We start from the raw sequence: 72,089 nt of genomic DNA, 5'->3' as shown, positions 1-72,089 counted from the left end.
AGAGAGACTTGCGAGTGGATTTGGAAAACAAACAGAGACAGTTTATGGGTAAATTACTGGATCTGATATGAAATGTATTTCACCTCATGTCCCTAAAAAAACACACCCACTGACACACACATTTGAGACACAATACCGAATCATCCCTTGGTGTATAACCCTGTCTCCACGGCAACGGCTCAAGCTGACCTTGCCTAATTTGTACCACAACATCCGACGGCACCAGGTGAAATGAAAATAATTCAGCAGACTAACAGAGCTAACAGACCTGCCTCTGTGTCTCCCCGCACAGCCAGCAGGGGAGAGAAACCTGGAGGAGAGCTAGAGCAGAACAAATGACAATTACCACCAAAAGTCTGGGCTGACTAATGTAAGACAACCAGAAGAGCATCATCATTACAGAAGATTGCTGTTTTCATCCAACGTCTCTCCTGTTTTTATATGTAAAGCCGGAGACAACCAAACAAATGTCTTCTCCATTTGAGCTGCTGCATAATTAACAAGGGTGACTTTTTAGCCCCGTGAGGAGCTCCAGCGTCATTAGAAGACCCGTTAACGTCCCATATATTTAGTTATTGATCTGAGGCTTCTCATTACAAGTCCAATCCATGATGCTCTTTTTTTAATCAGTCACGAGTGATCGTTGCTCTCTAGGTTCGTTGGTATTGACCTGTCATCTTCCATCGGTATGGAAGCAACATTTCTCATATCTTGTGTGTTACAGACCTAAACATGCTCACATTATTTGTGTTTTTATTGGCAGTTATAAGAGACTTGAATTACATGTTTAATGGATTATATTTGTTCTCAAATAACAGATTTTTTTTGCTTTAGAACAATTAAAAACTTCGTTAATGGGGGGGATGTTTTAAGGTCAACCCGGTCTCACGGGAAGGTGTATAAATAGCACGACATTACAAAGATAAACTACAGTAATGTCCGTAATTAGGTTGAGGCAGCAAAACCACTTAGTTAGCTTTAGGAAAAACGTCATAGTGTACAAAATGACACGCCAAAGCAAGGAAGGCGTTCTTATTGCACGCTAAATTCCATGTGCATTATTTTGTCATTCATACGTTTTGACGTGCGAATGTAGGACGGAGTATTTGGGCTACATATGAAGGGGGGGAAAAATCTGAGATTTCGAGAATAAAGTCATAATATTACGAGAAAAAAAATAATTTCCTCCTCCTACAAAAGAGTCAGTTTCCTCCATCAGGTCCGTCTGGTTCTTTCTTTTTTCTTTCTTTGGAATAAACGCAGTTTCTTGCACAATATTTTCAAGTATTTGGTTATTTGTGAAACCTAAACTAAGCATCTTGTGAAGTATAACTTCACAAGATGCTCCACGTTCCTCATTTTCACACTGTTTCCCTTCTAAAATAACACTTCAAAATACTACTTTATAATAATATGACTTTATTCTCGTAATATTACGACTTTTTTTCTCGTAAACTTATGACGTTATTCTCGAAATCTCAGATTTATTTTTTTTCCTCAATGTGGCCCTTATGCTCCGTCGTACGAACGGGCTGTTTAACGTAAAATTGAAAAAAAATAAATAAATAAATAAAACGCAACAAAACTCCTTGGTTAGGTTAATTTAAAAAAAACATCATGATTAAAATAAGTGACCCTTGACTTTTAGTTTCACACAGGACACAAACACCGGCCTCCCAAGTGTTCATTACAAACGTATTAGTGACGTCATTTTTAGGAGGCAGGGCTGCAGTGGTGGATTTGCAGCCATCCACTACAACAATTCACTGGTTGCAATGTGACATATTGGTGTCTGACCACACAGAAACACTGCAGCCAGTTGGATTTAATGTTCTGAAACTTTTGTCATATGTAAGAAAAAATCAGCTCAGATTTGCAACTGTATAAAAACACAATGCTGCAGTTTGAGTATTTGTGCAACGCCAACAGTCTGCCTGCGATATCGTATCACTACATCACCCGTAATGATATAAAGAAAAACACTGTAGAATATTATATTAGTGCTACAGCTGTGCATGCATGGAGTAATGCAATATACTGTAGGTACTAGCTCAGCACAAACGACCACGCCTTCAGGGGAAACGCTATTCCCCCGTCAGAACATGACTGACAGCTGACATAAGCCGTGAGTGTGTGTTGGAGTTTAGATCATTAATCAGACAGCACGCCGACAGCACTGATGAATTGCCCACTCTACTGCATAATCTACATGCTGCTCTCCCTCTCGACCTTCACTTGAGATTGACTGTGTGTGTCTACGAGAAAAAAAAAGAGTAAAAGTAGAGAGAGGAGAAGACGATCTATCTCCATTATCCTTCTTTCACCCTGGTTATTTAGCATCACATCAGGCCCGCTCCCTCCGTCTCTACCCTCGTTTCCTGCTCCATCACTTGTTCATTCCCCCTGCCGTTTCAGCTTACTGTCTTCCTGTTGTTTCCTCCCTCTGTTTTTCCACTAGCTGCAACTCTCACCCTGGGGAAATGCTGCTTTCTTAATGACGTGTGTGTTGCAGAGAGAATGGGATGTTAATGTTGCCGGAGTGTGACACTGTTTAAAGTGAATAACTATTCTCGGGTTTCCTCCCTGCTCCCGTGTGTGTGGGAATGAGCGTGCAATAAGAGGCACAATATGTCTTAAGAATACTGTATCTGCACTGCTGCCTCACACACTTTGTGGTTTGGACTCTCCTTGATAAATAGATGCACACTGCCACCTGCTGCTCAGTAACGCAAAGGAAATATTCTGCAGTAAACCCGACCGACTTTACTGTCTTTCAGAGACTGTAGCAGGTTCAGTTTTAGAGCTAGAGTGAAGATATAGATATCATATGAAACTAGGAAACCTAAGAAGACTTGTCTCGTCGGCTAAAAAGTTGGGCTAAACTTTGGAAAAAACTGGCATGATCATTTTCAAAGGGGTCCCTTGACCTCTTGACCTCAAGATATGTGACTGAAAATGGTTTCTATGGGTACCCACGAGTCTCCCCTTTACAGACATGCCCACTTTATGATCATCACATGCAGTTTGGGGCAAAAAACATGCACACTTTTTTTAATGCAGTATAAATGTGTTATTTTCACCTATTCTAAAATGATGTGTTTGAATATTTCTGCATACTGGGGTCCCTAAACAGTCTTGAATTACATAAATTGGGTATCACTGTAAAGCTGAGATTATTGTGGATCCAATGAGCCCAACTGTATTCATGTGTGATGATATTAGTCCCCATAGGAGACATTTCATTGTAGTGAGACCATTTTTTTAAACTTGACCTCACTGTATAAAATGACCTGTGGTGACCTCTAAGATAATCACAGCCTCATGAAACTTTACAGCCACAAACTAGAGACCTAGAGCATTCAGAGGAAGGATGGATCAGACTAGAGACCTAGAGCATTCAGAGGATGGATGGCTTTCCTAGCTACATTGATCAATAAGGGGGTTTCTGAGCAGTTTACACAACACACATGCTCACCATCCAATCACCAATAAAATGCAATTCTTGCAGAAATCTTCCAAATGTCAAAAGTTTTTGATCCCAAATCACAGCAGGTCTTTTTCTAAGGTGTTCCTCAAGGTCTTGGTGTCTTAATGTGGCATTTTGGAGGGATTATTGATCATTTTTATCAATTCTCCAGTGGTAACAAAAAAATGGTTAAATTGAGCACCAAATCTGTGTAACAAATGGAATCAACCCAAAAATTGCTGCAACAACTTATGGGACATAATAGAGCATGGGGATGGACATCATATACTTCTATCATCATGTTCTAACACACTTTTACAATTTATTTCAAATAATTAATTCATGTTTATTTCTGATTTATGACTAGAACAACTTGACACACAGTGCTGAGCTGCATCTCAAATTAATCTCCAGGTTCACAGCTTTCAGATGATGTACTCCACTTCTGCAGAAGTCAGTTCATCAATCCAACCTGCCTCATGAATCCAGCTGCTAACTATCAGCTGCTGCCATGGTGCCAATCCATCTCCCCAAATGAGCACCGTGTCTGGCTCTCAGACCAGAACCTCCCCTCTATATGGGTCATTATTCCATATTTCAGCCTCAGTCCCAGAAGTTACCAGACCATCTGAAGCCCACCTGCTACTTTGGTGTTCTGGGACAGGAAGCAAGGAGAGGACGCCGTATTTTTTTTTTTTTTTTTTCCATGGCAAGTGAATCCCGGGCCAAAAGGCTCAGGCGACGACTCGGCACGAGACTGAGCAGTTGCAAGAGAAAGAGATAGAGAGAGAGAGAGAGAGAGAGAGAGGTCACAGCTGGGGCTGTCCACCTGCACAATCAAGCATGGTTATGTACTAATTGATGGATAATTTGCTTGTGGAGCACACAAACAACCAAAGCTACTTCTTTACACTAATTGAACTCTATTGAGACTTTGTAAAAACGGTATTTTCCCCACTGTCAGTGGGAATAATGGGGCAAAACAAAAATGTTGCCAGAGGATGAGAAAGAAGAATTTAATTTCATGCTTTTTCAGGAGAAGAAGATGCAAATGGTGCAGAGTTATAATGATAAACTCCCTAGTCACACTCTTATCCTGGCAAACAGCTTTGGACAAACAGCTGAGTCAACTGCCCCTACTGTAAACTGGTCACTTAACAATAGATACACAGTCCTACTTTCTTTTTGTTGAGTTTAGATCACCATTTAAACAACCTTGATTCCTTTATTGCTTGAGATTATTAGATATTTTGCTGAAGGTTGATTGGTTATGAATCTGTAACGCCATCTTGACCTCTTATAACACCAAGTGGGACAATAACAACAGTTTAAAAGTTTAAATATCTGCTGTGAATCTGCAGGGTTAGGGTTGTAACCTTGCTTGTGGAGTACAGTTGCTATTAATTACACTCAAATAAAGAACTCTAACAAACTCCTGCTGGTTTCTCCACAGGCGCCTGCTTTGGAAAGGTCAGTACCAAGCAAAAACATCAGGCCTGGTGTATGTGGAGATGTGAAACAACTTATATTTTTGTGAGATTAATTACTGAACGTCCAGTAGCATGAGATGATAATACTCGTATAGCTGTTTCTTTCTCCTGTGACATAAATTGTCGTGACCTTAGTATGACAAAGTTCAAAAATTGATGTTCTGAAGCTCAAGAGTTTAATTGACTTTTTTCAGCAAGACGGCACACTGGAGTCGGTGTCAAGCATTAATGAGCAAGAAGCTTTTTGCAATTGCTGATTAATGAAAATTTAATCAAGGCAGGTGGCTTTCAGCCAGGATACATTTCACCATTTGCATCCGTGTCTTGCTCGCTAGGTTGGCAGTAACAGGATACTTCTGCAGTGTTCTCACTCTATTACAAGAGGAGAGGAATAAGAGGCTATACTAGCTGGAGGGGCACGTTTTGATTATAATGTCTGTATGGATATCCACAGACTTACCAGTTCAGCAACATAAAGATAATGTGCTTTTAAAAGTTCATAAACTCCCAATTAAATTGAAGCTTTTAGAAAGGATGCAACCAAATTTTGGCATGAAATATGAATGTTTCTGCTATTAAGAAATACATTTGTGTGTGTGTGTGTGTGCCCTTACCAAAAAGAAGTATTATTCAAGTGTGCTATTAGTACACTTCTTTTAAATATAAAATAAGAGAGTATACTTTCAGTTTACTTTTTAAGTACTTGTCAGAGATATATTAAACAAAATTATACTTAAGTATTTGTGGCTTATACTGACAAGTACAGAGAAAAGTCTAAGTATATTTGGCTTATGCTTTTGATAAAGTATCCTATTAGAGTGTGTGACAGTTTGTAAATGTGTGCTTTGATGTGAATTTACTTCAATTCATCAAGAACGTTTTTGCATTCTCCGTTCACCATGGAGGCATGCAAGATAAAAACAATATATATATATATTAATCTCATCACAAAACATCACGCCAAATAGCAAAAGGAGCAAGTCTCTTTATTTAATGCATGAATCATTGGCTAAGTACTATAAGTTAAAGAAAACTTACAAGTATACTTGCAGTAAAAACTATTAAACTAGTAGTTTACTGAGAGTATACTTTAAAGTCTACTTTCATGGAATAAAAAGTGGCCTAGTAAATAATAAATTAAAAAAGTAATATAAAGAGATATTTGGCGTATTTGGGTTTCATTAATTTCAGGGACTTAATATAGAGTTGAGTTTCATTATAATAGCACATGAAGATGAGAGGGGTCTTTAAAAGGACTGTTTGTAACTTTCAGAAATGTCTTGCTAACAGCGACACCTGTGGCCGTTAAGTCAACGAAAGTCAGCGTGCTGTTGCTCGCGCTTGTGCTCGCTCTACATAGACATGAACGAGCATCGCTAAAAACAGTGAGGCGACACACGTCAGCTAAAACCACAATATCACTCTATATTTCAGCTGCTTGGCAGTAATGTTAGCTGACCAGACCAAGGTCTCTCCATGAATCAATGCTGATCCTAGTGTTGGCTTTTCCTGCTTCAGCTGGAAGAGAAACATTATCGTCTCTGACCGGGTGCCGGTTGGAGATGATAATGTTTCTCTCTGCGGAGCCCCGTCACTTCACAAGACACGGGAAACCTCTGTTGGTCTGGAGGAGCTGCAGCAGTTATTTCTGCACAAACGTCCACTGTACATTCACTAGATATTCTCAGAGCTACTAACTCTTCTGCAGTGAGGAGTGAGCAGCATGCACGTGAGAGCAAGCGAAAAAGAGCGCAGTGTGTGAGTGAAGGCAGGCAGAGGAGCAGAGTACAGCAGAGACTCCGGTCCTGGAGACCAAAGCTACGGTCTCCCCCGCGTCCTCCGACCGCGGCCAACATTGTTTAACAGACGAGCTTCACTAGATACAACCAAGAGGTTTTGGTGCTTCTGTGTAGTTTGTGTTGGAGTCTGAGTCTGAACAGCGTAGCCACACGTGAGCGCACATGGGACACCGACCCGCAATGATTTATACGTGTAAGAAGTTACAAACAGTCCCTTTAAGGATTTTTGCCTTATGAATAAAGAATTTGGCTAAAACTAGTCAAACATTAGGTCCAATTGTTTGTCTTCAAATAAAACACTATAATAATACTAGTATGATGTGTAGTGTGATGTGTAGTATGATGTGTAGTATGATGTGTAGTGTGATGTGTAGTATGATGTGTAGTATGATCTGTAGTATGATGTGTAGTATGATGTGTAGTATGATGTGTAGTATGATGTGTAGTATGATGTGTAGTATGATGTGTAGTATGATCTGTAGTATGATGTGTAGTATGATCTGTAGTATGATCTGTAGTATGATGTGTAGTATGATGTGTAGTATGATGTGTAGTATGATCTGTAGTATGATCTGTAGTGTGATGTGTAGTATGATCTGTAGTATGATCTGTAGTATGATGTGTAGTATGATCTGTAGTATGATCTGTAGTATGATGTGTAGTATGATCTGTAGTATGATGTGTAGTATGATGTGTAGTATGATGTGTAGTATGATGTGTAGTATGATGTGTAGTATGATGTGTAGTATGATCTGTAGTATGATGTGTAGTATGATGTGTAGTATGATGTGTAGTATGATGTGTAGTATGATGTGTAGTATGATCTGTAGTATGATGTGTAGTATGATGTGTAGTATGATGTGTAGTATGATCTGTAGTATGATCTGTAGTGTGATGTGTAGTATGATCTGTAGTATGATCTGTAGTATGATGTGTAGTATGATCTGTAGTATGATGTGTAGTATGATGTGTAGTATGATGTGTAGTATGATGTGTAGTATGATGTGTAGTATGATCTGTAGTATGATGTGTAGTATGATCTGTAGTATGATCTGTAGTATGATCTGTAGTATGATGTGTAGTATGATGTGTAGTATGATGTGTAGTATGATCTGTAGTATGATCTGTAGTATGATGTGTAGTATGATGTGTAGTATGATGTGTAGTATGATCTGTAGTGTGATGTGTAGTGTGATGTGTAGTATGATGTGTAGTATGATGTGTAGTATGATCTGTAGTATGATGTGTAGTATGATGTGTAGTATGATGTGTAGTATGATGTGTAGTATGATGTGTAGTATGATGTGTAGTATGATCTGTAGTATGATGTGTAGTATGATCTGTAGTATGATGTGTAGTGTGATGTGTAGTATGATGTGTAGTGTGATGTGTAGTATGATCTGTAGTATGATGTGTAGTATGATGTGTAGTATGATGTGTAGTATGATGTGTAGTATGATGTGTAGTATGATCTGTAGTATTATCTGTAGTATGATGTGTAGTATGATGTGTAGTATGATGTGTAGTATGATGTGTAGTATGATGTGTAGTATGATCTGTAGTATGATGTGTAGTATGATGTGTAGTATGATGTGTAGTATGATGTGTAGTATGATGTGTAGTATGATGTGTAGTATGATGTGTAGTATGATGTGTAGTATGATGTGTAGTGTGATGTGTAGTGTGATGTGTAGTGTGATGTGTAGTATGATGTGTAGTATGATGTGTAGTATGATGTGTAGTATGATCTGTAGTATGATCTGTAGTATGATGTGTAGTATGATGTGTAGTATGATGTGTAGTATGATATGTAGTATGATGTGTAGTATGATGTGTAGTATGATGTGTAGTATGATCTGTAGTATGATGTGTAGTATGATGTGTAGTATGATGTGTAGTATGATCTGTAGTATGATCTGTAGTATGATGTGTAGAATGATGTGTAGTATGATGTGTAGTATGATGTGTAGTATGATGTGTAGTATGATCTGTAGTATGATGTGTAGTATGATCTGTAGTATGATCTGTAGTATGATGTGTAGTATGATGTGTAGTGTGATGTGTAGTGTGATATGTAGTGTGATGTGTAGTATGATGTGTAGTATGATGTGTAGTATGATCTGTAGTATGATCTGTAGTATGATGTGTAGTATGATGTGTAGTATGATATGTAGTGTGATGTGTAGTATGATGTGTAGTATGATGTGTAGTATGATATGTAGTGTGATGTGTAGTATGATGTGTAGTATGATGTGTAGTATGATCTGTAGTATGATCTGTAGTATGATGTGTAGTATGATATGTAGTGTGATGTGTAGTATGATGTGTAGTATGATGTGTAGTATGATGTGTAGTTTGATGTGTAGTATGATGTGTAGTGTGATCTGTAGTATGATGTGTAGTATGATGTGTAGTATGATCTGTAGTATGATGTGTAGTATGATCTGTAGTATGATCTGTAGTATGATGTGTAGTATGATGTGTAGTGTGATGTGTAGTATGATGTGTAGTATGATGTGTAGTATGATGTGTAGTATGATGTGTAGTGTGATGTGTAGTGTGATCTGTAGTATGATGTGTAGTATGATGTGTAGTATGATCTGTAGTATGATGTGTAGTATGATGTGTAGTATGATGTGTAGTGTGATCTGTAGTATGATGTGTAGTATGATGTGTAGTATGATCTGTAGTATGATGTGTAGTATGATCTGTAGTATGATCTGTAGTATGATGTGTAGTATGATGTGTAGTATGATCTGTAGTATGATGTGTAGTATGATCTGTAGTATGATCTGTAGTATGATGTGTAGTATGATGTGTAGTATGATCTGTAGTATGATGTGTAGTATGATCTGTAGTATGATCTGTAGTATGATCTGTAGTATGATCTGTAGTATGATGTGTAGTATGATGTGTAGTATGATGTGTAGTATGATCTGTAGTATGATGTGTAGTATGATCTGTAGTATGATCTGTAGTATGATGTGTAGTATGATGTGTAGTATGATCTGTAGTATGATCTGTAGTATGATCTGTAGTATGATCTGTAGTATGATGTGTAGTATGATGTGTAGTATGATCTGTAGTATGATCTGTAGTATGATGTGTAGTATGATCTGTAGTATGATCTGTAGTATGATGTGTAGTATGATGTGTAGTATGATGTGTAGTATGATCTGTAGTGTGATCTGTAGTGTGATGTGTAGTATGATCTGTAGTATGATCTGTAGTATGATGTGTAGTATGATCTGTAGTATGATGTGTAGTATGATGTGTAGTATGATGTGTAGTATGATGTGTAGTATGATGTGTAGTATGATCTGTAGTATGATGTGTAGTATGATGTGTAGTATGATGTGTAGTATGATGTGTAGTATGATGTGTAGTATGATGTGTAGTATGATCTGTAGTATGATGTGTAGTATGATCTGTAGTATGATGTGTAGTATGATGTGTAGTATGATGTGTAGTATGATGTGTAGTATGATGTGTAGTATGATGTGTAGTATGATCTGTAGTATGATGTGTAGTATGATCTGTAGTATGATCTGTAGTATGATGTGTAGTATGATGTGTAGTATGATGTGTAGTATGATGTGTAGTATGATGTGTAGTATGATCTGTAGTATGATGTGTAGTATGATCTGTAGTATGATGTGTAGTATGATGTGTAGTATGATGTGTAGTATGATGTGTAGTATGATCTGTAGTATGATCTGTAGTATGATGTGTAGTATGATGTGTAGTATGATGTGTAGTATGATCTGTAGTGTGATCTGTAGTGTGATGTGTAGTATGATCTGTAGTATGATCTGTAGTATGATGTGTAGTATGATCTGTAGTATGATGTGTAGTATGATGTGTAGTATGATGTGTAGTATGATGTGTAGTATGATGTGTAGTATGATGTGTAGTATGATCTGTAGTATGATGTGTAGTATGATCTGTAGTATGATCTGTAGTATGATGTGTAGTATGATGTGTAGTGTGATGTGTAGTATGATCTGTAGTATGATGTGTAGTATGATGTGTAGTATGATGTGTAGTATGATCTGTAGTATGATCTGTAGTATGATGTGTAGTATGATGTGTAGTATGATGTGTAGTATGATCTGTAGTATGATGTGTAGTGTGATGTGTAGTATGATGTGTAGTATGATGTGTAGTATGATGTGTAGTATGATGTGTAGTATGATGTGTAGTATGATGTGTAGTATGATCTGTAGTATGATGTGTAGTATGATCTGTAGTATGATCTGTAGTATGATGTGTAGTATGATGTGTAGTATGATGTGTAGTATGATCTGTAGTATGATGTGTAGTATGATCTGTAGTATGATCTGTAGTATGATGTGTAGTATGATGTGTAGTATGATGTGTAGTATGATCTGTAGTATGATGTGTAGTATGATCTGTAGTATGATCTGTAGTATGATCTGTAGTATGATCTGTAGTATGATGTGTAGTGTGATGTGTAGTGTGATGTGTAGTGTGATATGTAGTGTGATGTGTAGTATGATGTGTAGTATGATGTGTAGTATGATGTGTAGTATGATGTGTAGTGTGATGTGTAGTGTGATCTGTAGTATGATGTGTAGTATGATGTGTAGTATGATCTGTAGTATGATGTGTAGTATGATCTGTAGTATGATCTGTAGTATGATGTGTAGTATGATGTGTAGTATGATCTGTAGTATGATGTGTAGTGTGATGTGTAGTATGATGTGTAGTATGATGTGTAGTATGATCTGTAGTATGATGTGTAGTATGATCTGTAGTATGATCTGTAGTATGATGTGTAGTATGATGTGTAGTATGATGTGTAGTGTGATGTGTAGTATGATGTGTAGTATGATGTGTAGTATGATGTGTAGTGTGATGTGTAGTATGATGTGTAGTATGATCTGTAGTATGATCTGTAGTATGATGTGTAGTATGATGTGTAGTATGATGTGTAGTGTGATCTGTAGTATGATGTGTAGTATGATCTGTAGTATGATCTGTAGTATGATGTGTAGTATGATGTGTAGTATGATGTGTAGTATGATCTGTAGTATGATGTGTAGTATGATCTGTAGTATGATCTGTAGTATGATGTGTAGTATGATGTGTAGTATGATGTGTAGTATGATCTGTAGTATGATGTGTAGTATGATCTGTAGTATGATCTGTAGTATGATCTGTAGTATGATCTGTAGTATGATGTGTAGTATGATGTGTAGTATGATGTGTAGTGTGATATGTAGTGTGATGTGTAGTATGATGTGTAGTATGATGTGTAGTATGATGTGTAGTATGATGTGTAGTGTGATGTGTAGTGTGATCTGTAGTATGATGTGTAGTATGATGTGTAGTATGATCTGTAGTATGATGTGTAGTATGATCTGTAGTATGATCTGTAGTATGATGTGTAGTATGATGTGTAGTATGATGTGTAGTGTGATCTGTAGTATGATGTGTAGTATGATGTGTAGTATGATCTGTAGTATGATGTGTAGTATGATCTGTAGTATGATCTGTAGTATGATGTGTAGTATGATGTGTAGTATGATGTGTAGTATGATCTGTAGTATGATGTGTAGTATGATCTGTAGTATGATCTGTAGTATGATCTGTAGTATGATCTGTAGTATGATGTGTAGTATGATGTGTAGTATGATGTGTAGTATGATCTGTAGTATGATGTGTAGTATGATGTGTAGTATGATCTGTAGTATGATGTGTAGTATGATCTGTAGTATGATCTGTAGTATGATCTGTAGTATGATCTGTAGTATGATGTGTAGTATGATGTGTAGTATGATGTGTAGTATGATCTGTAGTATGATGTGTAGTATGATGTGTAGTATGATCTGTAGTATGATGTGTAGTATGATCTGTAGTATGATCTGTAGTATGATCTGTAGTATGATGTGTAGTATGATGTGTAGTATGATATGTAGTATGATCTGTAGTATGATGTGTAGTATGATGTGTAGTATGATGTGTAGTATGATGTGTAGTATGATGTGTAGTGTGATGTGTAGTATGATGTGTAGTATGATCTGTAGTATGATCTGTAGTATGATCTGTAGTATGATCTGTAGTATGATCTGTAGTATGATGTGTAGTATGATGTGTAGTATGATATGTAGTATGATCTGTAGTATGATCTGTAGTATGATGTGTAGTATGATGTGTAGTATGATCTGCAGTGGGCTTTGCTGGGGATTTACTTCTATTGTCAGACATGTACTTCCGGGTCAGAGGCTGAGGCCACCGGATGTAGTTGCACCATAAACGGGCGGCGTTGTGTCGTCTCCATTTTGATCAGAAGCTGCTTCAGAGGATCTCAGAGCTTCAGATTAGCGAGGCTTCAGTCAGCAGAGCACCATGCTGTCAGCCGCCCAGCTGCTCGATGAGCTAATGGGCCGAGACAGAAACCTGGCTCCGGACGAGAAGCGATCCAACGTGAGATGGGACGACGAGACGGTGAGTTAGCATCCGAGCTAACAGTTAGCCTAGCACCCGAGCTAACGTTAGCCTAGCATCAGAGCTAACGGTTAGCCTAGCACCCGAGCTAACGGTAGCCTAGCATCAGAGCTAACGGTTAGCCTAGCATCAGAGCTAACGTTAGCTTAGCATCAGAGCTAACGGTTAGCCTAGCATCAGAGCTAACGGTTAGCCTAGCATCAGAGCTAACGGTTAGCCTAGCATCAGAGCTAACGGTTAGCCTAGCATCCGAGCTAACAGTAGCCTAGCATTAGAGCTAACGTTAGCCTAGCATCAGAGCTAATGTTAGCCTAGCCTAGTTAGCCTGAGAAGAACAAATGCTCTTAACCCCCAAATTTGACCGTTTTCAAACTTCATTATATCATAAATATGGATGTCTTTCCCCTAATTGCCCCAAAATTACATGAATGGTTCACTTATATGGTTTATTCAAAAAACAATAACGACCACTACTTTCGTTGCATCATGGGTATTTTATTCAAAATTATAGCGCATGTGGTGCAATGTGTCATTTAACATTTATTTTATATAATAATATTTATAATATTCTGACTAAACTCTGACATATACCATTCTGTGATAATCCATCAACATATGTTCCTCCAATTTTGAGTATAGTCCAAATAATTCATAATTTCTGCATTCTTTTCCTAAAAAAAATAGGTTTAATTTCATATAAATTAGGTTTATTTACCATGAATTCCCCCCAAAAAGTGTAAAACTTGTGGTAATGAGTTGGAATGAAGTTGGCCAAAAACGTGCAATACAGAATTGGGAGATAATTTATAATGTATGCTTTAAAAACAGTCAAACCAGACCGGGTCAAAAGAAAACAAAAGTTGCATGGTCAACGGGAAGACAACAGGAGGGTTAAAATGCATAAATGTCTCTCTTGGTTTGCAGTGAGAAATAGTTTGCTGTATTCATTGATGGTTTTCATTAAGATTGTTATAACAACAAAGACTCCATCTATTTTTTTATTAAAAAAAAACTCCTATAGTACAAATACAATTATTCCACCAGGCATCCTGCTGCTGCTGCTGCAGGATGTTTCACTTTACCAAGATCCAAAACCACATCAGGTCAAAGTACAGCAACATACAGAGCAACATACAGAGCAATATACAGAGCAACATACAGCAACATACAGAGCAACATACAGAGCAACATACAGCAATGTACAGAGCAACATACAGAGTAATAAACAGCAACATACAGAGCAATATACAGAGCAACATACAGCAATGTACAGAGCAACATACAGAGCAATATACAGAGCAACATACAGCAATGTACAGAGCAACATACAGAGTAATAAACAGAGCAACATACAGAGCAATATACAGAGCAACATACAGCAATGTACAGAGCAACATACAGAGCAATATACAGAGCAACATACAGCAATGTACAGAGCAACATACAGCAACGTACAGAGTAATAAACAGAGCAACATACAGAGCAACGTACAGAGCAATGCAAGAATGGAAACCCAGAATGCTTTTGTAGATAAACACATAACTGAGTGTATCTAACTGGTAATCTGAGACATATATAAGAACATGTCAGAGTTAAATCCATTTATGGACTGACTTGCGAGGCTAATTTCCAGTTAGCATAATCAGATATTAGAAAAATACTATATTGATCCCCGGAGGTAACTGTCAAATTGGGTATTGTTTAAGTTTAATGCTGTGGTCAGATCTGGTGTAACTCTTAACGTTAGGTGATGAGAGTTCAACAAGACTTCTGTCTGTAATAGTAATAGTCTGTCTCTGTTTTCCAGAAGGTCTGCCGGTACTATCTGTGTGGCTTCTGCCCAGCTGAGCTCTTCACCAACACCCGCTCAGACCTGGGTATGTCAAGGATTTGTTGACGTATTATAAATATGTTTTAGTACAGCAGTACCTAACGGGTGCATCTGTCATATTAGAAGATTAAAACCAGCTTTGTGATTCTTTTCCAGGCCCTTGTGAGAAAATCCATGATGAAAACCTTAGAATAACGTAAGTTCTGATTTTAGTTTCTAACATCATTTGTGTGTGTCTTTGATATTTCCACCTAATAAAGTGCTTCCGTCCCCCTGTGTCCAGGTATGAGAAGAGCTCTCGCTTCATGAAGGAGGGCTATGAGCGGGACTTCCTGCGCTATTTGCAGTCGCTCCTGGCAGAGGTGGAACGGCGGATCCGTAGAGGGCATGCCCGGCTTGCACTTTCTCAGGCTCAGCAGAATGCAGGGGTTAGTGCTTTTGGGTTTTGGCACATTGTTCTGTAACCCATGCGTATTGCTTTATGGCGTTTATGTTTAAACTTGGGTGCTGTTTACGCTGTGTGTTTCTACCTGAGATGCTAATGGATTTATCTCTTCAGGGTCCTGGTCCATCAGGAAAGAATGAGGAGAAGGCCACAGTTCTAACAGAGAAGATCGAAGACCTAGTGATGCAGGTTTGTAACAAATATGTTGAATAAGTTGGATAGATATTTTTGTAATTGATTGGTACTAGCCACAGTAATCTGGAAGGAACTAAGATGTAATGTCATTTAAATATCTGTCACATATAACCATGTCAAACTGTGTTCTCATTGACACCTCCAGAAACCTAGTTGTCATTGTTGTGACACTACAATGTGATAAAACCACTGATGATGATCTGACTTGTCTGTGTTTTGATTTTTGCTCAGATTGAGGAGCTGGGGTCGGAGGGCAGAGTGGAGGAGGCCCAGGGAATGATGAAGCTGGTGGAGCAGCTGAAGGAGGAGAGGGAGCTGCTCAGCTCCACCCCCTCGGTGAGTCAGCTAACTGCAGGCAATCGGCCCACAGACGGCGCTCTGGATCGTGGGCGCTGCTCATGTAACGCTATCTGTTGGCAAACGTTGTTTTGTTCTTATACAAATAATCAAAGTCAAACTAAGCTCTGACTCAAAATGATTCCACCAGTCCCACTGACGTTCATCACGGCGAGCTAAAAGTTATTCAACAATAAGCATCCTGATTAACATTAATCGTCCTCAATGCCAAATCTGTGCAAATTAGACGAGCTGTTGTGCTCCGAGTCAGTCAGAGTTATATCGCTTTATTACATTGTTTTATGATGTAATGTACTTTTTATCCAGACCATCGAGAGCTTTGCAGCCCAAGAGAAACAGATGGAGGTGTGTGAGGTGTGCGGGGCTTTCCTCATCGTGGGCGACGCTCAGTCCCGAGTGGACGACCACTTGATGGGCAAGCAGCACATGGGCTACGCCAAGATCAAATCCACTGTGGAGGAGCTCAAGGTAACAGGATTACATGTCACCACAAATATATACTTTTATATATATATATATATATATATATATTTTTTAGAGCCGTTATTGTAGCAAAACTATTTGCAAATGTGTGTGGAGAGTTGTACAACTGTAACTCATTCCGTGTTGGCGCAATCAGATTTGTAAATATGTAAAAGAATCTCTAAATGTGCACATTTGTCTACACATTCACAAATATCAGTACGCGTTTAGAGATTCGTTTATACATTTACAATTCTGATTACGTACACACAGATTGAGATACAGGTACACAACTCTCTCCACACACATTTGCAAATAGTTTTGCTACAATAATTGTCTCATAATTTTGCCCCCTACTTTTTCACAAAGTGAATGATCTCCAGTCTAAACTATTTTATATTTTGTCTCTGGTTTTAAATGTACTGAACAACTCGTCCTAACTAATACGACGCCTCGTGCTTATTTCCTCTCAGGAGAAACTACGTCGTCGCTCTGAGGACCCTCAGGGTGAAAGCCCGGCGCTCAAGAAAGACAGAGAAGACCGCGAGCGCGAGAGGGAGGAACGGGAGAAAAAGCGCAAAGAGGAGGAAGAGAAGGAGAAGGAGAAAGAGAAGGAGCGTGAAAAGGAGAAGGAACGAGAGAGGGAGCGCGAGAAGGAGAGAGACAGAGAGCGGGACAGAGACAGAGATAGAGACAGGGAGAGGGACCGCAGGGCGCGCCGGAGCAACTCCAACAGCCGCCACTCCAGTCGAGCGTCGGACAGGAAGCGGAGCAGATCCCGAGATCGCCGGCGGTCCAGGAGCAGAGACAAGGACAGGGAGAGGGAACGCAAACGCAGCAGGTACGGCTGACTCTCGTACCACATTGACCACCATGTTGTTGGTGGTCTAATAACGGCGTTGTGTGATCATTAAAGGACGGAGCACGGTTGCATTACTTCTGTAGTAGATAGAGGCACCAGTCCAGATTCAGGGGAGCCAGTTAAATCCACATTCACAACAACACATGAGTAGACTTTACAGTTTGACCTGTATGGTGTTTATTTCAGTTTGTTTACTGTCTGCTACGGCTGCAACTAACGGCTGTTTATACTGTCGATTAATATGAGGATTCATTTCTCCATTAATCGATTAGTTGATTGGTCTATGAAATGTCAGAAAATAGTGAAACATGTCGATCAGTGTTTGCTGAAGCCCAAGATGACGTCCTCAAATATCTTGTTTTGTCCTCAGTTCAAAGATATTCAGTTACCTGTCATAGAGGAGGAAAGACACCAGAAAATATTCACATTTAAGAAGCTGGAATCAGAATTGAAAACTGATTAATCAATTATCAAAATCTATATCTTTCACTTGTTGCCTTAATAACTTATTCTTCTCGCTCTTTTTTTTTATTTTTACAGGAGCCGGGATAGGGACAGGGAGAGGAGGCGCAGCAGCCGTGAGCGCTCCGACAGAAAGCGTCGCTCCCGCAGTCGTGACAGGAGGAGGTCACGCAGCTCGGAGCGCAAATCTCACCGCCATCGCAGCCGCAGCAAGGACAGGGACAGAGAGGAGAAGAGGGACAAGGACAGAGAGCGGTCATCGAAAGACAAAGGTGAGGACGTAGAGATGTAAAGTTTCTCTCTTGGCCGCCTGACCATCAGGTGTTTTTTGTCTAACGAGTGTGTGCAGATTTCTAATAGACAGCACATGTTATTAAACCAAAAACATGACTTAGTTGTCCACCAAATCTTCCTTTAAGGTACATTTTGAACCAATAGAAAGTGTGTAATTAATCACAATTAGCTATGGACAATCGTGCGATTGAATATTTGAATGGATCGACAGCCCTAATGTGTCTATAAATATACAATGTTCTCCCAGACCGTAAGGCGACGGAGGAGAGGAGCAGCTCTAAGAAAGACAAGCACTCTGACGGCGACGCAGCTGCCACCAAGGCTTCGTCAGAAGCGGAACCGATGGAGACGGAGGCGGCCGCCCCTGCCTCCGCCTCCGCCTCCCCCCTGCTTAACGGCCAGCAAGAGCTCCTCCAATCTGAAGGTGACACTCAGTCCAATTAAAACTGATCTGATAGGACCTCAGATCAGGCTCAGGTAAGTGCGTCCTCCTCCGCGCTCCCCCCTGGCTCTCAACCCAACCCCCTCCACCCTTCCACGCCCCCCCCCCAACCTCTCCCATCTCCCCTCCCCACCCTCTCACCCTACCTCTCCCACCCTGTTTACGTTCAGTTCAATGCCTATGATTTTTGTCTTATGTGCTATGTGCATATATCTTTATCCTGTTTTGGAATAGTGCATCATAAGTATGCACTGAAGATGAAGGACTAGGCCCGATGAATGAGAAGAAGGTAGAAAACATTCACACAAAGCCAAGAGGGAAAGGCCAGTGTAGCCCTGAGCAAACATGCCCGGAGGTATCCCTCGTTTTGTATCACTTTTTGATACGTATAGATGTTTATTTGTCTTTGTGGACAAAATGGCAGAAAAACTATGAACCAGTCCAATCAGATTTTCCTGCCTGTATTTACCTGTTTTTGTTTATTTTTGTATTATTTTTACATTTAGGTAGAAAAATGTAGTAATTTTGATTTGCTGAGATGTTGCTCTCCATATAGGAAGCCACTGTGTGTCTACATCTGTGTATATATATACATATATTATATCAAGGAGATATCTCTCCTGCTCACATGTAAACACACAGAACTACTTTCAGCTATCGTCAAATGTGGACAAACAAGCCATTTTGCCGTAATCATCCTAACTCTCATGCCATGGATTTGTTGTCCAGCTTACTGTGCCTGATGATGCCATGCAGTGTGTGTTTGGGGGGGTGTTATAGCACCGGGGGGCCTTAACGTAACTAACTAACTGGAGGGTAGGGTTTATCGAATGAATTGCAGCTGACTTCCATACCTCACACAGCGTTGGTGTTGTGAGCGAGACCACATGAGAAAAAGGGCAAATTAAAAATCATGGAAACTCTCTGACTGTCAAACTGTGCAGGTACTCACCCCAGGTACTCCTTTCTCTACCCACATCCATTTCTGAATGCTGTTGCCTGTCAGAAAAAAAACAATTCTGTACTTCTCCAGAAAACTTGAAAGCTTGAATGTGCATATTTTTTGACATGCGTTTCTTTGTTTTTCTCTTTGCTAACTTTCAAATATGTTTGGGGGAAAAGGTTATTTCATAGAAATGTCAGAGAGACACATTACTTAATGCTGAGATGCACAGACAGCCTGCTTGATATACCTATGCCAACTGCTAGGATTTCAACTGATGTGTAGATTTTCCCATAGTTTTGTTAGGAGAGTTTTAATAGAGATGTTCCGATACAATATTTTCCTTCCCGATTCCGATGCCTGAACTTGCGGTAACGCCCGATACCGAGTACCGATCCGATACCAGCGTGATAAATATAATATATTTGTCGCTTTTGGGCTATATCTGTGGAATTTATCTCGTCGTTGGAATGCGGTTTCCAACGTTTACTGCTGCGGTTCGTCCTTTTTTATATCACATGCACTTTTGCATCGGTGTAAGGAATATCAAACAGGTGTGTCACTGTATTTAAAGCATTAGGGTCTAAGGTGGTGATCAAGCCTTTATATAGATTTTAAGAGCAAAATAATAGCTAAAGAAACTGATCAATATTTACAAAATCTCATAATATTCTGGCCAAAGTATTGATAGTGTTTGTGCATTATTAGCAGTGTCTCTTGTTTATGATCTCCACTTTCCTCTGTGGCTAAATTGAGGGATTTATTTGAGCAGTAGTGTTTCTTTATGTAGATCTTATTGTTGCTCCAGTAGCAGCAGCAGTTGTTGCTAGAAGCCTTTGTTGTGGGATCTTTACTGAAATTGCATTTTGTGCACATTTTTTGCTCGACAGGGGAAGCCGGGATATCTGGTGGAGGAAGAAGTGGAAGAGCGCACCCATCCTTTCCCTGAACCTGACACTTCGCTGCTTAAAAACAAGGTGAACCACAAATGTGTAGTGGCTTATTTAAAAAACAAACAAAAAAAAACATGAACATACAAAGTAATGTAAACGAGGAGAGAGAGGGGAAGTAATCCATTGATTTTCATGTTCCATCACCTGTCTATCTTTTGGCTGGATGAGGGTAGTTGTGGTTCATCTGATGTATTTCTTGGTCTAGATGTCAGGCAGGCATCACTTTGAAAACCAAACTTAGAGAAGTTCATTATGGGTTTTTGTGTTCTTATTTTGAAAACTCTTTACACATCCTCCTTGTTTCTTGACATTTAGTGAAAATAAAATAAAAAAAACAGTGCTTGTGGTTTGTTTTGGTTTGTCAGGTTCCACTTCACTCCTTGACCTTTTTTTAAAACCGTCGGTTGAAAGCGTCTGTACAATGTTAGTCCCGTGATAGGGCGTGTCTCTTATCTCCTCCACTTAGAGCTCACATTGATTGCTCGTGTCCCCTTACTGTAAAATATACTGATTTCATTTTGATCAAAAAACATTTCAAAGACTGAAGATTTGTTTAATTTTGCTCTGCTTTTAATGTCCATGTTGTCTCGATGAATAAAAAGTCAAAATTTGTCAATGTTGTGTTGTTTTATTTCCCACTATTGGGACGGTCTACCAGAACAAGAATGGGCATTGTATGTTTTATCTATAAGCAAAAGCAGCTTCGTGCAGTGAATGAGAGACTGGGAATCACTAAGAAGGCAGTGAAGTGTCCTTTAACAAGTTGTACAACAGACTGTTGTATTCTATTTCAATGGTTTATTCACATAACATTGTAGAATGATAGTAGTGCATAGTATATGATGTTGGATGCAGCGTTGTTATTCCATCACTCATTGGGCATGTTAGTCGGAATATGAAATGCACCTGCAGGTATCCTGATTATTACTTTTCATGTAAACAAACTACACATTGCATTTCCTTTAGATTTTTTTTTGTGAACCTCTAACCTTAAAGTTCAAACTGTGCCTTTGCCCTCACCTGGCACACCTGAGTGCATTTTGCAATTACTGTAATAATGTCATCACATTTTCTTTCAACTCCTTTCTTGCCTCAGTTTGGACACTACTTTAAAAGTATTCACAGTAAATGGTAGTATGCCATCATGTCTGCAGAGAAGCTTATTTTACAAATTGCAGTTCTTCACTGTGACCACTGGATGGCACCAAAACCTCAAATACATTGAAGGCTTTTTTTTAATGCATTACATCAGTAATTTTCAATTTCTTTTAGTGTCAAGGACCCCTAAATTGATGCACATTAGGTTATGATTTTTGCTTCAAGGACTTCCATCTGAAAAGATTCTGGTAGTTAGATTTGATTAAGACAAGAATTCTATAGTTGTCAACTACAGAAGAGGAGATAAACGTGGATTAAAGTGAAACCTGTGATTGGAAAAGTCACTCATGCGACTCTTATTCACACTGGGCTTACTTCTATAGTGAAAATAAACTATTCCTTATTTTTCTGGGGACTCCCTCGAGGCCCCCTGTGGGTCCACGGTCCCCTGGTTGAGAACCACTGCATTACATGATGCTCATTGATGGCAAAATGTACAAACAGTCAGAATATCTATTATTTTCTACTGAGGATTATGGAGTTTGTGTTTCTAACTGTGACCACTAGAAGACAATTCATTCATTTCAGATTGTGTCAGTTTGGTGCCTGTATTTTGAAAGTATTTACCGGAAGTGCTGCAGTTCCTCACTGTGACCACAACATAGTGGTAAACACTCCACTCCACTTCTTACATTATTACCAATTAATACTAGTTGTTTTGGTGTTAATGATTGATAGTGTTCGTTTTTGTTTTCTTTCAAGCGGTTTATTAATTAGAGATAACACAACTCCTCATTCTTCCATGGAAATAATACAGATATTTATCATTTCCGGTGTCCTTAAAGTTAATGGCCCTTATGCAGGCTGCATACATAATTCAGCAAAACATATTTATTTAATATGGTCTGGAGGGATCTAACCCATATATATAAAACAGTTTTTATATATTTTATATTTGTTTTAAATCTACGATCTAATTAACCATAATTTTTGTGACTCAATATACAAAATGTGGAAGTGACCCACTGGTTGCATAGCTACCGATGCAACCAGCAACACGTGTGTGTGTGAGTGTGTGCGTGTGCGTGTGCGTATGTGTGTGTTTGTTATTAAAAGTAATTTCAACTCAGAAAAATTTACTAAAAAACGAGAACTGTTGTCACATAATTTTACATAACGTTAAAGTGGCAACTTAATAATTATTTTATATATATTTTTAATCTATAATCTAACCATATTTTTTGTGACTCAATAAACAAAATGTGGATGTTGCCCACTGGTTGCATAGCTACCGATGCAACCAGCATCATGTGTGTGTGTGTGTGTGTGTGTTATTAAAAGCAATTTCAACTCAGAAAAATTACTAAATTACTATTTACTAAAAACAAGAACTAGGGTCAGGATAAAGTCACATAATTTTACATAAAGTTAAAGTGGCAACAAAATGCGTAAAAATAGTAATAATTGAGAGTATTCAGAGGGGAACTAATGTTTGATATAAAATATGTATATTTTTTAATCTATGATCTAACTAACCATATTTTTTGTGACTAAAAGGAAGTTGCCCACTGGTTGCATAGCTACCAATGCAACCAGCAACACCTGTGTGTGTGTGTTAATAACAGTGATATAAACGCAGAGTAATTTACTAAAAGCAAGAACTGGGGTCAGGATAAAGTCACATAATTCTGGGGGATCTAACTCATAGATGTAATTTTTTTTTTTTAATCTATGATGTAACCATATTGTTTGTGACTCAATGTCCAAAATGTGGAAGTGACTTACTGGTTGCATAGCTACTGATGCAACCAGCAACACACGTGTGTGTGTTATTAAAAGTAATTTCAACTCAGAAAAATGTTGTCTGGAGGGATCTATCCCATAGATATAAAACAGTTTTTAGATATTTTACATTTGTTTTAAATATATGATCTAACTATATTTTTTGTGACTCAATATACAAAAGGTGGAAGTTGCACACTAGTTGCAGCTACTGATGCAACCAGCAACACGTGTGTGTGTGTGTGTGTGTGTGTGTGTTATTAAAAGCAATTTCAACTCAGAAAAATGTACTAAAAACAAGAACTGTGGTCTGGATAATGTTCTATAATTTGACATAAAGTTAAAGTGGTTAAAAACAGTACTAATGTAGAGTCTTCAGAGTGGAACTAAGGTTCCAGCTCACAGTTGTTACATCCTAAGATGCCCCCCGATGAGGCGGTGGATGTTGTTGGTAGCACACTGACGGAGCTCTGACACCTCCAGGTCTCCAGCTCTCACACACTGGATGAGTCGAGCTGACAGCGGCTCTGTAAGCTGAACCAACAGCAGAGATAGAGGAGGATGGAGAGGGAGAGGACCGGAGCTGTGGAGGAGTAAACACCGACACACAGTTACCTTCAGCTGGAGCCTTCAGCTAGCAGCTAGCCCCTCTCTACGCTAGTCCAGTAGCAGCTAATGCTAACTGCTCCTCAGAGGAGCTGAGAGCTGATCAGCTCTGACAGGTTCATCCCAGAGTCTCTTCATCCTATGAGCTGTGAGAGCTAGTCGTCCTCTGCGCCAACATGTCCACCACCTCGCTGGATAAGGAGCTGGAGGAGCGGCTGAGAGAGGCGGCTGCCATCGGGGACATCGATGAAGTGAGGACATTAGTGGAGACAGGAGTCAACGTGAACTCTCAGAACGAGATCAACGGCTGGTGAGAGATCAGGATGAGTTAATGTATTAAAGGTCCCACATCGGGCTCATTCTCAGGTTCATATTTGTAATCTGTGTTTCTACTAGAACATGTTTACATTCTGTAATGTTCAAAAAAACACTTTATTTACCTCATAGTGTCAGTCTGACTATACCTGTATTCACCCTCTGTCTGAAACGCTCCGTTTTAGCGCATTTCGACGGAATTGCAACAGAATTGCGTTGCTAGGCAACAGCTTGGGTCCATGTGTGCTTCCTGTCAGCGGATGACATTCACATACAGTGTGTTCCAATCCACGTACACTTCAATGTAGTGCACTCTGTACTTACTTGACTAGTGCGTAAATTTCAACGGGGTAGGGTCGTCTGAAATCGAATACTCTGCGGCGCGCTTACCGGAAATGACGATCGCAACATTTGGCCGCGGCTCGCTACCCGCCAAAATATCTGCCTGCTTTGTTGAAGAAAAAAATGAAAGCAGAGTGGAAATTACGTTTCCAACGTCGTCGCCTACGATGTGTCCTCCAGTTGACTGAAAATGCACCGGTATATTTACGTATTGTATTGTTTTATTCTGTTAGCTACGTATGTTTGAATAGTGGTCGTGGTCCCGCCCGTTCCGCTACGTAGACAAGATGGCGACCGTTGAGTGTGGAAAGAGTCCAGCGTTCCACACTCAACGATCTGACCGTTTTGAGTACAACATCCGGGTACTTTGAGTGCACTGCATTTTGCCGTACTTCCCAGTGTGAACTCACTTGTGCACTCAAAATAGTAAGTGTAAGTACGGAAGTATGCGGATTGGAACACACGGTTGCACTGCAACAGGAAATAAACTGGGACACATTTAGAATTTTACATTTAAAATTGTGTCAAGGGTCTAAATATTGTATATTCGTGACAATGGGCAGAAATCCTGACAGCTTGTTTCAAATGCAGAGTTTCTGAATACGGGCTGTGTGTATTTCCCTGTGGATTGAGTGTTTCAATACTTTCACAGTATTTATAAAGGACTTAAGCCGGCTTTATAATAAAAAAACATGAAAATCTCCCTTTCTTATAATATGGGACCTTTAAAGTGTTTTATTTACTCTGTTAGTAATCACAGATTGTGTTGTTTTTATGATAAAGTTCAGTGTTGTTGTTGCAGGATTAAAGCTAATCCCTGTTATCTTCTTAGGCAGCTTGTTAATCAGCCAGGCATGCCACCTTTTATTATCTTGCTCATTCAAACAGGAAACCAATGCCCTGTTAGCTCGTATTATGGGATGGGTAGAAGTTTAAAGTGACATTATTCTAGTCACCCCCCAAAAAAATAATCTTAATAAGCTGTATACTTCACTGTGTAGAAGAGACAGGGATCATATTATGTGTAAAGCAACATCAGGCTTGACTCAAACATTGCTTACAATTCATCAAATAGAAACCTTTTTAATGCAGCAACTCGTTGGTCAACATTTAAACAGGAAATAGAATTTCCAGTATATTCGATCCAGCTATTTGAGTCGGTATCAGCCTGATATCCGATCCGGTATCAGTGCATCCCTATATTTATAAAATGGTCATTATATCCTGACTGCGCATGTGTTATACCTCCATACCCCAAGACCCGTGTCCGCCCGTGACCCAGCCTCCTTTCAACAGGCCTTGGTTCAGTTCGCCAGCATCTTGTGTTGTTTTGGTTCACTAAACTTTGTTCTCTCCTCTATAATGCTACCAGGACATGCCTGCACTGGGCATGCAAGAGGAACCATAAGCACATAGTATCCTACTTGCTCAGTTATGGAGCAGACAAAGAAATCCTCACGGCGAAGGATGAGTTGGCCTCGCAGCTCACATCCAAACCAGAGATCAAACGACTTTTAGGAGGTGAACTACACATTCCTTTCCCTCTTGTTCCCTGTTCCTTTCACATCATTATACAAGTCTGTTGTTGTTACTGGCATGTGATTTTTCAGTTGCATACACATGGCATGCAGTGACATGTAATGTACAGGTTATAACCTCGGGTGTTGATGGTATACGTGCACAGCTGTTCCTGGTTTTGATAGAAACTGAAGCTGTCTGGGTTTTTATTTTTGAGCTGCTAATCGTCTGTTTTTATGCACATTATTCCTGCAGTTGAAGTGGAGGACGTGCCTGAATTGAAGGAGCCTGAGTTGCCAATCATCCCCAACTACCTGTCCAACCCGGCCTTCACGTATTCCAAGATGGATAAGTCCGAGATCATCCTGGCCCAGCACCTTGCACAGAATGGTTCTGGAGAACACGGCGAGGACACGCAGAGCGACTCGCCGTCCCTCTCCCCGACTCACGAGCCTCAGAAATCACTGAGCCTGCTCTCTGACGGCGGTGCCACTCCCCCCCCAAACCCCGCCGCCCACAGCCTAGCCCAGGCTGGCGACTTCATTCCCGTGACTGAACAAAACGGCGTGTCGTCCGGCCCGGCTTCGTCCCACAACCACGCCGTCGTCAACTGCACGGTGCCCATGGACCTGTCGGTGGAGCCGCACCTCGTCAACCACGCCGACTACCCGCACACGATGGCGCACAACGGCACCATGTGCTCGCCTCCGTTGGCCTCGCCCAGCCCCAGCTTGGCTAGCAGCAGCGGGAGCCAGGTCCAGGCCCCGGTGGCCGGCAACAACCCGACTATGAGCAGGCAGCAGTCTATCCCGCAGCAGCTGAGCTACGGCCAGGCCGGTGGACCCATGGCCGCCTTCCAGCCTTTCTTCTTCACCAGCACCTTCCCCGTCAACGTGCAAGGTGAGAGACTGACCATGTCGAACCTCTCCGTCCACACAAACACGACATGACCTGATGACAAGCTTAGCTTAGCATAAAGACTTGAAGCATGGGGTAAACAGCTATTAGCCTGGTTCTATCCAAACATAAAACCTCTAAATGATATTCATTAAATGTTCACAAACACAAAAGTAAAAATATCAAGTTGTGGTTTAACAGGGCGTTCATTTCTTGGCTGGGAGCTGTGATTTCCTGGAGTTTGTTTTGTCACCATGAGGTTGCCAGGCGTCCAGCAGAGACTCCTCTAACTCACTGTGGCTAAACACAGCTTTGTGCTCATTAGAGGCAACAAAGCCTTCCACTTTGATTCAGTTCTGTGTGTGTGAATAGCGGGGAACGGTTACGTGTCCACAGGTAAGTGAGTGATAAGTGCACAGACGTGACGACATTCTCGTGTCGGCAGCCAACTTGTCAAACCAGAAAGGCTTGTTAGTGGAAGTTCCCTTTCCTCTCGGTATGATGACTGAAGTGTCACAAGTTCACCAGCAAAAACATGATCATCTTCTACAGTGACTCTCACCTGGGGCTGTACGTCAGACCGGCAATACGTCAACCAGAGGACACTCTCATCACCATTTCTTCTTTCTTCTTTCTTATGGGGGAAAACAATCCCTCGTAGACGACGACAGCGAGAACGGAGAAAGTTGAAACATGTCTCCAGGAAGCGTTGCTGTGTAGTTGGTTGCACCAACAAAAAATCCCCAAACCTGCCATGTCCTAAAAAAGATAGAATTGCCCCTCTACTTATGGCTCCAAGCTATAGACCAGACCAGCATGGCTTTATGGCTCCAGGCTATAGACCAGACCAGCATGGCTTTATGGCTCCAAGCTATAGACCAGACCAGCATGGCTTTATGGCTCCAAGCTATAGACCAGACCAGCATGGCTTTATGGCTCCAAGCTATAGACCAGACCAGACCAGCATGGCTTTATGGCTCCAGGCTATAGACCAGACCAGCATGGCTTTATGGCTCCAGGCTATAGACCAGACCAGCATGGCGTCCTCTCCGAGGCTGCGCTCCCTTTCAGGGGAAAGAAACTCGTCGTCACAGGAGAGAAAATGATGAAAAGCTGTCGTGTAGCGGGTTAACCGAGGCTTTCACACTGAGATCTGAGGCTCATATGATACGTGAATATTCACCGTCAGTGTGCTAAACGGCTAAATGATGCTGGTGACGGTGACTAGCATGACTAGCTAACGTTAGCTGGAGTGGGAGGCAGCATCAGACTGTCGTTTCCAACTGAATCTCAGCCTCTAGAATCAAACAGTTGTCTATTAACACGCTGGTTATTTACGGACAACACTTAGCCTAACGGGATTCAATCAGATATGTAGAGATGTCTGGATCAGCAGTATCTGTCTGTCGTGTTGGACGGGGAAAGACTGAAGGCACATGGTGCCGATCAACCTTCATTTATTAAGATATCGCCAACGCTCAGGTTCAGGCAAGGTCGCAAAATAATTATTAGACATGTGTATAAAACAAACGTTTGTATAAGAAGAGATGAATGCATGGGAACTTACAAAACTACAATCCAAACATCCGTCAGATTGCATTGAAGTCTACGAGATCTTCTCTATCTTTATTAATAGAGAGGTATCACTCTGGTCCTTTTCTGTAGAGTTGGTGCTGAAGGTGCGTATCCAGAACCCTAACGCCCGGGAGAACGACTTCATCGAAGTGGAGCTGGACCGCCAGGAGCTCACCTACCGGTCCCTCCTGAGGGTCTGCTGCCGTGAGTTGGACATCGGCGTGGAGCACGTGGAGAAGATCCGCAAGCTGCCGAACACCATGTTGAGAAAGGTATGTCGGAAGAAGAGTAGAGTATGGTTGGTCCGTAGAGCTGAAACCACGTGTACTGTTATTAATAATCTCTATTCTGTTTAAACTCTGATGAAACTGTGTTCTCCTGACCAGGACAAGGACGTAGCTCGGCTGCAGGACTTTCAGGAGCTGGAGGTTGTGTTGGAGAAAGCAGAGGGCTTGTCCCTTTTCTCCGGGACTGGCCTAACAGACAGACCCTGCTACAACATGAAGGCCTCCCGCCTCACCTACTAGAGCCTCCACAGAGCCCCCGAGGTCTCCCCCGCTTTACGACTGGGCTTCTGTAGCTTGCCCTCAAGCAACCATAACTAGTTGCCCGCCCAGGTCCCTTGTTACAGCTTCGTCCGGCTTTGGTGTTTTCGCCAATTTCCTAACTGGGGATTTGTTTTTTCAAAGTTCTGTAGCTATTGTCCTCCTCTGGCCCTCCTGCCGCTTTAGTGTACCCAACCAGTTGTAAGCGATTACTGATGCATGGTGTCCTCGATTATGTGCAAAAGTATTTGGGCCCCTCTCTCCTCTCTTTATCTCGACTCTTTCTCTCCTCCCCGCTGCACTTTGTGCCAAGGCTGTAGTGGGACAACAGAGGGAGGCATTGGCTTGTCTTCCTTACGGACTGGACTTGAATAGGATTCTGTAACAGCCTTATTTGGACACACATCCCTCTATACTGGCTGTGGACTCCGGTCTGATAAGACCAGAGAGCAGAGGACGACAGGAAGGATTTACATAACTGTTAACCGATAAGTTCATCATCAGTCCACAGGATAGGACAGGTTGGACTTGCACACAGCAACTTGAATTTCTAGCGTTCTATGAGATGCTCCAGCTGGCGTACACACTTTCATACATGCTGTAGGCATTAACCTTAGTGTCTTTCCTGCAGAGGGCATCCATTACTGGCCTGGTGACGAAGGGATCTCTGGACTAGTAGTACTTCTATTTGCATACAGTAATGCTTTAATCTATAATATCCACACAAGGATGGACACATGTTGAGTACTGGTTTCCCTCCGTGTTTGAATCATCCAGTCACACACTGTGGAAAAGAACGTTTGGTTTGAATTTGTGTCTTTTCATGTCGGATGAAAAAAGTTTCTATCTTAGAGATAAATGTGCAGCAACTAATTTTTATTTTCTACAATAAATGATCACTTGTGCTTTGCAGGGTGCCGTGCTACTATAGGTTCAGTCAGCATAACACTAACTACTGTCAACTGTGAAGTATTTATTTTAAATTGTACTAATGAAGCGAGACCTTTGTTTTAGAGTAGCGAGGCTTTAGAGGTTGTGAAGATACGAGGCTCTCTGCTTGGTTTATCCTTATGAGTTGAGTTCAGTTGCTGTCCTTCTGTTTAACTGTGATTAGAATCAAAAACCAAAAAGTAATCTAGCCAGCAAAGATAAGAATAACTGCAGACTAAACTATCACTGCTTCAGAAGAGAACGCAGCCTTGTTAGACTTTTTGTTCCCCCCCGAAGCAAAGAGGAAAGAAATCAGATGGTTTTATGATTGAGTGCTTCCTCCTTCCTCCAGCTCTTCTTATTTCTCACACCGTCGCCGTCAGTTTAAACTTAGGCGACTAGATTTCTTTAAAATATTGATATATATATATATATATGGCTTCAGTTTGGTTGTCAAGGTCTTCTGCTAATATTAAATTTTTTTATTAACGGAAATGTTGATGTTTTTTATTCGGTAGCTTAATCAGAAGAAGTGCTGCTGTCTGACTTTAAATGGAGACGACGAAACTAAAAAGCGTTCTTGTACTGTACATTAAGAGTTTAACAGGTGAAGAGGTCGGAGGGTTTATGCTGCTTTCATCAACACTTTATATTCCTTTTTAATTCTGGATGCTGGGGCTCGTTGGTTTGAAGCAGCGCAGTAGGCGGCCACTACACACGTCCTACAATCAGCCCAGTGGTTAACTGTTTACTGTTGAACATGTATACCTTGAAGCTCTTACTGTATTTCTATGTTTTCATGATCTATTTTTTATTAATTTGTATAATTATTTTTTGTTTTTAACCAGTTAGGCCTGTTGTGTTTGTGTCAAAAAGTCTGCAAGAAAGTGCAATGTGGGGGGGAGAAGGATGTGTTTGCAGTGAGAAGGAAGGACTACAGAGAGTGCTCATCTTCTGTTCCCGACTACGTTACAATGCTTTATTATTACGTCAAGTTGTGCCACATGTTTTCAAGGCACGATTCAAGGCTCGGTTGAGAAAGTGGGACAGTGTACGGAGGACGTTTGGTGCCCCGGGTGAGTGGAAGCAGCATGTTTTGAAATGGGCTTCTTTGATTCTGTGGAAAGGAGATAAGGAACGTTGTGTTGCTCATTGTTCTAGAAAAAGCAGAATACAGTTTGACCTAACCTATGCATTCAGAGTCTGATATTTTTATATACAGTACGTCCTGTGCACTGTTAAAGTTGTGTTCTTTTCGTTCTGGAGACCTGTTATATCTGTTCTTTGATAAAGCATGGAGAATTACTTCCCTCGTTTTCTCTCAAACTCAAAAAGCATATTCTGTCCATCTGACTAACTGAAGTTAATAAGTTTGAGTATCTATCTTAAAGAATGAAGGGACCGGTTACGTGTTCTGTTCGGCTTTTTGTTGCAGGTTATCCTTTTTGTTTGTACCTGCATGCGTGTGCTGGATGTTTGAGGTAAACTCATTGAAATGTGTGTTTCAACCGAGAGCCAGTAGAGGGAGCAGGAGAGCAAGTATTGGCATTAGATGAGCTCATAAGGTTATTGCCACTTGAAGTCATAATAATAAGAGAATAGCCTTTTTGTTTTGTTGCTTGGATTTAATTGAATTCATAAAAAGTATTTTAAAACCCGCTGTTTGAATACTGGTCCATTTGATCTTTATACTGAAATGCACCACGTTCAGGATTCCTGTGTGGAAGCCAGTAGAAGATGCATCTTCAGTGCTCATCTTTGGCTTCTGCATTCCGATGCTAATTAATGATGCTTAATAAAACTTAATAAAAGTGAAATAACAATAATTCTCATGCAGATCTAGAAGTAGCAAATGAAAACTGTTCTTCAGCGCTGGCACTGATGTCACAAATGAGATTCATTTGCATGATATGGTCCGCTTGAAAGCAAATTTTCCCAACTATTGTTGCATTAATAATGATGTCATTATTGAACACAGGGATAAAAATGATTAACAAAATGTAAAAGCATAGCAGCATTCAAAGGCACATTAAATAAACCTCTAATAACCCTGAATAATAGCTGTAGTTTAAAACAGCCTGTGTACTTAAAGGAACAGTGGGTAACATTTTGGGCTACTATTACCAGAAATCTAATCTAATATTTATAAGTATGTTTTCTTACAATGGTTGTGTTTTCATTAGCTTAGAATGAACCCTTCATATCTACATAGGGAGCAGGTCCTCTTCACCACCATGTTGCTCCTCCATGTTTCTACAGTAGCCCAGAACGGACAAACCAAACGCTGGCTCTAGAGACGTTTTTTACGTCACCTGAAGGCCGCCGTAGTTCTCCGACACGCTGGTGAAACTGCGGTAACGTGAGCCGCTGAGTGTCAAACCGTTGAACTGCCGGCCAACGTCTGATCCAAGCCCCCAGGAAGAGCGCCAGTCATAAAACGCACTAATAGCCGAATCTAGAGTTATTTCCTTTCCTTCGTTCATGTGAGTGAGACCCAGACCGAGGCTGGAGCGCAAGCCGTGAAGATGGCGTGACGTTGGGACCCCGTGACCGAGTCATGTGACCGAGCGGACGCTACTACGCATGTTCCATGTGCCCCAAGATCCGGGTACTTTTCCAGACGGAAGTCGAGCCATTTAGTCTTTGTGCGCCACTCAGCAACTTTCATAGGAATGAACGGAGCCCCGCCTCCAACGCTGGATCCAGTTCTCTTCATACGTCCATGTTCTGACCTCCGCTGCTCCTAAAGTAGTGTTATTATGTTAAGGATGCTCTCTGAGCGAGGTGAACAGCGTTACCACAGGTTTGCAATCGGCAGCTCACGTTACCGTGGTCTTGGAGACGGAGGAGTGAATAGAGGGGTGCTCAGTTGGTTGCAATCTGCAACCACACCACTAGATGCCGCCAAAACCTACACACTGCACCTTTAAATATAACTGATGAAAAAGCTGATATCAAGCGACACCATTTGCTGCACACATACACATTTTCACTGATTGGTTTAGACTTTCCTTTAATTGAACATGTCAGTTTATTACCCCTTATTAGGTCCATTATTAACACTAATGAAAAGCATTTATGGAAACGTTCCATACTTCAGTATTGTACCATCCAGCTGTGGTTTTTCACTTTTGACCTGCATTTGCACCGCGAGCCGATGTTGTACGTTCTGTTGTGAACTTAACTAGCGAGGCAGTTTGTTATGTTCCCTTTCTGATTTAAAGAACATAAACAACACCTAAGTTATGGTCGTACTAACACACTCTTCAATGAAATGAATACAGTGGTGTTCATGTGGTGAGCAGATGTTCAGACACTGCAGTCTGGAGAGCTCAAACGTTGCATCATCTGAGCAGAGTTGTGTTGAGAAAGTTTTAAATGTGTGTTTGCAATCTAAATATAGGGACAAAAGGAATGCATGGCAATATCTATATAATATATAATATATATAGGTTTCAGTGGACGCCCGTGGATCTGCGCATGTATTCCAGCATGTCTGTGCATCGGCATGTTGTGCTGTGTGTCTAGACTGAGGCTGAGGAATCAGCTTAGGGCCCTGCTGTGGCTGGACGTGTCTCTCTCCTTTGTTCTGGAGTGAGACTCTCATAATAAGCTTAGTATGAACAGTCATAACACCTTCATTGTTTTTGAACCCGCTCCACCAGCTTCCCAGGCCTCGGTCGCGGGCCGGAGACGCCGTGTGGACCTGCGTGGTCGAGAACCCCCTAAGAGCATTTTAGAAATGGAGGGACAAGGCGACGTTACCCACAGGTACGTGCCTCGGTCGATGTGTTGGATTACGGCCCTTCTGTGCAATATGTGCCCTTCTCTGACAGGCATAATGCACAAAGCCAAGATACAGAGCTGCTTATTCACGACATGCATGACACCGTAAAGCCACTGAGAGATTAATGGTGAGGTAAAACGTACAGTAGCTTAAACAGTATATGCACAGTGAGTGATTTAGGCCTCTCTGAGCAGTGGTGAACTCAGGCGCTCTGAGGGGCAGGGGGGAGAAAAATAAAAATGGAACCAACGCACTAAACATTTTCTAGCGTGTAGGGCAGCCTATATGGCACTGCGTCATGATTTCTCCACTGGAAGAACACCCTAGAGGGTACTTTATCATGTTTTATCTACCATAGGGGCATCTAAGAGGGCACTTTATTTCATTTTCTCTACTGGAAGGACACCTAGAGGGTACCATATCATGTTTTCTGCACTGGAAGCGCACCCAGAGGGCACTTTATCATGTTTTATCTACCATAGGGCATTCAAGAGGGCACTTCGTCAAGTTTTCTCCACTGGAAGTACACCCTAGCGAATACTTTATCTTGTTTTCTTCACTGCAAGGGCACCCTAGAGGGCACTTTATCACGTTTTCTCCATGGGAGGGCACCCGAGAGGCTACATTATCTTGTTTTCTCCACTGGAAGGACACCCTAGTGGGCACTTTATCATATTTTATCTACCATAGGGCATCCAAGAGGGCAAGATAGGATTGATACAACTCTAATATCTGTCCGTTCAATACAAGGCTCCGGTCAGCAGCCTGTTAGCTTAGCTTAGCATAAAGTTTAAGGATACTTTATTATAGAAAGTAAATTGCTGCATCAATACCAGACATCACAATTAAACACATTAAAGCTGCCCTAGGTCTGTCTGTGGATCAAATCTGAAAGAAAGATCATTAAGGCGAGTCCATGAGGACCGTTCTCGTGATATCTCAGGAATGTCTGGAGGGAATTTTTTCAAATTGGCACAAACGTCCACTTGGACTCAAGGAGGAGGTCAAAGGTCAAGGTCACTATGACCTCACGTCCATCTCATTCTTGTGAAACATCCACTGGGACTCAAGGATGAACTGATTCGAAAGGTCAAGGTCACTGTGACCTCACAGAACACGTTTTGGGCCATAACTCAAGAATGAATGTGCTAACTATGATGAGTTCTCATAAATGTATAACAGGATAAAATGATGAAGTGATGACATTTTGGACCGACATGGATTTTAAACTGTAACTTGACTGGTTGGCGGTAGTTGTAGTTGATTTCTGCCTTTGTCAGTGGATGCTTTCAGTCACTGAGGAGAACATGATTGTGATAAAGGATCTAAAAGCTTCACATTGCCGTTAAACACAAATCTTAATATCGCAAGAACATAAACATGAATGGAGACGTCTCTTGAGTTACAGAGCTGTTTTGAACCGGGCTCAGAAAGATGGCGAGTGCGCACAGAGAAGGTCAAAGTCAAGGTCTGTTTGCAGACAATGCTTTTGCTGAAGGCGGATAGAGTGTCGGAGCGCCCTGCGTGGGGTCCACCGGGAGGCTCTATTCAATACGTGACATGCCCTCTGCAGACCCAGTGTCGGCTATGCTGGGAATGCAGGGTGTGGAGGGGTGAAGGTTAGGGGTGACTGGGTGGGCAGACACTGAAAACACAGCTTGACTGTGTTTGTGCATTTGCATGAAAGTGAGAGCATGCACATATATATATATATATGTGTGTGTATGTGTATGTGTATGTGTATGTGTATGTGTGTGTATGTGTGTGTGTGTGTGTTTGTGTGTGTGTGTGTGTGTGTGTTTGTGTGTGTGTGTGTATTGGGTAGAATATAATCTGTACGTCCAGTTTCACAGACACAGACCAGACTAAGACGGCAGGGTTCGGCCTGGAGAGCACTGGGCCTCTTTGGGCTCAGCAGGGACTCCGCTTGGGAAGCACAGACACACACACACACACACACACACACACACACACACACACACACACACACACACACACCGAGGCGACTAAAATGTTGAGTTTTCTGTTCTTTTTAGTAAAAGTAGACCAGTTTTTTTTAAACGTCAACGCAAAACCTGTTTTATTTGAGTTTAGCGGTGCTCCTAATCAGACTGTGCTGGTGGGAACGTATCCTTTTGTCTGTTCGTGTCCTCGACCAAACGGACCACCAGCCTATTTGTTTTGCTTTGAAGCCCCCGTTTCTGCAACACTTCCTGGAAAGCTTTTGGCTTTTCGTGGAACAAACCGAGTTTTCACAACATTTATGGTGTTGTGAAACCAAGCTGTCTGTACTACTTGTGACTTCTTACATGTCAGTATTGTGATAGCATGAGCCTGATGAGCCTAATCGCATTCCCATTGTCTATTACAATATGCTCTTCTTAAAGTGTTTCCTATCTGTCTCATCACTGATGACGCTACACAATATTCCAACACTGAGAGTGTTTTAGATATTGACAGGATTCTCTGTTTAACTCTACCAACATGTGGTTATAGTTTGAAAAAGCATTAATCTGTAATGTTTTTAATTCATACAACATAATATTCTGTGTGATAGACTATTGGCAAACACACAAACTGGCCGTTATGTCAGGTTGCACCAAGAAAATTTGCATTTCACATCATGTTTGTATTTTTATTTGCACCATCAAGCAATTGCTCGCGACTAGTACACTTCACTTGTTGGGGCATTTCCAAAGTCTTGCAGTGGTTGATTCATAAAAACAAGAATTCTGAGTCCTGGCTGGAGTTTTCAGGACATTTTATAACACACGCTGTAACACATACAACAAACTAAACTGTTTAAGGATGCATGTTTTTATCAGTTGAATCAGTTTAACCTGAATAGTACATTATGTCAGAATCAGAATCAGAAATCCTTTATTGGGATGTTACAGTTGCTCTTATATAAACATATATAATAGAAATATAGGGGTATTTAACATGTAAATGGTATAAATAAATATAAATAAATAATAAAATGTGCATCAAACACATGCAATATACAACAACAGTATAAATAAGTAAATAAAAAAATGCTGAGAAGTGAGATCTGTTACGTGTGTTGAATATAAATGCAATAAAAGTATAAATAAGAATTAAAATATATTCTTGAAATGTTCAGTATAAATGCAGCGTTGCACAGTTGAATTATTATGCAAGTTATTGTATAGTTTAATCAGTGTTGCACATAAGAATAATAAGAAATGATGGGGTGTGACATCAGATATGGACAATATAGAATCAACCACAGTTCAGTGAATATGACAGTCTGACACAATGATGTAGAGAAGATAGTGAACTCATTATATCTAAAACATTAGGTTTTTGAAAGGTTGGATTCTGCACCATCATCTGGTGCACCGCTATAATTATTATCATCACATATCTGGAAAGTTTGGCTGCTGTTGGTCTTGGAGTTTTTGAGGTACAGAAAGAAAAAGAAGAAGAGGAGGAGGGAGAAGATGATGAAGTAGAAGTAGGAGGATAGACTCCCACAATGTACAGCCATGGTAAAAACAAATAAACATTTTAATTATCCATTAATAATAGACCTTACACAATGAAACCACCTACTCAAATTGAACTCATTTAAACTCAAGCAGTTTAAATGAACCTTTTTGGTTCACTTTGAGTACAGAGGAGAAACCAGAAGGAGAGGAAGACACTGAGTTTGGTGCCATCTTCTGGACACATTTTTCAGCAAACAGTGTTAAATCATCATGCAGTATTATAGTGACATGACAAAAAACATATCCAAAAGCACCTTATAATTTGAATCTATTTGTTGAAATGCAAGATAAAGTGTATTGGCACTAATAAATAGAGTTGTGTGACTACACTGTAAACAAGTGCTGTTAATTTACAGCAGGATTTCAACAGTATGAACCTGTTATTGCTAAACACAGTGCTTTACTGTTAATGCAAAAAAAAAACTGTCAAATTACGCTCATAGGCCGTTTTTAATGCATAATGCATTCTTAAAAAAACAGCCCTTTACTGCTGATCAACTGTCTAAAGGATCATCAGTAACAGTTTCATGCAGTATTTGTTGAATTCTGGGACCTGATCTGCACATGTGAGGCTTGTACATTGTACATGATTGTAAAATCAGTGAATTAGCTTTATTGTTCTTCACTCACATGTTGTTCTGGTTTCATTCTGTGCTTGTAGCCAGCTAGAGACACACATTTTGGGAAAAGTGTCAACAAGTCTATTATAGCATTTTCCCTAACAAGTGCCTTTAATTGTATTTAATGTGACTATTCCTATGTCTGTAACCTGCTAAGTCTATTCATCTAGGCAAAAAATAATGTTTATTAAAATGTATGTAAAAAATAAATAGTGCATTAAAACAAATCAGTAAGATAATGTAAAAGAAAGGTGAAAAACAAGCTATATAATGTATCTTTAAACAGTAAATTAACTGTGTAATTAATACAAAAACAACAACTGTATTTGTCATTAACAGTACAAAGCTGTAAATGTCAGCGACAGTATAATAATGTTAATTTTACAGTAACATAAAGGCAACCCTGCTGACAGTTCTTTACTGTTATTCTTAACAGTGCAATCATTTTCTATGGATTTTATTGTATCTTTACACCTGTTTTTTAAAATGTGCTAAGATGCAAAATGTTTAGTTGGTGCATATTTTGCATAATAAATGTTATCTGCTATAGTTAGTAGTATAGTATTGCTAAATGTGTCCTGCACCATTGCCAGCTAAGGGTTAAGGCAGCAGCTCCTTTACGCACAGGTGTCTCTCCAGTCCTTTGGGAGACAGCGGCTGCAAACTGGAGGAGAACTTTTTTTTTTTTTTTCTTTAATTAAGTTGATCATAACTGTAACTCAGCTGGGATTTGCTGTCGGACCAGACAGGAGACTGTAATTCATGTAGTTCGATGTTAAAGTGGGTTTGCTCACCGCTGCTCTCTAATCTCTCGCTGCTATTAAACCGACCTGGAGAGCTCCGTTAGTCTCCACATCCACATCCACACCGGATCCACAACGCTGCTGCTGCTGCTCTGATTCTCTGCTGCATCTCACATCTCAGTGGTTAGAAACAACTTTTGAAGATACTTTAAAGAGTTTTTCTTTTTCTTTTTAAACTTTTGCAGAGTTTTTTCTTTAGCCTCCGTTCTGTTACGCGTCGGAGATGTGGTGGATGCTGTTTCCCAGATGGATTTGGTTTCTTCTGGGACATTCTTCCACTATCCTCCTCTATATGGACAACTGCTGCCTCGTGAGAGCGATGCCCATGTCCATGTCTGTGTCTGTGGCCAAAGTGGTGGTGTACTCTCACGCGGGTCTGTGCCCGAACGACCTGAACCCCAACCTGTGGGTGGATGCCATGAGCACCTGCATGCGCGAGTGTGAATCTGACCAGGTGAGTTGTTGAGTTATAGCCTGCTGCAGGTGACATGTGTAGAGACAATAATCATCTGGAATCAGGGTCTCCTTTAGGAGACCAGGATCTCATGTTGGACAACTCCTGTTTTCCTTTTCACTGAGCATGAGTTGCTGCATGAAGGATTGATAGAAATATCAAAATACAAATAACAAACAAAGGCACTGAGCAGGTTAGTCAGATGGATCATGTGAAGGCAAGGCAAGGCAGCTTTATCTGTAGAGCACATTTCAGCAACATGCAATTCAAAGTGCTTTACATAAACATTCAAGAACATTGTGACAAAGTGCAAAAGAACATTAAGACATAATTAAAACAGTTATAAAAACATTAAAGATTAGAAAATAATTTTAGATGTGCAAAATTCAACATATGCAACATTAACTCAGAGTTGGAGTTGGTCCTGCAGGTTTCTGGGAGCTTGTTCCAAATATATGGTGCATAAAAAGTGAACGCTGCTTCTTCTGCATGTTTAGTTGTGACTCTGGGGACACTAAGCAGACCTGATCCAGATGACCTGAGAGGTCTGGATGAACACAATAGACAATCATCTGGAATCAGGGTCTCCTTTAGTGGACCAGGATCTCATGTTGGACAACTCCTGTTGTCCTTTTTCACTGTGCATGAATTGCTGCATGAAGGATTGATAGAAAAGCAGAAATTCAACAAAAGTAATCTTAGTGGTTTTGTAATGTTACACGTGTTACACACTAAATTTACCTCCTTCAAGTTTTGATTCATGCTGTGTCATGTTGACCTATGGCATGCCAATGTTTTTAGCTTCCCTTGTTGTACAGCTGACTCCCAGAAAAGTTCCTTTTTGTCCCCCCGTTTGTCTTTAGATGGTTCTCCTTTTAAAGCAGATTTGAGTGCTTTTAGTGTTTGTGAGCTGTATTTTTTGTCTCTGTTTGTGACTGCAACTTTGTGTTCTTGCTGCTGACTGTCTTGGCCAGGTCTCCCTTGGAAAAAAGAGGTTCTTAATCTCAATGGGACTAAATAAAAGTTAAATAAAAATGATCTAACTTCGTCAAAATGAAATCTGCAGGTTTTGTTAAGAAGGATTTCATCACTGGGTTTCATGCTGTATTTTAACTGCATCTCAACTGTACAAAACAGAGGTCACTTTTTTTTATTTCTTTTCCCAACTTTAGGACTGTGAGACGTTTGAGAAGTGCTGCCCTAACGTGTGTGGAAACAAGAGCTGCGTGGCATCACGCTACATAGACGTCAAGGGCAACAAGGGCCCCATAGGAATGCCAGAGGGCGCCACCTGCGACGAGTTCATGTGCTCCCAGCAAGGCTCCGAGTGTGACATCTGGGACGGCCAGCCTGTTTGTAAGTGCCGGGACCGCTGTGAGAGAGAGCCCCACTTCACGTGCGCGTCCGACGGCATGACTTACTATAACAAGTGCTACATGGATGCGGAGGCCTGTTCCAAGGGTGTCTCTATCTCTGAGGTCACCTGCAGGTAACATGTTAAGTATTTCAGATCTCTACTATTTGTTTTTGCTGTGATGAGGTAAAGTTGGCTTGTTTTTGTTTTCGTCCTCATAATTACGACATTTTGAAAAACACAACTTATTTTTTATGGCTGTAGTTTAGAAACATAATTTCTGGGTGTAATATGTCAATGTCAGTGGTGGACTCTGGCGGTCTGAGGGGCAGGGGCAAGGAAAGAAATAAAAAGGGCACCAGCACACAGAAAGTTTACTAGCATATTAGGGCAGCCTATCTGCACTGCATCATGATTTCTCCATTTTAAGGCCACCCATGAGGGCACTTCCCGTTTTCTCCACTGGAAGGACACCCTAGAGAGCACTTTATCATGTTTTCTCCACTGGAGGGCACTCTATCATGTTTTCTCCACTGGAAAGACACTCTAGAGAGCACTTTATCATGTTTTCTCCACTGGAAGGACACCCTAGAGGGCACTTTATCATGTTTTCTCCACTGGAAGGACACTCTAGAGGGCACTTTATCATGTTTTCTCCACTGGAAGGACACTCTAGAGGGCACTTTATCATGTTTTCTCCACTGGAAGGACACCCTAGAGGGTACTTTATCATGTTTTCTCCACTGGTAGGACACCCTAGAGTGCACATTATCATGTTTTCTCCACTGGAAGGACACCCTAGAGGGCACTTTCTATAGTAAAAGCACAAATGTCATATTAAATCACTCTATTTCCTCATCCACAACATCTCTTACTAAAAGGCAGGAAAAGGGTATCCAATATAGGCTCTATATACCTACACACATAGACTATGAACTGTGCTTATCTTTGACCTGAGTCCGCCAGTGTTCAATATAGTAATTATAGAAAAACCTTGGACATATCCTGGCTCTGATTGATTCCTGTCTTATTCAACCTACCTACAGGTACCACTTGACCTGGCCAAACACCAGTCCAATCCCAGCAGAGACCACCCTGTATCCCACCACTGCCCTCCAGACCACCCTCCCAGCTGACATCCAGCTCCCCACCATACACAGTGGCCCCACCCAACAGGCTGTGTTTGTGGACGAGACAGCCAGCTTCCTGTGCGAGGTGTCTGGGAAGCCACATCCGGAAATCACCTGGGAGAAACAACTGAAGGGCAAAGAGAACACCATAATGAGAGTTAATCACGTCCGAGGGAACGTCGTGGTCACCAACATCGGCCAGCTGGTCATATACAATGCGCAACTTCAGGACGCCGGCATCTATACGTGTACAGCCAAAAACGTCGGAGGGAGTGTATCGTCACACTTTCCTTTGGTAGTGATCAGGAAGGAGGCGAAAGGAAAGAATGCGGAAGGGAATAGTACCAACCTGCCATTTCCAGCTGAAGAGTGCCTCAAGAGTCCAGACACAGATGACTGCGGAGAAGAGAGCATCAGCTGGTACTATGAACCAAAGAGGAACAATTGCTTCACCTTTACTTACAGTCAGTGCAATAAGAACCGTAACCATTTCAACACCTACGAAGCCTGCATGCTGTCGTGCGGAGGAGAGCTGGCGGCTCCCTGCAGCCTCCCGAGCCTCCAGGGGCCTTGCAAGGCCTACGAGCCCCGCTGGGCTTACAGCAGCATCCTCAAGAAGTGCCAGTCCTTCGTGTACGGAGGCTGCGGCGGCAACGAGAACAGCTTCGAGTCGAAGGAGGCCTGCGAGGAGATGTGTCCCTTTCCGAAGAACCACAACTGCAAGGTGTGCAAACCCCGAGCCAAGATGGTCACCAGCTTCTGCAAGAGCGACTTCGTGATCCTCGGGCGTGTGACCGAGCTGACGGAGGAGCAAGAGTCGGGCCACGCTCTGGTGACGGTGGAGGAGATCTTGAAGGATGAGAAGATGGGTCTGAGGTTCTTTGGCAAAGAGCCCTTGGAGGTGACTCTCCTGAACATGGACTGGAACTGTCCCTGCCCCAATATCACCACGGCCGACGGGCAGCTCATCATCATGGGGGATGTTCAAAACGGGATGGCCGTCCTGCAGCCCGACAGCTTCGTGGGCTCCTCCAGCCCTCGCAGGATCAGGAAGCTTCGTGAGGTCATCCACAAGAAGACCTGCGATTTCCTTAAAGATTTCTCTGCCGTCCAGTAAAGTCTTTTAAAGTTCTGTTTTCTGTTTATACCCAGCTCCAGTGACCTCACCAGTCTGTCTGACTGCCAGTTAACATAGTTCCTGTTTCAGATGTTTTTCTTTCCTCACTTTCTTCCTTATCGCTCAAAATAATCACTTTTTACTGTTGTCACTGATCATTTATGTCAGTTTCCATTCATGATTACTTCACAGACGCTGTGTCAAAACTGTCCAAATAGCTCATTTTTAAAATATTAGAATGAATGAACTGTCTGGAAAAGGCAGCTAGAATAGTATTAGTCATGAGCATTTACCCTGTACAAAGTATTTAATCTTTGAAACTGTTTACTAAAACGGCATTTTATATTCCCTCTCTTCTTGAATTCACTAATATCATTCATTTAGCGGTATGTTTTAATATGATTGGTACGTTTGCTTTATGTTTGTGTGGGTTACCCCACATTGCGTAACATCTGTCAGGAGCACTTGAGCTCACAATAATGCAAGTCAAAGCCTCAGTTTTATTTACCAGAATCAGATAAGCTCTTTGGTTCCACATTTTGTGGAATCTATTTTATTTTGAAAAGTTTTAATTTACAGAATATGTATGTGGACTTCTGTACTTGGTATTTATTTTCATCTTATATATATATATATATAGGCAGAAAGTCTCTCTGTGAATCTAATTGCATTGAGAGCAGACATATTTTGATGTTATCTGTGATATATTAGTGTCCATTCAAACTTTTATTGATGGCAAAAATGAATAAAGATGATTTAGAAAATACTACAGATGTCCTTTCTTTGTTATGTTGTGCTGTTCCCTTTGCTGAAGACAAAATACCCAACATGCTCACAGCTTATCAAAAGGCTCATGCCGGCAGTGCGTCCCTCCATCCATGTCCTCCTCCTCCTCCTCCTCCTCCTCCTCCTCCTTCCTCCATCCATCCACACTCACGCACACAGTGCCGAGTCTGAAGCAGGTCACATTCCAGCCCAGCTGTGGTGGCCCGCAGAGCTGTGTGTTGTGTTGTGTCTGGGTCTGGGGCCCTCGCATAGCACACACCCCACCGGCCCTCTATTGGCCTTGTGCGGCCCCTTTCATGTGCGAGAGGCCGGGGTGAAGGGAAGAGGAGGAGGAGGAGGAGGAGGAGGAGGAGGAGGAGAGGGATGTCGGCTCACTCAGTTGGCCACATCTGTGTTAAAGGGGCAAAACAGAGAACAGTGAGAGTCAAGTAGAAAGTGGGGAATGTAACCCCTGAAGTGACGATAGAGCTCCATGTTTTTGCTTGAGCATGAGTATAAAGGTCACAACGTCAGAATCCACTCAGAGTTGACAAACGCTAGAGCTGTGGGGGTACCTTAAGAGTTTTTTAAGAATTAATCCCCAGGACACAGCAGGGCGTACAGGAAACCGAACACAAGGCAGCCAACTAGCCGCTGCATGTTCTCCCCCCCCGGTTCCCCCCCTCTGCCCTTATATCCCCTTCTCTAACCCCCCGTCCTGGGCCCACTTCCTCAACTGTCTGCCCTCTCAAACCCAGCCTCGAGAGTGGCGACCTCTGACCCCGCTAATGAAAAAGAGGCCACCGAGGAAAAGGCCACTTTCATTAGAACTGTTGACGAAGTGTTAAGAAGCGACTGGCTGAGCTCCAGACGAGAGCTCGGCACGGCCCCGTGATGCTCCACACATCACAGCCGGCTGCTGATTTCAGTATCAAGTTCACTTAGAGACCACCAGCCAGGCAGCCTGCCAGACAGACCATAATAATAAGCCAGACAGCCGCAGGCGCAAAGGTTGGGGGGTGGGGGGCACAATGCCCTCAGTGACACAGAACTTGAGGAGGAACTTGTTGGGTTTTCAGAGGGATGGTCCACTTTCTTTCCCGTTAACCAGCGTCGGCGTTAGGGGCGGGCCTTGGTGGTCCAGAAGGGTCACTGTGCCCTCTCAGCTGAATCCTCTGCTGACAAAACAACTAAACTGAAATACTTTTACAGCTATAAGTCAAATGAAGTGGCACAGTTTGGTAATAGAAGTCATTTCTTATTGTACTAGCCTATAAAACAAACTAAAAACAAATGGAAAGAAGTTGTGTTGAGGAGATTCTGCAGCTGTTCTAGTGGTGACTTCATAAATCCACTCATGCATCTTGATAAAATGTCTCTCCTGCTCTGTGAGAGGTATTCATTTGCACGTTTGTAATCGTGGCTACGTTTCTGGATGAGCGCGCATATATGGTTGTAATTGCGTACTGGTTCTTGATGTGGCTTAAAGATGTTGTTTATCCTTTAATTAGTTGTGTAACCGCGGTGAAAGTGATCTAATGTTATAGGTTTATTAGTGCAACATATTGAACAGATTTCCCGCTGTGCATCTCAGTTTATAACCTCTGGTTTCGTGGACGTAGTAGCATGTCGATTGCCCGTCTGTTCCTAATGCTCTGGCGCTGACCGTGCCGATAACTAATACACAAAAATTGGCACTGATTGTACATCGATTGTCTTGCTCAGGAAATTGACATAGTTTTCACATAATGTACTCGTCATAACCAACAACTGTCCATTATTTGTACTTGTAACAAACTTGGGTGGACAAGCCTATTTATTTAAAACACTACTCTGATCATTGCACTCCTGAAATATTGTCAGACTCATGATGGACAGTTTAAAAAAAAATTAAAAAATAAAATCGCTGCAGCAGAAGCAGAAATATGATGTTTTTTATTCCATGCATTGTTCTTTCTTGTCAAAACATGCCGCTTATAGGCTATTACCCACAAGGTAACTCACCCACCGACAGTTTGGTGGAGATTCGGATGTGTTAAACTTGGTGTGATATGACACACCAAGATCAAATTATAATTTTTTGTATCGCTCCACATGCAATCTACTGTGTGCACTAAGAGACATTTGCATTGCATGAGACACAAGTCCACCGTTTTTATGAATACTCTGGGTCTAAAGTCATTGGTTGGCATGCATTTATAGAAAGAAAGAGAAATAGCCTATTTTAAGATAGAAAAAAGCCCTAAAGATGTGGATAAAGAGAAAAAGTGGGAGTGAGGATGGAGCAGATTTCACCCTCTTTCCATGCAGGTGGTTCCTCTTGGTGTGGGCGGGGCTAGCAGGTAGAGAACTGTACAGACAAAGCACAACAATGCAATCAAATGAAGTCATCATGGGTTAAAGTTAGCATTATTGTACTAAGTTGAAAAAACAACTTCAGTCGGCAACAATTTGTTTTATCATCATTGGGCAAAAACTCCATAATAACCTTTCAGAATATTATAACTCAAGTGTCCTGAGAGATAATAGACTTCTGCTGGCTCTGTTTACAGGCTTTAAAACATCTAGCTTTGACCAATCACAGGTCACTTCAGAGAGAGAGCGAGCGTTCCTATTGGCTGTTCTCCAGTCATGTGAGTGGTGCTTGGTTTATTTCCTCAAGAGATCTCAACATGGCTGCCGGGTCACAAACCTTCTCATCTTACAGCTAAACAGGACACAGAGGAACAGGTGTGTTTTTAATCTTATTTGCTCCATTTCTATCTACATCCAGAGGAACGTTTACCATCAGTGAGGTAGTCAGGCCTTTCTGCTGTTTGTGAACACTTTGAGGAGCGCAGAGAGACCAGAGAGATCCAGTGGGACCGGTTCTACTGGGTCTGGTTCTACTGGGACCAGAGAGACTCAGTGGGTCTGATTCTATTGGGACCAGAGAGACCCAGTGGGACTGGTTCTATTGGGACCAGAGAGACCCAGTAGACTGGTTCTACTGGGACCAGAGAGACCGGGTAGACAGGTTCTATTGGGACCAGAGAGACCGAGTAGACTGGTTCTACTGGGACCAGAGAGACTCAGTGGGTCTGGTTCTATTGGGACCAGAGAGACCCAGTGGGACTGGTTCTATTGGGACCAGAGAGACCCAGTAGACTGGTTCTACTGGGACCAGAGAGACCGGGTAGACAGGTTCTATTGGGACCAGAGAGACCGAGTAGACTGGTTCTACTGGGACCAGAGAGACGCTGAGTAGACTGGTTATACTGGGACCAGAGGACTGTTTCGGTGCCGCAGACAGACTCACAGAGTGACAGTCAGACAGGTGAGTAACTTTTACTGTGATGGATGTGAGTCTCTCCAGAGGAGGAGAAAGTAGTCAGTGTTGCTAGGCAACGCAGCATCATGTGCATGTGTGTGCTTGAGCTCTGTGTTTTGCTGTAATATGTGTGTCGTGGCTGCAGCTACTGGAGTTTATATTGTTTGTCTTCTGCTATAAGAACGTGTCAGGCTATCTAATTGATGTAGTCTAGTTGTGTCCTCTCTTCTGCCTGATTCTAAAGCTGTACTGATGATTATAATTGATGATCAGTTGTATGAACAGGCTGCTATCTATACAAATGGAACTGTTTGGACAGATGGGCTCCTCAACTGATGGCTGCCGGGTCACAAACTTTCTCATTTTACAACTAAACAGTACACTACAAGATGTTTCTGAGAACATTTGAGGAGAGAAATAGGCATTACAGTAACAGAATATTGATTCATATTTGATCAGCGCTGCCTACTTTGACCGTTTGATCGGAGTTCGCGAGTGATTGACAGCTGCTCAGAGACTCCAGATCAGCTCCGATTGGTTGTTTTCCTCCGGTCTGTGACATCACAGATGCCATTAGGAGCACTTGAGGACACGGAGGAACATGATTTGACTTTGACCTTTTTATAAAAATAACTTTTTTAATGATATTTTCTCCATTTCTACCCACTGCAGCTTTAAAAGTGCTATTAATAACATTCAGCATTTAGATGTAGCATTCTCCCTCCCCCCGTTCCATTGCATTTACTTCACAAGAAGTTGTTGCCAGGCACTCACCGTCAATCTCAGACATTTATCCGACCCAGAGATACCATGTGATACCAACGTAGTTGACTCAAAAGCCTTGCTAGAAGTGGGAGATTAACAAAACATTAATTTTGGACCTGCCAAAATTTTTATTTCATTTTTTATATATATTTTTATAACATAATTATTTTTAAGAAAAGCCATACTTTTATTTGGCACCTTTCTAAAGGCTCTGTGGATGTATTATTTAAAAAATATATATACTTGTCGACCTAAAAATGTTATCAATATGACCTTAAAGTAAAACTTCAATATTCCACTACTCTTTCAATCCCTGACTATAACTATAATCACATCTTGTCTTCAACCTTGCTTTCAATTTACAGTATGGACTAGATGACTAGATACCATAATAAATAGACTAAAGTGCTGACTAAGAAGTTGTGCTGCAGTTGATTTGACGTTAAGGAGTTGTGTCATCGTGTCATGTATGGAGGAGGCTTCAATAAATAGATATATACAAGGAAAACTACATTACTGATTTTTTTTCTGTGCAATCACTGAAGTTGTCCACTGGGTGGCAGCACAACACACAACAAAGCTGGTGACTAGTGAGAGGACTGTAAACTGGCCCGAGCATAACTGTTGCTTATCTCTTTGATATGTGTCATATACTAGAGTTCACAGGTCTCATTCAAGAGCAGAAATACACTGTATACAATATTCATCTTAACATGTCAGTTTAACTCATATTTTAGCAATCAAATAATTTATTATAAAACACCAAAATGCTGCATATGAAATGAGAAACGTATAAAATTGAATAAATTTGATGAAAAAGTATGATTTTTAAGACCTAAAAATACACAAAGTAAGTTATGGTGAATATTGTTTTCGGCTTTTACAGTGTACATCTCAGTTTAAAAGCAGATTCTATTATAATGTTCTGTCTATGACACACACAGCGTCACTTGCCCGATGAATGGCCCCACAAGCAGTCAGTCAGATGGGCCGGTACATCGTGCCTAATGCACTGGATGTGTGCAGCCACACACAAACACACACACACATACACACACATACACACACATGTACGCACACGCTCAGTGTCAATAGCAGCTCTCAGGGTTAGACTAGAAATTCGCCAGATGGGAAGGGATAGAGCGAGGGGGACAGGAAGACAGAACATCATAAATTACCAAGATAAAACGTGGACTACCAGCACAGTACGTCCACTACTCTATAAATCCATGCATGCGTGTGCACACACAGAGACACGGTGAGCGCACGAGTGCAGTGGATTAATGTTGCTGCCACTATTAGGTGAGGAGTAGGAGAAGGAATTTTTATAGTCACAGAGAGAATGTTTGATGTTGGAGCACAAAAAATGACACATTTTTGCGTTACATGGTTAACCCTCTGAGAGCCACAAGAGACCTGCTTTAGTCTTTTTTAGGGGGGTCCAGGGAGTCTTTAGGGGGAGATAGCAGGTCAACAGTAGATGTCACATAGAAGTGGTGAACATCATCTGAAAGCTGGAACCTGAAGATTAATTTGAGACACCAAGACCTTGAGGAACACCATAGAAAAAGCCATGCTGTGATTTGGTATCAAAAACTTTTGACATTTGGAGATTTCTGCAAGAATTGCCTAAGGAGTGGCAGACCGGGGTGGTGGTTCCCCTTTTCAAAAAGGGGGACCAGAGAGTGTGTGCCAATTACAGGGGTATCACACTGCTCAGCCTCCCTGGTAAAGTCTACTCCAAGGTGCTGGAAAGGAGGGTTCGGCCGATAGTCGAACCTCAGATCGAAGAGGAACAATGCGGATTCCGTCCTGGCCGTGGAACAACGGACCAGCTTTTCACTCTCGCAAGGATCCTGGAGGGGGCCTGGGAGTATGCCCATCCAGTCTACATGTGTTTTGTGGACTTGGAGAAGGCATATGACCGGGTCCCCCGGGAGATACTGTGGGGGGTGCTGCGGGAGTATGGGGTGAGGGGGGCACTTCTCAGGGCCATCCAATCCCTGTACGCCCAAAGCGAGAGCTGTGTTCGGATCCTCGGCAATAAGTCGGACTCGTTTCCGGTGGGGGTTGGCCTCCGCCAGGGCTGCGCTTTGTCACCAATCCTGTTCGTGATATTCATGGACAGGATATCGAGGCGTAGTCGGGTGGAGGAGGGTTTGCAGATCGGTGTGCTGAGGATCTCATCGCTGCTTTTTGCAGATGATGTGGTCCTGTTGGCATCATCGGTCTGCGACCTCCAGCACTCACTGGATCGGTTCGCAGCCGAGTGTGACGCAGTCGGGATGAGAATCAGCACCTCTAAATCTGAGGCCATGGTTCTCAGCAGGAAACCGGTGGTTTGCCTACTCCGGGTAGGGAATGAGTCCTTACCCCAAGTGAAGGAGTTTAAGTATCTCGGGGTCTTGTTCGCGAGTGAGGGGACGATGGAACGTGAGATTGGTCGGAGAATCGGAGCAGCAGGGGCGGTATTGCATTCGCTTTACCGCACCGTTGTGACGAAAAGAGAGCTGAGCCGGAAGGCAAAGCTCTCGATCTACCGTTCAATCTTCGTTCCTACTCTCACCTATGGTCATGAGGGCTGGGTCATGACCGAAAGAACGAGGTCGCGGGTGCAAGCGGCCGAAATGGGTTTCCTCAGGAGGGTGGCTGGCGTCTCCCTTAGAGATAGGGTAAGAAGCTCAGTCATCCGTGAGGGACTCGGAGTAGAGTCCTTGCTCCTTTGCGTCGAAAGGAGCCAGTTGAGGTGGTTCGGGCATCTAGCACGGATGCCTCCTGGGCGCCTCCCTTGGGAGGTGTTCCAGGCACGACCAGCTGGGAGGAGACCACGGGGAAGACCCAGGACTAGATGGAGAGATTATATCTCTACTCTGGCCTGGGAACGCCTCGGGATCCCCCAGTCAGAGCTGGTTAATGTGGCCCGGGAAAGGGAAGTTTGGGGTCCCCTGCTGGAGCTGTTGCCCCCGCGACCCGATCCCGGATAAGCGGTTGAAGATGGATGGATGGATGGATGGCGAGCACTTCTGATGTGTAAAACTGCTCAGAAACCCCCTTATTGTCAATCTAGCTTGGAAAGCCATCCATCCTCTGAATGCTCTAGGTCTCTAGTCTGATCCATCCATCCTCTGAATGCTCTAGGTCTCTAGTCTGATCCATCCATCCTCTGAATGCTCTAGGTCTCTTGTTTGATCCATCCATCCTCTGAATGCTCTAGGTCTCTAGTCTGATCCATCCATCCTCTGAATGCTCTAGGTCTCTAGTCTGATCCATCCATCCTCTGAATGCTCTAGGTCTCTAGTCTGATCCATCCATCCTCTGAATGCTCTAGGTCTCTTGTTTGATCCATCCATCCTCTGAATGCTCTAGGTCTCTAGTCTGATCCATCCATCCTCTGAATGCTCTAGGTCTCTAGTTTGATCCATCCATCCTCTGAATGCTCTAGGTCTCTAGTTTGATCCATCCATCCTCTGAATGCTCTAGGTCTCTAGTCTGATCCATCCATCCTCTGAATGCTCTAGGTCTCTTGTTTGATCCATCCATCCTCTGAATGCTCTAGGTCTCTAGTCTGATCCATCCATCCTCTGAATGCTCTAGGTCTCTAGTTTGATCCATCCATCCTCTGAATGCTCTAGGTCTCTAGTTTGATCCATCCATCCTCTGAATGCTCTAGGTCTCTTGTTTGATCCATCCATCCTCTGAATGCTCTAGGTCTCTAGTCTGATCCATCCATCCTCTGAATGCTCTAGGTCTCTAGTTTGTGGCTGTAAAGTTTCATGAGGCTGTGATTATCCTAGAGGTCACCACAGGTCATTTTATACTGTGAGGTCAATGAAATGTCTCCTATGGGGACTAACATCATCACACATGAATACAGTTGGGCTCATTGGTTCCACAAGAGTCTCAGCTTTACAGTGATACCCAATTTATGTAATTCAAGACTGTTTAGGGACTCCAGTATGCAGAAATATTCAAACACACCATTTTAAAATAGGACACAATAACACATTTATACTGCATGCAAAAAGAACTGCATGTGATTATCATAAAGTGGGCATGTCTGTAAAGGGGAGACTCGTGGGTACCCATAGAACCCATCTTCATTCACATATCTGGAGGTCAGAGGTCAAGGGACCCCTTTGAAAATGGACATGCCATTTTGTCCCAATTTAGGAGCTTTATTTAGCCTCCTTCCCGACAAGCTACACAGACATACCAATCCATTCATTAGGTTTTCTAGCTTCATATGATGTCTGTAGCTTCATTCTTGCCCTAGAACTGAACCTACTAGAGCCTCTGAAAGACAGTAAAGAAAAGTACACGCTCATATAAATCTTATACACGTGTAGACAACTGCAGTCATGCAGCTCTTGGTTGCTTATTATTTAAGACAGTGAAAGAAGGTGTAAAAGGTAAACACAAGGTCTGCATGTTTGCAAATGACCGGTTAACAATGTGGCAGACAGAGGAGACATGTTGGAGGATGGAAGATGAAACATGAAACTGAATATAGGAAAGAGGAGAACAGATAAAAGTGCAGGAGGGGGAGGGAAGGGAAGAGAGGGGAATCAAGAAAGGTGAGGAGAAAGGAGAAGAGGACATAGAGGAGTATGAGGGGATGAGGAGGGGGGGCTGGGATGAGGAGTGAACGATGAAGGCAGAAAGGTCATCGTACCATAAGGAGGGTGTAAATTGTCCAGAACATAAAACTGCTGCCGTCGACTCTAGGGGATTCTTTTTCCCCCCTTATCCTTCTGCTTTCTAAAAATAGTACCTTCTCAATGTAGGGGGAAACTAGGACATGGTTACCTCTCACATCTCTCTGTTCTAGCCATACCTACTTCATTACATCTAGATAGATAGATAGATAGATAGATGGATAGCAGTTAAGTCACTTGGATTGTGGGACTTTTAGGGAGTGCAAAACCTACAATCTACTTGTGACCTGTCATTTTAGGTTGATTTAGTCAGAATTATATAAATAATATTATATAATTCTACTATAACATTGCAGAATCTGGCTCTTAGTGGATATAGAGACTCTGTTGGTTGCATTAAAGGAACCGTGTGCAACATTTTGGGGGATGTATTAGCAGAAATAGAATATAATATTCATAACTACAACTTGTCATTAGTGTATAATCACCTGAAAATAAGAATCGTTGTGTTTCCGTTACAATTTGACATTTTGGGAAACCGGCTTCTTGGCTTTCTTGCCGGGAGTTGATGAATAATATGCTAAATATAAAGCTAGTTAGCTTAGCTTAGCACAAAGATTGGAAACAGGGGGGAAACAGCTAGCCTGGCTCAGTCCAAAGAAAAAAGCTCACTATTTAAAGGAACAGTTTGTAACATTTCGGGGGATCTATTTGTAGAAATGGAATATAATATTAAAAACTACGTTTCAGGTGATTCAACACTAATGGAAACAAAGAATTGTTGTGTTTTCATTAGCTTAGAATGAGTCCCTTCTTATCTACATAGAGAGCGGGTCCTCTTCACGGAGTCCGCCATGTTTCTACAGTACACACCGAAAATACTCGGCTGACAGACGCTCACCAACGGACCCAAAACTGTCCGGTGGCCGACCGTCGGCTTGGTGTGTCGGGGCCTTTAGATTCCAGCCCTGCATGATGCACTGAACAAACCTGTGCCCTCTAATGATCTAATATAGAGGGGCTAGTTGAAGTTTAATGTTAATTGTACATGCAACTCAACACAAATACAGTGATGGTGACATGTAGAAATGATTGGATCCAAACCGCTGCCGACCGGTACCGAATAAAAGCAGAAGGATCCTGAGATTTGAGTTCATGGTGACAGAAACTCGTGGCCTGCTTCATTACCATTTATGTGCCACGTACATCGTAAAAATATGGTTAAAAAACTAGCCACAGGGCTGCTAGCCATCATCCACTGTGACACACATGCATAAACATATACACATATCCTAGCTCATAAACACACAGCGACCTGTATGCATGGAATAAAACAATGCATTTAAAGTACTTCTTCCCCCTCAAACTGCGCCCGAGGCTTTCAGTCTGTGAAATGTAGATGTGCTGCCAATGTATACAGGCAGACTGTCTCTTTAATGAGATGTCACACCACCAGCCCGGTGTTGATTCATGTCATGCACACACACTTGCTGATACATGCAACGTATTATGCACACACACACACAAACGTTTCCTCTGTGTATGGACCAGTCAGTTTGAATTTGGGCAGAAATTCAGAGACGATGTAGATGCAGAATTGTGGAGTTTTAGCCTGCATGAGACGCTCTGTGAGACCAGCTTCAGTTCCACGTCAAGGCTTCTTAATAAATGAGAATGATAGAGAGACACAGAAGATAGAAAATCCAAGCAGAAGTGACACAGCATGAGAGAGAGAGAGAGGGAGGGAGGGCGGGGAGCGGCCAAAAAAAGAGACAGAGAGAGAGGGAGGGAGGGAGAGAGGGCGGGAGGGGGTGGGGATAAAGGGATGCTTGGGACAAAATGTTCTAATCCCAAACCAACATCACAGAGAGTCACTCAGGGATTTCACATTGTTTTCTGTTTCGGGACGAGGACAGTTGCCCCAGTGTGACCCGGCAGAGATCAGCTGCTACAGTATCACGACTGGAACAAGACATATCAGTGTTGGTGTGACGGATCGGATCTGATCTGAATAACCTGTAGATGTTTAAAAAGAAAAAGAGAGAATCCTCTGGGACATGAAGGGGAGGACATGGGAGCTATTAGAGACTGTTTTAAAATGAAAGGGATGCTATTATCACAGAAAGGACAGTAAGAGAGAGAGAGAGAAAGAGAGAGAGAAAGAGAAAGAGAGAGAGAAAGAGAAAGAGAGATGACCTTCTCACATCAAAAGTTTGTTAAAGTCGCTTGCAAATGAGCTCATTATGATCATCTCATTAGTTAACAAGCTTTTGAAGTATGCTAGTGCACACAACACACACACTGCTTTACTTTGTGATACGTTACAGTAACGGGACATTTTGTACTGTAAGGGATCATATTTTTAAATTGACATTACAGTTACTAATCCCACCAAAAGAGGAGGAATGTGACTTCAAAGTAGTCTAATTTACAAGTTGTGTGTTCTTAGCTGGCTTCCTAACTAGGGATGCTAATTTTTAATTACTTTTTCTAACCGATAACTGACCCCCGTTAACCGATTATCAACCATTAACCATCAAGATTAATGCGTTGCATGCAGCGGGGCTTTTTTTAATGCCTAACAAGCCGCCCAACTGCGACAAAAAGCCGATGCACGATGCTATGTGTATTGTCCCAGTAAGTCTTCACCTCATTATTTAATTTAACTACGAGGTTATCAGTTGTATGTCTTCCCGGCGTAACGTTAGCGAGTGTCCAACAGGCCGTGTGTGTGTTTGTGCTACGTCCACAGCTGTAGTGTGGCTGATGGCTTTGTGCTCGCCGTTGTCACACACATACGGTCTGTCAGCGCGGTGTAACGTTAGCGAGTGTCCGACAGACCGCGTGTGTGTGTGGCGGCGTTGAGTGTGGGGTTGCTGTAGCAGTGTGTGTACAGTTTATTTGTTGGTGAATAAACGCTACAGCTCCTCCTCCGTCATGTGACCTGCAGTTCCGACTGTGGCCACTGTGAGGGAATGGCAGCACAGCCCAGTACCGAGCCTCGCAAGCCTCCTGGTAGAGCGCCGGTTGTCAATCCAAACTTTCGTAGTGGCCAAACGGCGGTACTGCAACTTCCGTGCCCGTCACGTGATGCCAGTTTTTAAAGTTGTAAAACGCACTAACAGCTTAATCCAGAGTTATTTCCCTTCCTCCGTTCATGTGAGTGAGACCCAGACCGAGGCTGGAGCGCCAAGCCGTGACGACGGCATGACGTTGGGACCCCGTTACCGAGTCCTGTGATCGAGCGGACGTAACTGCGCATGTTCCATGTGCCCAAGTTCCGGGTACTTCTCCAGACTGAAGTCGAGCCATTTAGGCTTCATGCTCCACTGAGACACTTTCATACGAATGAACGGGGCCCCGCCTCCAACGCTGGATCTGGTTCTCTTAATACATCCATCGTTTCTCGGTACTTGGGACACACACATGTGAATACGTACAGCACAGTCTTGTTTTCGTTGATAGCATAATTAAAAGACCCACTACACACACACACACACACACACATGCCTACAGACAACACAGTATTCACACACAGCGGGGGAGTCGGAACCTCTCGATGTAATGAGGCCCAGTGGGGCTGTTCTCCAGTGACCCAGTAGTAGTAAATGCTCTTACAACTGAGCTGTGTTATCAATACTGCTCTCAGAGTTGGGCAGAATGCTTCAGTCAGTTTACTGACATCTACTGAAACGTGCTCGCTCGCTGTAAACGCGTCCAAGAATTTATGTCAAAAATATGTCATACTTCCTCAGCCTTCATCTTCATCACTGGGATGAATGAGCTTCTTGTCAATACGTATTTGGATGCTTTTCCAACGTTCCCAGTGGGCTTCCCACATCCATTTGTTTATTGTTTCAGCTCCCCATGTTAGTACATGATTATTGATCTTTTATTTTAAAAGTATTTTGATAACAGTGGTTGTGTGCATGTTCTGGTAATATCTCATCACAAAACTACAAATCGTAAACTACGTATGGATAAAGATGAACTAGAAATCATTATATTAATTTATTCTACTCATTGAAAACAGCTCACCTACATTATCCTTATATAATATGTATTCATGCAATATAATCATTCCATTCCCTGGGAATCTGTTTCTTCTTTTTGTTCGTATGTGTACGTAGTTTACATAGTTTGTGACTGATTTCAGCCAAGACTAAAAAACAAACAAGAATAGTATGGATCCAGATGTGTTTACTGAATTGTTGGTTACAAAATTTAAGTTGAATATATATATATATATATATATATATATATATATATATATATATATATAATTAAATCACTGTCAAAACTCTCCAATTAGCAATTAAACAATACAAAAGTCCCTCTTGTGTTCCAGTCCAACCACTAGATGGCGTATGATTTATATAGTTACAGTATGAAAGCATCAGGTTTGTTATTGGTTAAGACTTTATATATTTACCTTTATATATTGACATAGCATTATTGTGTGTATTATATAGTTAAATTGTACATCCCACATACTGTATGACCTTATAGCTCAATATTATCACTTTACAAACAAATACACAGCACATGGAAATAAAAAACTATAATCAATTTAATTTCCCGAGCTCATGCGCACTAGAGAAATTCAAGCCAGACGCCAGCCTGTTTTTGTCCATGTAGAAAATATACCAGGCCTTTCCTCATTGACACAGACCACATGGCTATAGAGTCGCTGTAAATAGCTCTCTTTCTGCTTACGGCCACAATGACTTCACAGCCCCTGTTGCTGTGGCGCCGGAGGGGCCAACGGATGCACGTCTCTGCTGAAATGCTGTAGAGCTCTGCAGACACTGGAGGGAGTGCTAGACTACTGTCTGTCACACAGGAATGAGCTGAAGGCAGAGAACGTTAGTCTGATCTCTGAGTTGTTGCTCTATAAGATCAGCTGTTCTTCATAGAGAGATAAGCACAGATAGAACTATTTAGACTCAGAAGCAAATGAATGTGCCAAACTTAAAGGGGCCTCTTTTAATTTGGTGCTGAGCAGGTGGTGTACGGTGCTTTATGGGGCTTTATCACAGACTAAAAGCTGCCTGCTGTGGCCAAAACATGACAAGCAAATGTCAAATCTTTCTCTTTTTTTGTATTTCTGTATTTGGTGCTTTCAAAATAAACTTAAATTTCAACTCAAAACTGTGTGGAGTGGGAGGGAGGAGGGTAGTTATCCAGCATCTATCCCATGTTTGTTACCATCTTAGCATTTGTAGGTTCTGAGTAATGTTGGCCCCATAGTAGAAAGGACATTTTCATGTGTACCGTTGCCATTGCGACCGCTGTAGCGAGCTAACTTTCGTATAAACTAAACCGACTTCCTGCAAGTTGCAGACTCACTGCAAGCCCCCAGGAAGAACGCCGGTCCTTGATGCCGATTTTCGTAGTGGCCAAACGGCGGTACTACAACATCTGAAGCCGTGACGGCTGTTACCCTGTGACCATGTGACCGAGCAGACGCTACTGCACCTGCTCCATGGGCCAAATGGATGCAGAAGATCGCCGGAAGATCCGGGTACTTTTCCACTCGGAAGTCGAGCCATTTTGGCTTCATGCGCCACTGAGCAACTTTCATAGGAATGAACGGGGCCCCGCCTCCAACGCTGTATCCACTTCTCTTAATACATCCATGGTGTAGCATGGCGGAATTAGCAAGCTAGCTGACTAGCCAGCTGTCTACTAGCTAATACCTCCAATTTAATGCTACACTGGTTATGGAAAATGAGCCGAACAGCGGGCTGGTGGCCAGCGCCGCTGGGTCCAACGTCCCTCTGGCTCACTCCCCGCCACTCCGAAGAAGGACAAGCTAGCCAGCCATCCATCTCCGGAGCAAGCTACCGGTGCCTTCAAATGGGGTCATGTTTACCGTGTTCACCAGAAGAGTCCCCCCCTCCAAGTTGTGACGTGTTTGTTGACGTTGTGAGAAATGGCGGAGGCCATGGAAGTTAATTTTTCGGTGCATAATAAGTGAATATATCGTAATTTTATAATATTGATATTCCCAACAGCCTCATCTTTTCCTCTGTCATTATGTCTTTGCGTTTCCTGCATTTATGTTACCCGCTTGCTAACGTACTAAATGGTTAGCCTCTGTGGCTTCTAGACGCCGACAGTAACGTTAATATCGGCGTTGCTTAGCAGCGGAGTTCTCACGACTCGCGAGCAAACTTGAACGCCAAGCATATCGTGTACACGACTTCCCGTGTTGTAAACACGAGCTCCCGAGTTTCATGTGAAGGCACCATTCAACCACACTTTACGGCCCCACTGACGTGTGTTCTGTTGTCACCATAACAACAGTTCAGTGTCCATTCTACTCCTATTCTATTTCTATGGTAGGCCCTTACGTAATAAGTCAGTCACTGAGACCCTAGTTTAGCACACAGGGGCACGGGGGGGGGTAGTAGAAATAGGCACGTCAGATAGTTTCTTTGGTTAGTCATCGTCTCCTAAAGACTACTCCATGAATAGACACAATCTATGGACTCGTTCAGTTATTTATAACCAGTCACTGCTTTCCAACTAACACATCTTCAAATGATGACTGAAGCATTGTTGATCACGGTGTGACCTCCAGGCTTTTCATGCTACGTTAAGCTACAGTTTACAGAGAATACTGAGGTACATGGAAAACACACCTTGATGCATATCACAAGGGTTGGGTGTCTGACCTTATTTCAAGAGAAACATTACATAAGTGTTCACTACTTTGAAAAGGAAGGAAATGCCTGGGCCTGTCACAGACAGAGAACCAGATAGAAAAGTCGCAGTCGAACTATTTTTGGATTGCAGTCAGGTCCCTTTCTCCAGTTTGTGCTTCTCCGCCACGAGAGAGTATGAATATTAATAGATGCTTTTATCGTTTGTTATGGAAAGGATCCCTCTCCGTTTGAATGGCAGGGAAGCCATAAACCTGTTTTTCCCTTTTTGCGGCATTACCATACGAGTCGAAAACATTTCTCACGGAAAGAGAGCAGAGAGGACTCGTTTGAACATAAAAGCGTCTGTGTGGAAAGAGGGGGAGCTGGGCTGCACGGGCGAATAATTTGTCCTTTCAGATTTGTTTAGAGAGGCTGATGATTAGTAATCAACAGGTAAAGAAAGGACGATAAGTGACGCTCTCCACAGATGGGCCTTTGTGAGGCATACGTGTGTGTTTACTTCACATATATGTGCGTTGGCTGTGAGGCAAATGCCTCTCTAAGCTGGCTACAGCTGAAATCCTCACGTGCAGCTCACGTCTAATCAAGGCTTGTGTCTTTGTGTGTGTGTGTGTGTGTTTATGTGTGGCAGATCCCATGACGTCATGCTTTCGTCCTGAGCAGCTTAGGCAGCATGTCAGTGTGTATTAAACATCCAAATCACATGACACCTGACCTCTGACCTCGGCGCGTCCTGCACCGAGGCACAAGCTCAGAGGGAGCTTGTTGGGTGAGAGAAACTTGGACACAGAGGGAAAGAGAGAAGAGACAGATTGGAATAAAATAACGAGGTAAAGACCAATAGAAAGAGTAGTTCGGTACCTCTGAGGGGCTGGAGTGAAGGTTGACGGCTCTTAATGACGTCCCAATGTGGACGGCACCTGCCAAGTGACCGTTAATGGGCTTGCTTGAATAGGCCGGAAAGGGGGGGATCACATCGAAAGTTTGCCTCGAGGATGTCGCTTATGCCTGATCCGTTGCCATGACAACTGGAGCTCCGGTTTTGAAGAGGGGTGAATAAGTTTGTGGAATTAATTCATAAAGAGACGAGAAAATCTCGCAGCAATTCAGATGACGGATGACAAAAATCAGACGTCGCCTTTCATTTATTCTCTTGTAACCTGTCGAGCCGTCGAGCTGCATGCAGTGAATGAACACCGTGTCTCTGCAGTGATGATGTCATGGCCTTTCAGTCAGTATTTACATGTTACTCTCGTTTTCTGCTCACATTTATATTGCAATATTCCAAAGCAGCAACCTCCAGTGCTCGAGCGCCAAAAACTGCAGTTCCTCAAATGACCACATGAGGCTAGCTCCATTAACGAGTTAATCCCCATTGACCTCCATGTTAAAATACCCGACTTTACAGCAGAAATAAACATGTCTACAGCCTGCTACAAAAAAGGATTTTGGCCTCTATAGCTAATTTGCTCGTTAATGATGACTATACTGGGGGTGAATTTTGATATAACTCACCCGTTTGAATTATATTAAGGCTTAAAGTTTGGCATAATTGAGGGCGTAGCCGCTTTGAGTGACAGGTGGTTGCCATACCAGGTAAGGGATGAGTCATGATTTTTTGTATTCAATTATATAAAAAAATCAACTAGCTTATGCCACTATCGTCCTGTCTTAAAAAATATATATTTTCCCTAGTTTTAACCATCGCAGGTGCTGCCCGGTAGCAACGTTACTTCCGGTAGAATGTCGTGTTTTCAGCGGGTAGGACAGCTGTTCGAGCAGCGGAGCATATCGTTGATCAAACCCGACAGAAACAAAGTAAAACTCACCAAAACCGTCTCTGTTTGTCTTTCCACCGACCTCTTCCACTGTTCCAACTATATGGTTGAAATAAACTCTTAATTCATGGCGTTAGACGGGAAAATGTGCCGACGCTAATGTCGTTTTCCCCCCCATTGTGTCTCTCGAACCCACAAGGCGAGTGGTTGTTTGACCACTCAGAGCCACCGTCCGTGCAAACGTCCTCATCCAATATGGCATCTGATAAACATTCACTTTGTCTCCCAGCACAAAGCACTTTTAGATAAAGAAATAAAAGAACACAGAGATGCAGAATGTAAAGATAGATTGTGGCAGATGATTGCTGAACAGCTTGGAATCGGGGATGGTCACAAAACACTAACGACGTATGAAAGATTAGACAGTTAGTGCTCTAGGAAGCTAAACGATAGCTTCTTGCTAATGTCATTCATTCATCAGCCCTGTTTTTTTAACGCCACCCACTTTGAGCATCCCGACGGCTCTTTAGAAACCTCTGAGTGACGTCACGGAGACCACGTCAGCCTATTCATATTCATATAGTCATTTACTGCTATTTTGATTAAATAGCCTTGCATGATCCTAATAGAAACAACTTTCTGCAAAGCTTACTGGCTTACATGAGTCTAATATGACTGATATGAATATACTGTGCTATAGAGATTACCACACACTGTGAAACATCTCTTATAATCACATCACCATGTGTGTCCTACAGTCCCACCCAACATGAATTCATTTTACACTCAGATATTGTGACTCATTACCTCACATAAAATCCAATTACACGTTTGACTTCCATGAAAATGGGCTGTGTGTATTTGTGTCCTCTGATGTCTACAGTTGCCAGGTAATATGATTTTGTCCTTTGGTGGTGCCTGAGCCATCCTCCCATATGGCATTCGCCGGTTGTAATATCTTTTTTAATGTCTGTTCAGAGCCTAAATTGTCTTCCTGAACAGCCATTAGTTTCCACCTCCAGCTACAGTCAATTTTGACGTGCAAAAAAACCCCGATGGCATTCAATCACCCGAGTGTTCATTTGGAGCGGTAGCAGTTAGATGTTAGAAGAAAGGCATGAGAAACAAAGAGGACGTAACAATGTGTTGTTACAGGTGTTAAGACTAAACTATGAATTTTGTCTGAGGTGCGTTTGTCATCTGTGTTTTTGTGTAACACTTATGAGGCGCAGCAACAGATGGTTTGTGCTGTCGTCTGCCAGAGCTTCCACTTCTCACTGTGTCAAACAAACACACACACACACACACAGAAACGTGCACAAACACATGCAGAGTGTACGATTATCCCCCTTGAAGGCTCATCTGCTCAGGATATTGCCTTGGGACGGAGCAGGAGCTGAAAATGTTGCAGCAGCTTTGCTGTTTACCTTCAGCCTGGTAGCTGAGAAGAGGGAACAAATACTGTCTCTCAGCTTTATTGGTTTTATCCACCAAGACAAGTCAAGTCAATGACTAGGGATATATCAATACCGGATTGGATATCTGACCGATACTGAGTCAAATCGCTGGATCGGGTACCGGTGACAATGGGTCCAATCTATTCCATTTAGTTCTATGTTATATACTATATACATTATATACTGGAATTATAATTCCTGTTTAAGTTTTGACCAATGTTTTGCTGCAATAAAAAGGTTTACACTTAAATTGTAATTAGATCTTTTTTTCTGACATTTTTTCAGATCTTTTGTTTCAGATCTTTTTTTTCAGACATTTTTTCAGACCTTTTGTTTCGGACATTTTTTCAGACTTTCTTTTCAGACATTTTTCAGATCTTTTTTTTTTTGACATTTTTTCAGACTTTTTTTTTCAGAAATTTTTTCAGACCTTTTTTCAGATTTTTTTTATCAGACTTTTTTTCGGACTTTTTTTCAGACTTTTTTTGACCGACATTTTTCAGATCTATTTTTTCAGACTTTTTTTTCTGACATTTTTCAGATCTTTTTTTCAGACTTTTTTTTTGGACATTTTTTCGGAAAATTTTTCAGACCTTTTGTTTCGGACTTTTTTTCAGACTTTTTTTCTGACATTTTTCAGATCTTTTTTTTCGGACTTTTTTTTCTGACATTTTTTCGACTTTTTTTCCGACTTTTTTTTCCGACATTTTTCCGATCTTTTTTTCGGACATTTTTCCGATCTTTTTTTCAGACTTTTTTTTCAGACCTTTTTTCAGATTGTTTTTATCAGACTTTTTTTCGGAAATTTTTTCAGACCTTTTGTTTCGGACTTTTTTTCAGACTAGTTTTACTGACATTTTTCAGATCTTTTTTTCAGATCTTTTTTTCCGACTTTTTTTCCGGACATTTTTCAGATTTTTTTTCAGACTTTTTTTCAGACTTTTTTTTCCAGACATTTTTCAGATCTTTTTTTTCAGACTTTTGTTTCGGACATTTTTTCGGACTTTTTAATGGTATACGATTTATTATTTTAATAATAAATTAAAAATAACTGTCAATTTTGATGATTTTTTACAAAGTTACTTGTGTACGATTTATTATTTAAATAATGAATAGAAATTACATTTTTATAAATAAAATATATATTTTTTATTAATTTGTTACATTTTGCCACCTAAAAGAAAGGCCCACCTAAAAAAAATCAATATCAGTTTAAGTGTACGCTATATTTAGAATATTTCCGCTGGTTTACCTTGCACTGAGACAGCTGTACAGTCTGTGTTACACTCGGTTAGTATGTTTGTGCTATTTGGTGAATCTTATCACTAATAATAACACAAACAAACTAAATGATCGAGGCAGCTTTAAACCAGCAACTCTCGTGTTCTGCGAGGTCAAATTTAATTTTTTTCAATAGAGTCTGGTTGCTATGGCGAGAGCACAGATAACGGCTTCAGTTCCCCGTCGATTAGGGCTGTCTGACGGCGAAGTAAACCAGCGAAAATATAGCGTACACTTAAACTGATATTGTTTTTTTAGGTGGGCCTTTCTTTTAGGTGGTTAACTACGTAACATATTGTACTTTTTTTTTAGTATGATTCAGTCGTTCATTTCATTATAGCAGAAATACTGTTGTACTTTTTCCTGCAGCCATTTGTGTGTGAGGCCCATGGTGACATGGTGACAGGTGCAGAGTGTATTATCGGGCTGGTGAGTCAGTCTGTCTATCAGACTGTTCTTAAAATTGAAAGAGGGAAGGGGTGACTAACCTTTATCACCACACACATTCATAGGATACTCGTTATGTAACGGAGAAAACACATATACATAGATAGAGGATATAGAAACACACAAAGTGACCTCAATCACACCCATGCACAACCTCCAGTAGATTAGTCCCCTTGCTCACCCTCATCTGCTCCTCACATTAATCTCTGAAACACATATTATACACACACCATGTCCTTCAACCTGGGGTTAATATCCCTGTGCTGCCGCCACCTTCATCCCGCCACCCCAGCAACACCTCCTCCAACCAGGCGTTATTGTGAATCCCTGGCATAAATATGGCCCTGCTGCACTATTTGCATTCACATGGTTGCCGTAAGTCTGACTTATGGGCTGTTGATAGCTTTGTCCTATCAGTAAATGAGCAGCAGTCCCCCTGGAGCGTACCAACCAGGGCAGGTTATATCATAACATGTGTGAGTGACTGTATGGAACAGCTGTGAGCAAAGCCCTGCCCTGGCTCTGTGCATATCTGACTCCTGCTCTGCATAAGCGTCATGTTTCCTCTCCAACAACAAGACGAGGCAGGCACATACTGTACAACTACTCATACGTATATATACACTAGGGCTGTCAACCGATTAAAATAATGAATCGTGATTAATCTCAAATTAATTGGACATTTTTTATCTGTTCAAAATGTACCTTAAAGGGAGATTGGTCAAGTATTTAATACTGTTATCAATATGAGAGTGGACAAATATGCTGCTTTATGCAAATATATGCACACTAAAAAATACTGAGTCAATTTTAATCCAATTTGAGTCAATCGTGGTACCCAGTACCGGGTTAAACTAGCACCAACCCAGTACCGGGTTAAACTAGCACCAACCCAGTACCGGGTTAAACTAGCACCAACCCAGTACTGGGTAAAGTTTACCCAGTACCAATAGGTATAAAAACACTGGGTCAACAATAATCCCCAAACACTGGGTTATTTTGACCCAGTGTTAGTGTTATATGTTATTATTAACATTGGGTTAATCAGCCATACCAATGTGGTTATTTTGACCCCATAACAAAGACATATTTACATTTTTTGGGGTTAAAAATTAGACCAAAAAAGGTGGTAACTTTATATTTCTGTTGTTTTTGACCCATACTGATATATGATTATTTTGACCTAGCAGCATCATATTTATATTTTCTGTTTATTCCAACCAAAAAGTTATTTTTTTCCCCACGTGGTCCCATTTTTCATCTTTATATTGGGTCATCCATTAAACCAAAAATTATATTTTTGTTAAATATTTTTAGTGTTCTGTTTAGACAAAACAAGCTCAAGTTTTACCTTAAAATTGCTGCAAATTTATTTTGCTGTACAAAACAATGTATGACAATATATACATGTGTATATTTACTATTGGAAATCAATTAACAACACAAAACAATGACAGATATTGTCCAGAAACCCTCACAGGTACTGCATTTAGCATAAAACAATATGCTCAAATCATAACATGGCAAACTGCAGCCCAACAGGCAACAACAGCTGTCAGTGTGTCAGTGTGCTGACTTGACTATGACTTGCCCCAAACTGCATGTGATTATCATAAAGTGGGCTTGTCTGTAAAGGGGAGACTCGTGGGTACCCATAGAACCCATTTACATTCACACATCTGGAGGTCAGAGGTCAAGAGACCCCTTCGAACATGGACATGACAGTTCTTTCATCATCAACTATGGAGCGTTATTTAACCTCCTTCATGACAAGCTAGCATGACATGGTGGGCACCAATGGATTCCTTAGGTTTTATAGTTTCATTTATCATCTTCATCTTCTTCTACCTTTTACGACTGAGCCCACACCAACCTAAAAATCACGAGTTGCATTAATGCGTTAAAGAAATTAGTGGCGTTAAAACGAATTAGCGTTACTATCACGTAAACTTTGACAGTCCTGATATACACACATATACTCAGCCACAACAACAAAGGCTTGTTGCTGCGATATAGTCACGTGCACACTGACACACACACACACACATGTAACACAATGATAAGAGACATACAGGGTACAACACAAGATAGTAAACAAGAGGGGAGATTTGCATCCCTGGGGCGACAGAACCGTGGAAGGCATGTCACATTATGGGGAGTTGAAAGAAAAAACATTTGTTTTCCAGAAGACAGAGACGGTAGATATCCTTTAGGTGCTGTTGTTTTGCTGTTGGCAGCAGTCACAGCGGATGGGGCATTAGGTGGAACCCTTTCCTGCTAATCAATACAAGTTGTTAGAGCCTCTCTCTCTCTCTCTCTCTCTCTCTCTCTCTCTCTCTCTCTCTCTCTCTCTCTCTTCCTTGCTCTCTATGTCTCTCTCTCTCTCAGATCCATTGTAATGCAGCACAGAGCCGTCCACACATTGCCTTTACAAAGGCTGCTTGTACTCTAGTAGACCTTGGGCTGGGAGCCTTTGTAGCGCAAGTCTGTGACCTCACTCACTCCTTTTATTACACGGACGCATACACACACACATGCTCCTGAGGGAAAGCACATGGAGGTGTAGGCTTTGAAAAAAAAATAAAAACAACACACATCCGCTGAGATGTGATATTGTTCTATTTACAAACATAAGCTCATGCCCCTCGGCACACACACACATATATATATATATATATACTCGACACATACGCCGAAGCGCCGACACACACAAGCTCACTGTGCCCCCAATCCAGCTTTTCACAATGCTAATGGCCTTGGTGCTACCAAAGCACGGAGCAATAAACACAATGCCAGCCCACACGGCATGTGAGCGAGTAGGACTGTGAGTTGTGTGCTGAATGGATCTGTGTGTGTGTGTGTGTGTGTGTGCGTGTGCGTGTGTGTGTGTGCGTGTGTGTGTGTGTGTTTTTTGCGAAGGAGCCAGGCTTTGTCACAACACACTGAGCTTTCCAGAAAAGGCCGTGTTTCAGTATGGTTTTGTAAGGACCTCGCCACCGGTGGGGGCTCAAAGAGGACAAACTGTTCGCTGTAGCTCAGTTCACATCACGATTAGTTTTATTGTTGTGTCCCTCTGGGAGCTGGATGGAAATCATGAGAGACATAGAAAACAAACTGAACTAATAATCGCGTGGTGTGGCATGGGCGCCGGAAGTAGCACTTTACGGCCCTGTCCCACTTTCCTTTTAAGGTCCTGAATCACTGTATCCCCGCAAATGCCACTGCCACTATAACAACATGGTAAAACAGAAGAAATCATCACTTCCCGTCCAGACTGGAGGGTGTCAGAGATTCTCTCTCATTTTAATGCGGTCAGCAGCCGTCTGTACGGCTCCGTCTCAGCTGTGTCTCACGTAACCGCAACCTGAACTGAAGCCTTTATTTACACTTGACATTACGTGCGTAAACGCGAGGTTGATGCTTAATAAAAAAATGAATATTATATTTATCTGCGGAGCAGAGTGTGCTGTGGATCTTTAACCAATCATAATCATCCATTCTGTAGCCTAATTCAAATGAAATCAAAGTGATCTGACATCCAGTCCGCCTAAGATTCATAATGAACCCAAAATATTTTTACACTTGTCAGCTGGTTGGTTGGCCCTCGCCGGGCGCATCGTCCGGTGCGCCGCGACCAAGGGCTGCTTGGAAAGGCCCGACTGTGAGTTTACAGCACCCATCTCCCTACGGCCGTTGAGTTCTCGCTGCGCAGTGCGTCCTCTCTCCCTGTGGGGAGGGACGGGATTCCCGCCGTGACTGTCAACCGGGGCGGACTGTCCTCAATGCGAGGCGTCTGCGGCACCCCGTCTCGTTTACCATGTTCATGCCATCAGCATTCATAACCATATGACCTTTATGATCAAATTGTTTACTAGAGCACCAAGTTCTTCAGAGATCTAGCCTCTTCATTTTGCTCTCAAAGTGCTCCAGATTGATGCATTTGACTTTAAAGGTCCCATATCGTGCTCATTCTCAGGTTCATACTTGTATTTTGTGTTTCTACTAGAACATGTTTAGATACTTTAATGTTCAAAAAACACATTATTTTCCTCATCCTGTCTGCCTGAATATATCTGTATTTACCCTCTGTCTGAAACGCTCCGTTTTAGTGCATTTCAACGGAATTGCAACGGAATTGCAACAGAATTGCGTTGCTATGCAACAGCTTGGGTCCATGTTTACTTCCTGTCAGCTGATGTTATTTACATACACTGCAACAGGAAATAAATTGGGACACATTTAGAATGTTTACGTTTAAAACCGTGTAATGGTCTACATATTGTATATTTGTGACATCACAAATGGACAGAAATCCTAACGGCTTGTTGTCAAACGCACAATTTCTGAATACGGGCTGTGTGTGTTTCTCCGTATATTGAGCGTTTTGATAGTTTAACAGTATTTATAAAACACTTAAACCTGCTTTACAATGTAAAAGACCTGAGAAATCACACTTTTTACAATATGGGACCTTTAAAAATAACCGGTTCCTTGACTTTTGATTCCTGAACTTTGGAGCATTATTTAGCCTCATACCCGACAAGCTAGACGGTTGTTAGCAATGGATTCCTTAGTTTTTCTAAGTTCATATGTAGCTCCACTCTAGCTCTAAAACTGAACCTACGAGAGCCTCTGAAAGACGGTAAAGTCAGTCAGTCGGGTCTCAGGGGGTTAAGATAAAAAATAAGCAACTTAGTGAGCATTTTTTGAAAAGCTTTGTTCGTCACAAGTGGAAAATGCTGGCTTAGTGTCGATTGAGGGGAAAACAAAAGATGCAGTTTGCAATTTATCCACATTGGACATGGCCTTGGTACATGGTGCCAGACTCTCACACTATCAAAAACACACACACACACACACATTTGTGTCTATTTCCCTTGGCCATACAGTGACATGTAAAGCAGCTGTGCTGGCAGTTGTCAGTGTAGTAACCCGAGAGAAGAACAGAGCAGAACAGGACTTCAGCAATAATGCCACAGTGGGTCTGTCTGTCCGTCCGTCTGTCTGTGTGTGTGTGTGTGTGAGAGAGAAAGAGAGGCAGAGCCTGCTGAGCCAGGCCTCTCATTATGTGGGATGTAATCTGAGCTTTCGGGGCCCGGGCCGGCCCTCCGACTGCACTGAATGGGGGGGGGACGAGCACCGGCCCCCACTGTCTTTCCTGTGCTTTCACTCTGCTTAGCTCGGCAACTCTGATTATAAACCGAGAGGGTGGGGTGGCCGAGCGGTGGAGGTTTGGGTGGTGAAGTTTAGGGCTGGTATGGGTGCGATGGTAAGCTTTGCAGTGTGTGGGTTGTCCGAGTCTGTCAGGCTGAGCTGGAGAGTTAAGTGCAGGCGGTTTGTAATTTGCGGTCTTATCTTGGCCTACATATACAGCACCAAAACATCTGAAAAGTATGAGATTGAAGTTACTTTCCACTTTCCTTCTAACTACATGTTGATGTCTTTTCCTGCCTTTGGCTATAAATTAGGAAGAAATATATATAATAAAATCAAATATGATGAGATTCATTGAGACATTTCATTGTAGTGAGACAATGTAGTTTTTTTTTTTAAACTTGACCTCACTGTATAAAATGACCTGTGGTGACCTCTAGGATAATCACAGCCTCATGAAACTTTACAGCCACAAACTAGAGACCTAGAGCATTCAGAGGATGGATGGATCAGACTAGAGACCTAGAGCATTCAGAGGATGGATGGATCAAACTAGAGACCTAGAGCATTCAGAGGATGGATGGCTTTCCTAGCTAGATTGACAATAAGGGGGTTTCTGAGCAGTTTACACAACAGAAGTGCTCGCCATCCAATTGCCGATAAAATGCAATTATTGCAGAAATCTCCAAAATGTCAAAAGTTTTTGATCCCAAATCACAGCATGGCTTTTTCTCTGGTGTTCCTCAAGGTCTTGGTGTCTTAATGTGGTATTTTGGAGGGATTATTGATCATTTTTTATCAACTCTCCAGTGGTAAAAAAAATGGTTGATGACCATCATATACTTCTATCATAATGTTCCAAGCTCTTACACACTTTAACAATTAATTTGAAATTATTAATTCATGTTTATTTCTGATTTATGACTAGAACATCTTGACACACAGTGCCGAGCAGCATCTCAAATGAATCTCCAGGTTCCCAGCTTTCAGATGATGTACACCACTTCTATGTGACATCTACTGTTGACCTGCTATCTCCCCCTAAAGACCTCCTGGACCCCCCCTCTAAAAAAGACTAAAACGGGTCTACTGTGGGTCTCGGGGGGGTTAAGGTGTTTTAAGGTGTGATGCTGAAGTCGGCCTACCACAGCAGAGGAGCCCAGATAACCTTGGGTCACCTCAGACTAAATGACCGCTTCTGCACAATAGAGATGATTAATGTCCACCTTCAATACCACACACACACACACACACACACACACAAGCACATGTGTCAAGTCACGTGGATGGTTCGTGTGTGTGTGTATTGTTAGGGTGACAACCTTGTCCCTTGGAGCTAATGAGGCCTAGCGACCAGTGTCCCATGGCTGGATCTGCACTTGATACTAGGGCATTAGCTAAATACAGCGTGCACACCATTCATTTCCACTAGTACGTATTCATCATAAGACTACATATTATACTACTATACAGTCATTATAAACACTATTTACACACTGAAAAAACGCCGTGAGAAAGAACCATTAAAAAGCACCTTTCATACAAATATGAGAGAAAAAAATGGAAAAAGTTTTGCTTAACAAAACCGCTTTAATTGCTGTAATACAGGAGGAAAAAAAACTCGTAACCCTGTTTCTCACTGGCAGAAGTGGGTCTCTCTAATGTGGAATGAGTACAGGGAGAGGTTGTGTGTCTTTGTGTGAAAAGGGGGGCAGTGGTTTACCCCAGGGGAGCGCTCCGCCTACCTTTATGTGCTCCTGTGTTTACTTTCTGCCAGTTGTAATTGGAGGAGTGACTCAGTCTGGCGCTCTCTGGGGAGCAAATTATTAATTTGTAGCCTTTTCTGCCAGACTGCACTTTCAGAAAACAGATGCACAGAGAGAGGAAAACAGAAGACTTTTTCTTCAGTGTATTGTATATTTATATGAATCCTTTGACTTGTTTTATACTGTGTGATTGCTGATCTAAAATGGGAGTGTATATGTAGTGTAATAGGAATATATTCAGTCAATCTCTTCAGTCTTTTTCTCTGTTAGAGACGCACCGATCCGACTTTTTCGGTCCCGATACCAATTGTGATACCTAGGCTTTGGGTACCGATCTGATACCAGTGTTTAATTAATAATCTGTATACCTCACTGTGTGGAAGTGAGGTAAACAAAATGTAACAAATTAAAACTTTTTTAAAATTGTATTTATACAAATTAAATTTCTATTTATTATTAAATTAATAAATTGTACACCAGTAACTTGTTAAAAAACTTCAAAATCAACAGAATTTTTATTTATTATTAAAATAATAAATCGTGCATCAGTAAAAAATCTTCTCAGGAATTACAATTCAAGTGTAAACCTTTTTAATGCAGCAACACATTGGTCAAAAGTTAAACAGGAATTAAATTACAGTATATAATGTATAAAGTATATAACCATAGAATTGAATTTAATAGATCGGCCCCATTGTCACCGATACCTAGTGATGGCGAGATGAAGCTTCATGAAGCACTGAAGCTCTACAGCGAATTGGTTCCAAAAGGGTTCATTTCACGAGGCTTCATCTGGGCTTCATGTGCACAGGAAACCACCAAAGAGTGTAAAACAGGCAGATATATTAAAGGAAAATAATAGAGGGGAGACTGTATTGGTTTTTATTCTGGAACAATAAGTTCTCAACTGTGTTTCGGCTGCGGACGTCATTGTTCTAAAATGATACAAGCCTCGATACGGCTTCACAGAAATCTTCCTGGATTACTCGACACAGCACGTAACATCACTACCGATACCCCATCCAGCTATTTGAGTCCGGTATTGGTATTGGTGCATCGTTATTCTCTGCCTTGTTCTGTATTCTATCTCAGTATTGAAGTGTGTGTGTGTTGGAGTGAGGACGGTGGTAGTTGGCAGCCCACGCTGCTTGTTGTGAGTCAGCTTACTCACTTACACTTGGCA

The 72,089-nt window shown here is 41.8% G+C and overlaps 3 protein-coding genes across 4 annotated transcripts; all 3 read left to right on the top strand.

Annotated features, from left to right (window-relative positions):
• Positions 1-13,005: 13,005 nt before the first annotated feature.
• Positions 13,006-21,083, top strand: luc7l3 (LUC7-like 3 pre-mRNA splicing factor). Of its 2 annotated transcripts, none has more exons than XM_074656962.1 (11): positions 13,006-13,226; positions 15,034-15,103; positions 15,214-15,253; positions 15,341-15,485; positions 15,617-15,691; positions 15,929-16,033; positions 16,361-16,522; positions 16,990-17,357; positions 17,919-18,112; positions 18,382-18,558; positions 20,410-21,083. In XM_074656962.1, exons 1-11 carry the CDS (start codon positions 13,128-13,130, stop codon positions 20,466-20,468), a joined length of 1,494 nt encoding a protein of 497 aa, XP_074513063.1. In that variant the 5' UTR covers positions 13,006-13,127; the 3' UTR covers positions 20,469-21,083. The 2 variants fall into 2 exon arrangements, with proteins under 2 accessions (XP_074513063.1, XP_074513064.1); XM_074656963.1 differs by having other exon boundaries at positions 18,382-18,611.
• Positions 21,084-23,792: 2,709 nt separating this feature from the next.
• On the top strand, positions 23,793-30,981 carry ankrd40 (ankyrin repeat domain 40). Its single transcript, XM_074656961.1, has 5 exons — positions 23,793-24,268; positions 25,988-26,136; positions 26,389-27,033; positions 28,696-28,877; positions 28,992-30,981. Exons 1-5 carry the CDS (start codon positions 24,135-24,137, stop codon positions 29,130-29,132), a joined length of 1,251 nt encoding a protein of 416 aa, XP_074513062.1. The 5' UTR covers positions 23,793-24,134; the 3' UTR covers positions 29,133-30,981.
• An 8,014-nt stretch (positions 30,982-38,995) lies between these two features.
• On the top strand, positions 38,996-43,611 carry wfikkn2a (info WAP, follistatin/kazal, immunoglobulin, kunitz and netrin domain containing 2a). The gene is made up of 3 exons (XM_074656959.1): positions 38,996-39,256; positions 40,429-40,745; positions 41,657-43,611. The coding sequence occupies exons 1-3, from the start codon at positions 39,026-39,028 to the stop codon at positions 42,855-42,857; spliced, it is 1,749 nt and encodes a 582-aa protein (XP_074513060.1). The 5' UTR covers positions 38,996-39,025; the 3' UTR covers positions 42,858-43,611.
• Positions 43,612-72,089: the final 28,478 nt, after the last annotated feature.

Source organism: Sebastes fasciatus, chromosome 13 (assembly GCF_043250625.1).
Source record: "Sebastes fasciatus isolate fSebFas1 chromosome 13, fSebFas1.pri, whole genome shotgun sequence".
Lineage (NCBI taxonomy): Eukaryota > Metazoa > Chordata > Actinopteri > Perciformes > Sebastidae > Sebastes > Sebastes fasciatus.
The sequence above is the reverse complement of the archived record's forward strand: the minus strand, read 5'-3'. Positions and strand labels throughout refer to the sequence as shown.

Excerpts from the sequence above, each read along its gene's own strand:
- luc7l3 (XM_074656962.1), top strand. The coding sequence starts at position 13,128 with ATGCTGTCAGCCGCCCAGCTGCTCGATGAGCTAATGGGCCGAGACAGA. Across the intron at positions 16,034-16,360 it reads TGCTCAGCTCCACCCCCTCG|ACCATCGAGAGCTTTGCAGC; the intron begins GTGAGTCAGCTA and ends CTTTTTATCCAG. Across the intron at positions 17,358-17,918 it reads AGGGAACGCAAACGCAGCAG|GAGCCGGGATAGGGACAGGG; the intron begins GTACGGCTGACT and ends TTATTTTTACAG.
- ankrd40 (XM_074656961.1), top strand. The coding sequence starts at position 24,135 with ATGTCCACCACCTCGCTGGATAAGGAGCTGGAGGAGCGGCTGAGAGAG. Across the intron at positions 24,269-25,987 it reads CAGAACGAGATCAACGGCTG|GACATGCCTGCACTGGGCAT; the intron begins GTGAGAGATCAG and ends TAATGCTACCAG. Across the intron at positions 28,878-28,991 it reads CGAACACCATGTTGAGAAAG|GACAAGGACGTAGCTCGGCT; the intron begins GTATGTCGGAAG and ends TCTCCTGACCAG.
- wfikkn2a (XM_074656959.1), top strand. The coding sequence starts at position 39,026 with ATGTGGTGGATGCTGTTTCCCAGATGGATTTGGTTTCTTCTGGGACAT. Across the intron at positions 39,257-40,428 it reads GCGAGTGTGAATCTGACCAG|GACTGTGAGACGTTTGAGAA; the intron begins GTGAGTTGTTGA and ends TCCCAACTTTAG. Across the intron at positions 40,746-41,656 it reads ATCTCTGAGGTCACCTGCAG|GTACCACTTGACCTGGCCAA; the intron begins GTAACATGTTAA and ends ACCTACCTACAG.